Genomic DNA, 72,089 nt, shown 5'->3' on the forward strand with positions numbered 1-72,089 from the left:
ATGAACATGACTACAACTCTACAGGACAAAATTAAAGTCCCTTACTGCAGGTGTATGATCAGTACAGTCATGGAGGTAAATCAGAACTGGACTTCATGAGAATGTAATCCATGAATCATGACACATTCATCTCAGGTAAGTGTACACCTCTTGGAATTATTTATCATAACGGTATAGCTTTACCTGAAATTCAGAGGTTATTTTTGATCACCACAGATTCATTCAAACATTATTGAGCTGAGTTGAATAAATCATACATTGATAGATGCACCTGCTGGGCAGAACTTTGCACTTTGACCACAAGGAATCTATTTTCTTCTCATCATCATCATCTTCATCATCATCGTCATCATCACCATCATCATCAACACCATCAACACAATCATCTTCATCATCATCATCGCCATCGACATGACCACCATCATCATCATCATCATCACCATCGTCATGACCATCATCATCATCATGTGTACTTTCCCCACTGTGATTAGCATTATGCAAGCTTAGTTGACTCACTGGACATTTAGATTTGAGGTATTCTGAAGTGTGATGAGCTTTTTAATGAAAGTCCATTGTTCTGTGTAGTGTGTGTGTGTTCATGTAGAATACGAGAGAGAGGTGTAAAAGATGGATCCACCCCAGTGCACCATTCTCCCAACATAGGAGGAGCTGTCCATGGTGCTGAAATAACTTGACGCATATCCAGTTCAAAGGGTTCTCATATTCGCTGTTCTGCTGCGCTCACGCCAGTATACATCCATGTAGTTACAATTACAGTACGTTTTTAAGTCATAAATTCATTGTCCATATTGGTTTCCTACTTTATCTCGGTCAGTTCTCATAGGCATAACTCTCGGAGGGAGACCATCATTCACATTCACACCATTCTATTGTGTATCTCTCAGGATGGCCAGAAGATGGCATGCTCACCTGCTCTCCTCTCCCACTGGAAGACATTGTCATGGCATGGACTTGGAGATGGTTCCTGCACTCTCTTTCTGAGAGCATTCCCAAAGTTTGTCATCAATCAACAACACCACCTCTCAATGTCAGCTAATGAACATGACTACAACTCTACAGGACAAAACTAAAGTCCCTTACTGCAGGTTTATGATCAGTACAGTCATGGAAGTAAATCAGAACTGGAATTCATGAGAATGTAATCCATGAATCATGACACATTCATCTCAGGTAAGTGTACACCTCTTGGAATTATTTATCATAGCGGTATAGCTTTACCTGAAATTCAGAGGTTATTTTTCATCACCTCAGATTCATTCAAACATTATTGAGCTGAGTTGAATAAATCATACATTGATAGATGCACCTGCTGGGCAGAACTTTGCACATTGACCACAAGGAATCTATTTTCTTCTCATCATCATCACCATCATCACCACTATCATCATCACCAACACCATCATCATCACCAACACCATCATCTTCATCATCACCATCATGATCCTCATTACCATCATCCTCATCATCATCATCACCATTATCATGATGACATTGTGAGTAGACTATGAACGATGGCAAATAGCCTACGCTATTAGGCCAATAATCCAACAATATGTAACTTTCGTTATGCTTGTGCTGCATCCACTACACATCAACTATGCAAACCGTCCTTTTAGGCACATTAAAAAACAAAATAGTAGCCTATTTTTTGATAAAAATATATCTCCAATTGACTTCCTAATCTTTGCACCATGGAAATATGACTCATGCCAATGCTTTGTCTGACCCAAAAATACTGTAAATTCTACGCCAAAAATATTTATGTAACAACTCAAAATAAGAAGTGGAAGAAGTGGGCAGAGATACCCATTGGTGATTGATTTCTTCTGCATGTTTGGATACTGTAATGATGTGTACAGAAACACAGGGAGTTATGATAAAGCTTTGCCGCAGGGACCACTGTATCCACTATCTGCTACCACCACCTGGTATATTCAATACCTGGGGGCTGCCGCATTCAACCTCATTCATAAGGGGAGCTTTTGTCCGTGAGCGCCATGCTCTACACAGCCTATTCAAGCTTCGTTTTTTTTAAAGGTTGGCTAACAACACAAGCTGTTTTAATAATCAATGCCTTGCCCATCTAAAATGCTAGCAAACCTGACTTATCCATGTTGAACTTGGATGGCATATGCCTCCCGGGGTTGGAGTGCTGCCGTAAGAACACCTCTTGGCGCACTAGCATTAAAAAGAGCGGGAGAGAGACGCACGCGCCATCACCCAATTAGCTTAGTCCTTTTCTGAACAGTCTACATTTGTTATAGCGGTAGAGACAGCAATTCTTGAACATGTAATCGTGAAGTTCGTCAACGCTGTAGGAGCCCGGTCTCTTCCTACGTGTTATAGTTGTTTACAATACAAAAGGACTGGCGTGGAATGTGGTGCAACGAGCAATATGGAGTGAGAGCCGCGCTGGTGTACCTAGAGTAGAGGCTGCTGCGGGGAGAGTGGAGCTTGTAATGAGCTTTTTACCCGGGTGTACACCTCGTTCCCACTGACGAGCAAAATAATACACGGATGATGTGTTTTTACTCTCTACCGTTCTCCATTCTCTCTCGGTTAAAAACAAAGGATTCAATAGAAAGGGCGTTGAAAGATTTCACATAAAGACAAGGTTTTTTAGTTGTTGTTTCCAGTCAGTTGTTTTCGCCAAGGGGTCGGTCCATTGTGGCAAACCGAAAATCAAGATGAAATTTCCCACAGAGAACCCAAGAAAACCCGGGCACTCCAACCCTTCGCCAGGTTTGTATTGGAACGTTTGTTGGTAATCAATACAAGCAGAACGATTGAGTTTAAAGCATCCAAGATTACCCTAAGTCTACTATAGGCTATTTGTTTAATTAAACATACTTGAAATAGCCTAACCTTTATATAATTGGACTATAGGTTAAACTTTAACTGTATTGATAACCATAAAACTGCTGTTATTGACATACTTCAATTTTTGACAGCAGTGAATGTGTACAGGAGGAGCATGTGTTGCATGACCACTATCCAACGAGGAATGGCGCATAGCCTACCACAATTGTGTTACTCATTATGATTACATTTCATCTAGGCCTGGCACCAGGATGACATGCCTGAGGGGGCATTTTAATCAGCAAGTATTGCTTTAGTCCTAATAAAACAAGGTAGTGTTCCTACTGCTGTTCGAATGTACAAAAATGTATTTGAAATGTAGCCATACACATCAACAACCGTTTTATATAATAACGCACGAAATATATGCGCCCCATTAAGACACACATTTATCCGAAATGCAGCCTTAGCTGCCATAGGCCAACACACAATTTGCGCCTACCAACAAGCACAGAACAGCTCGACACGATGAGCACCACTAACTTATGAAAGATTCTTACAGGCTTCATAGCTTAATTTCTGTCGAATTTGTTTCACTACGCAATGAACGTAACCTAAGGTAAGCCAAGCTGCACTCCAGGTGCGCATTATTTTCTGTGGGAGAGTTTCAGATAAACTAACCAATTCAAACCTACTCATTATTCTATATCCATATCTAATGTTAAATGCCCAACATGACAGTAGCCACTTTAAATCTGCCACAAATGAAAGTAAATTCCCATTCAGAGAGCAACACACACGTTTGTTGTACTATCCTTGTGAGGACCACTAAATGTATTACCATTCAAAACCCTCCCCCTTAAATTCTGACCATCAACCTAACCCTACCCCTAATTGTAACCCGAACCCTCTAAACCTAACCCCTAAGCCTAAAATGGCCCTTTTCCAAGTGGGGACCGTCAAAATGTCCCCGCTTGTCCAAATCGTCCTTTTCTGACTTCTGGTACCCACAAGGATAGTAAAGCCAAACCGCACATAGCAAGAGAGCAGGGAGGGGGGCAAAAAAAATGGTCTGTGTTGTTTTCATGGTATTGACATCAGTTTTACAGTAGCCTATCACATAACGACTCTGTAATGCAAATGAATGATAACCGATTGAACATTTTCACAATTTATTTTAGTAGGCTACACATTGTATTGGTCATATAGTACTGCGACATAAAAATGTGGGCCTATCTGAAATGCTGCCACATACACAACTGTAATTTTGTACATAAGAATGCATGCCATTTTGAAGAGAAGCCCCATGAAGACTGGTAGCCCAAGATGTGCTCATTATAACAGCATCATCAATTGGACATGAAGAATCATGGATAAATCTAGTGTGCATTGAAGTAAAAAGCATAGGACTAACGTAACTAAACATTACATAAAAAAATTGGAATGAATAATTCTGGCATGGGCCATAAATGTTGTCACTTACCATGTAGAAGATTTGCAGCCTACTCGATAATGTTTTGAAGTTTCTGATTCTATTCTCCTTCCTGGTGAAATGTACTTGTCAGATTACTCTCAAATGCTAGCTGGACAAGCTGAGCTTTTCATTGATGTAACATGCTGTGTCTGTGTTCACTGAATACATTCTTCATAGTGTAGAATAGGACTGGGTGATATGGCCCAAATATTATATCATGATATTTAAAAAAAAAATGGCAGATTTGGCAGATTTGACGGTACTTTATGTTTTTAAATATTTTATGTTTTTGAGTAGTGCATTACCCTAGGGTTGCAACACATACATTCTAAGTGATTTCAATGGGTCTTTCTGCATTCTGATTGTTTTATACTGTTCAATTGTACTTCAACCCTCCAAAAGTCATAATTTTAATACATTTCTGCATTTGAGATCATTTCCACACTGCCACGTAGTGCTGCACAATATGGGCAAGCAATCTGGGCCTTATTTTTAACCAAATGTTGCAATTTGACTTGCGATTTAGAGCAAAACACTTGGGTTAACTGTTGGAATCATGGAAATAGAATGTCTATTCTAATTATACACTGCTCAAAAAATAAAGGGAACACTTAAACAACACAATGTAACTCCAAGTCAATCACACTTCTGTGAAATCAAACTGTCCACTTAGGAAGCAACACTGATTGACAATAAATTTCACATGCTGTTGTGCAAATGGAATAGACAACAGGTGGAAATTATAGGCATTTAGCAAGACACCTCCAATAAAGGAGTGGTTCTGCAGGTGGGGACCACAGACCACTTCTCAGTTCCTATGCTCACTGGCTGATGTTTTGGTCACTTTTGAATGCTGGCGGTGCTTTCACTCTAGTGGTGGCATGAGACTGAGTTTACAACCCACACAAGTGGCTCAGGTAGTGCAGCTCATCCAGGATGAGACATCAATGCGAGCAGTGGCAAGAAGGTTTGTTGTGTCTGTCAGCGTAGTGTCCAGAGCATGGAGGCGCTACCAGGAGACAGGCCAGTACATGAGACGTGGAGGAGGCCGTAGGAGGGCAACAACCCAGCAGCAGGACTGCTACCTCCGCCTTTGTGCAAGGAGGAGCACTGCCAGAGCCCTGCAAAATGACCTCCAGCAGGCCACAAATGTGCATGTGTCTACTCAAACGGTCAGAAACAGAATCCATGAGGGTGGTATGAGGGCCCGACGTCCACAGGTGGGGGTTGTGCTTAAAGCCTAACACCGTGCAGGACGTTTGGCATTTGCCAGAGAACACCAAGATTGGCAAATTTGCCACTGGCGCCCTGTGCTCTTCACAGATGAAAGCAGGTTCACACTGAGTACATGTGACAGACGTGACAGTCTGGAGACGCCGCGGAGAAAGTTCTGCTGCCTGCAACATCCTCCATGACCGGTTTGGCGGTGGGTCAGTTATGGTGTGGGGTGGCATTTCTTTGGGGGGCCGCACAGCCCTCCATGTGCTCGCCAGAGGTAGCCTGACTTCCATTAGGTACCGAGATTAGATCCTCTGACCCCTTGTGAGACCATATGCTGGTGTGGTTGGCCCTGGGTTCCTCCTAATGCAAGACGATGCTAGACCTCATGTGGCTGGAGTGTGTCAGCAGTTCCTGCAAGAGGAAGGCATTGATGCTATGGACTGGCCCGCCCGTCCCCCAGACCTGAATCCAATTGAGCACATCTGGGACATCATGTCTCGCTCCATCCACCAACGCCACAGACTGTCCAGGAGTTGGTGGATGCTTTAGTCCAAGTCTGGGAGGAGATCCCTCAGGAGACCATCCGCCACCTCATCAGGAGCATGCCCAGGCGTTGTAGGGAGGTCATACAGGCACGTGGAGGCCACACACACTACTGAGCCTCATTTTGACATGTTTTAAGGACATTGCATCAAAGTTGGATCAGCCTGTTGTGTGGTTTTCCACTTTAATTTTGAGTGTGATTCCAAATCCAGACCTCCATGGGTTGATACATTTGATTTCCATTGATAATTATTGTGTGATTTTGTTGTCAGCACATTCAACTACGTAAAGAAAAAAGTATTTCATAAGAATATTTCATTCATTCAGATCTAGGATGTGTTATTTTAGTGTTCCCTTTATTTTTTTGAGCAGTGTATAATAGTGGGCACTTTTAATACAGTGTTTGACATGACAACGAATGAAGATGCCAGGGAGGAGTTATTGTGACAGGGTAGGAACTAAAGTGTTGATAGGTGTTTCCTACGGGATCCTATAATCTTTGGCCACATTGAATGTTTTCTCTTAGTTACTTCATGTAGCTAACATATTCTTGCTTTGCGTTTACCTCTAATTTAGAAGGTACTGTTGCACAAACATGCTGATTTAGGTCTACACCATCACTGGTATTATCAGGCTGTATAGCTAATTACGCTTGCTCTTACTCAGTACATTTATTAGCTAGCTAGCGATTAGCGTAAGCGGCTAACAAGATTTAGGAACGTCTTGCTAAGAACAGACACACTAGCGGTTTGCAGATGTAAGAAACACAAGCTAATAGTGTAATTATAGAATGCTAGTAGATTTATATTAAGAAGCAAAGTGTCAACTGCATCGTTGTCATCAACATTGTTGCATATGCTGCATTGACCGTGCAGATTGGACGCAAGTGTTGGGGTCGAGGAAAAACAAAAGCGCTCCTTGAGTGACAGGAGCTGGGGCTAGGTCTGTGTGGAAAGTGGCATGGAGAGAGAGAGAAACTATACAAGTGGACGTTACACACTGCGTATCACATTTAACAAACCAAATGTTCAAATACTGTAATAGAAGGTAAAGAAAAAACCCAAACCAGCCCATGCATCAATACCGGTATACCTCTCAGCCCTAGTGGAGTTGGAATTTTCACACATTACTGTAGATGCCCCAAATGTTAATCCATATTTCAGTGCCAACAGCACAGTCGACATTGACTATTTCCTTCGCTAAATCGTAATGACATATCCCCCAGCACAGCACATTTACACTTCCTCTCGCTTCCATCATCATGCTTACCCACTTTGCTTTCAACTCCGTATTCCTACAGAGTTTTAGTCATGATTCTCCGTCATTTTCTTGGATCTGGTGTGCTCGTGCCTTACTGGCATGCCTCGCTGAGCTTTTCGAATCCAGCACCACATTGCAGTTTTTCAACACACCCATATGAACTGCGGAAAAGTTTGACACCGGTGTGCAGATCCGTAGCTTCTGACTGCAGTAACTTGTTAGAAGGGTCGAGGAGCAATAAACTTAAAGCTTGGTTTACATCTGTGCCATATGCACGAGTAGATTTGATTTCACTGATCATCTCTGTGATGTTCACTTAATATCAGAATGACTGACACCGTGGAAAGATGGCCAGTCCATCTCTGATCAATAATTATTTTCAGTTTTTCCCCAGTGTACTGTGCAGCCACTGTGGGTTTCCTGAAGAAAGTGTCCAGGGAGCAACACACGTTGAAAATGTTCTAGGTTCCTCCACCTCTGCTAGCAGGTTGCTCAGTGAGCTTGGCATTGGTCTCGACATGATGGTCCTCAGTTATTTTCTAATTATATGCCTGGCCCCTCCACCCCATAGAGTAGGCCCTGTTTCATCCCACCCGGAGCCACATATTGGCTATGGCTCTGATCCCAACCCCAAAATGACAGAGGTCGTCTGATCTTTTTTTAAAGGACCTTACTACTGAATAGTGTCTGTTCCAGGTGTGTAGGTGTCAAAATAAGAATAGTGGAAGAGATGGAGACCTGCACACTGTCAAAAAAAATATAAATCCAAAACTGAGTCTTGAGTGCAAAATAAATATCTTTACTAAGACATCAGGGTGCCCCAAAAAAATCATTGTTTTGTTTTCAACTTACGCACTAACATTTCGGCCTCAGTATAAATCTTGGCACCACAGGAGGCTACTGAGGGGAAGATGGCTCATAATAATGGCCGTAATGAAGGCGAATGGAATGGCATCAAACACATGGAAACCATCTGTTTGATGTATTTGATACCATTCCACTTATTTCCGCTCCAGCCATTACCACGAGCCCGTCCTCTCCAAATAAGGTACCACCAACCTTCTGTGGTCGGCACACACACCTGGCTTCTATTTCAAGGATAATTGCACATGTCACATGATCAAGCAAGAAAACACATCAGAAAATCGATGAATCAGTACCCAGTACAATAGAATGCATGATCTAGATTATATACAAAAGCGAACAGAGAAATATAATCAATTATTGCTTTTAAACATACCATGTGAACGTTTCCTCAGAATGATCCCAACCCTAATTAGGAGACCTCTCAATCATCATTCTCACGCTTGGACATTGGTAATTGTCAATGAACAATATCCAAGCTAAGGATGGCTGGGCTTGGTTAAAATCCTGGATGGGAGTCCAAATGGATTGTTGTAGGTAAATCAACTCTCCAGTAGGAGGTGCTGTCGTGTTCTCTTTTTTTCTGATGGTGGATATAACGTTGCAGATCTGACATCGTTTCAAAGGTAAAAATTCAACATAGCCAAACCTTGTGTAAAATATGTTGGACATTGGTTACCATGATGACATAATTCTATGTTGAAATTTCACCCTTCAAAAACAGTTTACGTTGATGACTTTTTTCAAATCCAATGTATTTTCCATGTAGATTCCACGTCACAATATGTTGACAAATTACATTGAAACAACGTTGATTCAACCAGTTTGTGCCCAGTCGGAAGAGCAAACCATGTTTCCTATTGGCCTTTTATGTATAAATATATGTGAACATAATTTAGTCACTCACCAAGGTCTATGCCCTTGTTTGTTCTATTTGAGGGGAACTGACAATGGCCACACTCTAGTCAGTTGAGGTGAAGGCTAAATGGCTAATATAATGCCATTAAAGACACCTTGGTGTGTTACAGTTGCTGCAGTATAGGGCTCCATTGAGAGATGGGATAAAAACACATGACCTCATCGGAGCTCGAGCTCTGCATGGATAGTTCCCGCCAATCTTGCATGTATGGCACGTCCATGCGGCTGCCCTCTTCTCGTGCACGGTCACGTGTTTACCCAGCCGCCTCTCCAACCACCAGTGTAGCAAGTGATTTACCTGTCTAGCTGTTATCATCAGTATGACCTTCTGGGAGAAATGTCAGCCGTGATTTATGGGCTACATGCAGCCAAGTGTTGCACATACAATTATTCTCCTTTTTGTGGCAGGCAGAGTTTAGCGTTGCTCATCAAAATTCATTGAACCTGCAAGACCACTGTAGTGAATGTTTTTCCTTACAGTGACATTATTAAATGGTTACATAAATCACCAGCACTAATTCCATTGGTTTTCATCACCAAAATCAAGGCTTCTTTGTATAGTGTGTACCCATGAGATGTGCCAGAACTGTGACGACTTTCAAGCATAATCTTACATAATGTGATGATGACAACGAGCATCTTGAAGGTATGACGATGAGGCTCATGAAATGAAGCAATGCAGCTGGAAAAAACATTTCAATGATTTGGCTATGAATTGTGAATGTTTATAACTACAAATCCATATCACAAGGGGACCAACAGAAAATTAACCCCCGGTTTTCTTTTCAAATATTATTCAGACAGTACAGCATTAGGACATCTACCAACCCATAATTTTTTCATATAGAAGGCTCACTTTTTAATCCATAATAACATAGCATTCTCAGCCTGCTTGAGGCTACGAGCCATGCCAGTCCAGATCCTGTGAATCCACTGGCTGAAATAGCGCTCTGAGATGCCTGCTTTTAACCGTAATGGGTTTTCTGAAAGCCCACAGAACACTTTGAGATTCGCTCTCTGTCTCTCTGTCTCTCTCGCTCTCTCTACCATCTCAAAACCTCAAGCATCAAGACACACTCCACTACTGTTTCATTGTCATACTCCTGGGACTGATAGACTGAAGCCCAAACTGCCCAGGATATCAAGCCCAGTTCCATATGGTATTCTTACAAGGTTATTCACCTATTCCTGACATGCATACGGTAGTGTATTCCACCCCTTCCTTTCATAGATTTTTGGATTGTCCAGGGTGTGATTACAAATTGAACTTTACCCATAGTGCAGCTCCTAACAATAGTGTTTCATCATTTTATTCTCTGCAGTGGCAGCCCAGACCAATCTGTTCCCCCAAAAGAAGGTCCAGCCAGGCATGATGAGTTCCAGCCTGGTGCAGGCCAGTGTGGCCACCATGCAGAACCCCATGGGCTGCACTGTTCCCCGACTCTCTCCGTCAAGGCCCGCCAGCATGGTGGCCAGCATGGAGGCGGTGGGTGAGGACGGATCGCCCCTGTTCACCGTCATGAAGTGGAAGACGGTGGTGGCGGTGTTTGTGGTTGTGGTGGCCTATCTGGTCGGGGGAGGTCTGGTGTTCCGGGCCCTGGAGCAGCCCTTCGAGAGCAACCAGAAGGTGACCATCACTGCGGAGAAGGCAGCGTTCCTACAGAAACACCCCTGTGTGTCACCGACGGAGCTGGAGGCGCTCATCAAGGTAAGGAAAGACCGCAGCAGCCACTAGGCCAGTCTGCAGTCGATACTGGAGCTCTCCTGTCTCCAGTTGTCTGGGGTCCCTAGTGGGGACTCAGGTCTCCTGAAACCTGAACTCTGTATTGATCCAATGCTAGCCAAGCCCCACACAAACACTATACACTAAACACCGCCAGCCATCCTGGAATAAGATGGGAACCACACTAAACAGGCTAGTGTAATAACATAACTATAGAGTCTAGCTGTGTCACACTGAATTCAAAGCGACCACTGACCACCATACTGTGGGCGTGACTGCATTATGATTGATAAATGCCGTATGTGTGCTATTTTGGCCAATATGCCCAGAAGCCTGCGTGCCAGCATGTGGAGTAATTCAGACCTTGGCTGCCACCACCAAACTCTCCTCACTGTGATGCCTAATGACACTCGTTATTTTAGTGCCTCAATGGGAACGTGGTTGGCATAATAACTGCTCAGAGACACGACTGAGGAGAAGTGGTAGAATAGTGATCAGAATGACAATCTGACAATTCCTACATCTAGGTGGATGTGTAATGGCGGTGGTTCACTGAACCATGCATGATTGATAAGAATTGTAAGTCTGAATCCTAAAGATCTGTGTTAGTTCCCCAAGCTAATGCCTAAGCTTTAGTTTAGCAGGCTAACACAGTCTTGTGGCGCACTGTAGACTCAGGTTCGAATCTCGGTCCGTCACAGATGTGTGGCATTATTTAATCTGTATCATAGGATAGCTATGATAGATGTCCATACAACCAGGAATACATTATGTAACTCATTAGCAATACTGACTTCCCTTTCTTTCATCAGGTCTATCTACAGCTAATAAGAAAGTTGGCAGATACCCCTATCATGCAATTGTATGCTATTTACATTAAGTCATTCTATAGATTTCCTCTTTTAGATTCATCTTGATCCATTTGACTTGGAAGGCTATGCCTGCCTGTTCTTAGAGTCCTACTCCCTTTTAGTTGATAGAATCATATAATAATATAAGCCATTTAGCAAACACTTTTATCCAAATCAACTTACTGTCACGCGTGCATACGTATGGGTGGTCCCGGGAATCAAACCCGCTATTCTGGCATTACAAGCACCATGCCCTACTAACTGAGCTACAAAGGTCCACAGGACATTGAGACAAACCTCTCGGACCCAGCTCACGACAGCTTCCAGAAAACAACAGCTTCTTCAATCCAACGTTTCTCCTCCTGGAAAATGAAAACCGTGAAGAAGTGAATCTGGTGAGGAGAAGCCTAATAAACAGAGCTTTATTTGACTTATACTGCAGCGCTCTCACTTCTGCAAGCGCCAGCAGGGTTTTCAGGGCTGAACGCTTCCAGATCCTCGTAAAACAGTGTTTGAATCAGCCAGATATTGACCCCTCAGCTGTGAAACACTGGATAATGCAGGACAGGATAATGCAGGACAGGATAATGCAGGACAGGATAATGCAGGACAATGCAGGCCATAGTGCCACTGGTGTAGGGAAACAAATTGCCAGGTAGAGAGTCCAAGAGGAGTTTATCCTGGCCGGTTCACTGATACACAGTGAATCACAAAGATGCCAGTGTGAACTGTAATCATTAATGACTTGGATACTCTTCGCTCGCTATTACTCAAGGATCTGGGGTTTGTTCAATGAATGGAAGTGAGAGCGTTTGTAATTGTTTTTGTTTGAACTGTTTAACTGTGAAATGAGGTGGATGTTTATCTTAGTTACAGTAGAACTCAGTAGGGAAACGGGCTAAAGCAGAGGGCTGTCACATTTCGGATGAGTTCCTCTCTGGAAAATGGTGCTAGGGGATGGAGGGATGCCAACGCAGTTGCCATGCCTCACTGCATGCTCTGGCCCTGTATTGCTTAGAATGCAGAATGGATATTTTACTGCAGAGTTTAAACCGGCAACTCAGCACTAATTGACATGTTTCAGTGTATATAGAGCATCTGCAACCCAAAATACGTTGTCCCTTAAAAATATACACTACCGGTCAAAATAGTTTTTCTTTATTTTGACTATTTCCTACATTGTAGAATAATAGTGAAGACATCAAAACTATGACATAACACATGGAATCATGTAGTAAAACAAGTGTTAAATCAATAAAAAAACAGTTTTTATATTCTTCAAATAGCTATCCTTTGCCTTGATGACAGCTTTGCACACTCTTGGCATTCTCTCAACCAGCTTCATGAGGTAGTCACCTGGAATGCATTTCAATTAACAGGTGTGCCGCCTTAAGTTAATTTGTTGAATGTATTTCCCCCTTAATGCGTTTGAGCCAATCAGTTGTGTTGTGTCAAGGTATGGGTGTTATACAGAAGATAGCCCTATTTGGTAAAATATTATGGCTACATAACAGCTCAAATAATCAAAGAGAAACGACAGTCCATCACATTAAGACATGAAGGTCAGTCAATACGGAACATTTCAAGAACTTTAAAAGATTCTTCAAGTGCAGTCGCAAAAACCATCAAGTGCTATGATGAAACTGGCTCTCATGAGTTCGCCACAGGAATGGAAGATCCAGATTTACCTCTGCTGCAGAGGACAAGTTCATTAGAGTTACCAGCCTCAGAAATTGCAGCCCAAATAAATGCTTCACAGAGTTTAAGTAAGAGACACATCTCAACATCAACTGTTCAGAGGAGACTGTGTGAATCAGGCCTTCATGATTTGATTACTGCAAAGAAACCACTACTAAAGGACACCAATAAGAAGATGAGACTTTCTTGGACCAAGGAACACGAGCAATGGACATTAGACCTGTGGAAATCTTTCCTTTTGGTCTGGAGTCCGAATTGGAGATTCTTGGTTCCAACCGCCATGTCTTTATGAGACTCAGTGTGGGTTAACAGATGATCTCCACATGTGCATTTCCCACTGTAAGGCATGGAGGAGATGGTGTGGGGTGCTTTACTGGTGACACTGTCTGTGATTTATTTAGAATTCAAGGCACACTTAACCAGCATGGCTACCACAGCATTCTGCAGCGATATGCCATCTCATCTTGTTTTGGCTTAGTGGGACTATCATTTGTTTTTCCACAGGACAATGACCCAACACACCTCCAGTCTTTGTAAGGGCTATTTGACCAAGAATGAGAATGATTGAGTGCTGCATCAGATGACCTGGTCTCCAATTGAGATGGTTTGGGTTGAGTCGGACCACACAGAGAAGGAAAAGCAGCCAACAAGACTGTTGGAAAAGCATTTCATGTGAAGCTGGTTGAGAGAATGTCAAGAGTGCAAAGGGATAGCTATTTGAAGAATCTCAAATATAAAATATATTTAGATTTGTTTAACACTTTTTTTGGTTACTACATTATGTTTTACGATGTTATTTCATAGTTTTGATGTCTTCACTATTATTCTACAATGTAGAAAATAGTTTTAAAAAAATGGAAAAAACCTCGAATGACTAGGTGTTCTAAAACTTTTGACCAGTAGTGTATATTTTTACATTTCTACACTGATATTAGTTGACATAGGAGTGTTAGGTATAGATGTACTTTGTTTCCTGAGTGGATTTTTGTGACTCGTATGCGGCAGCATGCAAGGTATTTTGTCATCTAAAAGCTCAAATGGGATTTCAAATTGAACCATCATCTTTGGAATGCTTAACGTTTAAAAAGTGTCTTCAGGCATGTTCTTCGTTGGTAAAAGCAACAGTGTCCCCTCTAATATATGCATAGATAGTTGCCTAACTTTTCAGCCCAGGGAGGTTAAATTATGCCCCAAGTCTTACAAGCATCTGCTGTGGAATGAATGATTTATTTTTTTATTTCACCTTTATTGAACCAGGTAGGCAAGTTGAGAACAAGTTCTCATTTACAATTGCGACCTGGCCAAGATAAAGCAAAGCAGTTCGACAGATACAACGACACAGAGTTACACATGGAGTAAAACAAACATACAGTCAATAATACAGTATAAACAAGTCTATATACAATGTGAGCAAATGAGGTGAGAAGGGAGGTAAAGGCAAAAAAGGCCATGGTGGCAAAGTAAATACAATATAGCAAGTAAAACACTGGAATGGTAGTTTTGCAATGGAAGAATGTGCAAAGTAGAAATAAAAATAATGGGGTGCAAAGGAGCAAAATAAATAAATAAATTAAATACAGTTGGGAAAGAGGTAGTTGTTTGGGATAAATTATAGGTGGGCTATGTACAGGTGCAGTAATCTGTAAGATGCTCTGACAGTTCAAATCAAATCAAATTTTATTTGTCACATACACATGGTTAGCAGATGTTAATGCGAGTGTAGCGAAATGCTTGTGCTTCTAGTTCCGACAATGCAGTGATAACCAACAAGTAATCTAACTAACAATTCCAAAACTACTGTCTTATACACAGTGTAAGGGGATAAGGAATATGTACATAAGGATATATGAATGAGTGATGGTACAGAGCAGCATACAGTAGATGGTATCGAGTACAGTATATACATATGAGATGAGTATGTAGACAAAGTAAACAAAGTGGCATAGTTAAAGTGGCTAGTGACATAAGAATGCAGTCGATGATCTAGAGTACAGTATATACATATGCATATGAGATGAATAATGTAGGGTAAGTAACATTATATAAGGTAGCATTGTTTAAAGTGGCTAGTGATATATTTACATCATTTCCCATCAATTCCCATTATTAAAGTGGCTGGAGTTGGGTCAGTGTCAATGACAGTGTGTTGGCAGCAGCCACTCAATGTTAGTGATTGCTGTTTAACAGTCTGATGGCCTTGAGATAGAAGCTGTTTTCAGTCTCTCGGTCCCAGCTTTGATGCACCTGTACTGACCTCGCCTTCTGGATGATAGCGGGGTGAACAGGCAGTGGTTCGGGTGGTTGATGTCCTTGATGATCTTTATGGCCTTCCTGTAACATCGGGTGGTGTAGGTGTCCTGGAGGGCAGGTAGTTTGCCCCCGGTGATGCGTTGTGCAGACCTCACTACCCTCTGGAGAGCCTTACGGTTGAGGCGGAGCAGTTGCCGTACCAGGCGGTGATACAGCCCGCCAGGATGCTCTCGATTGTGCATCTGTAGAAGTTTGTGAGTGCTTTTGGTGACAAGCCGAATTTCTTCAGCCTCCTGAGGTTGAAGAGGCGCTGCTGCGCCTTCTTCACGACGCTGTCAGTGTGAGTGGACCAATTCAGTTTGTCTGTGATGTGTATGCCGAGGAACTTAAAACTTGCTACCCTCTCCACTACTGATCCATCGATGTGGATAGGGGGTGTTCCCTCTGCTGTTTCCTGAAGTCCACAATCATCTCCTTAGTTTTGTTGACGTTGAGTGTGAGGTTATTTTCCTGACACCACACTCCGAGGGCCCTCACCTCCTCCCTGTAGGCCGTCTCGTCGTTGTTGGTAATCAAGCCTACCACTGTTGTGTCGTCCGCAAACTTGATGATTGAGTTGGAGGCGTGCATGGCCACGCAGTCGTGGGTGAACAGGGAGTACAGGAGAGGGCTCAGAACGCACCCTTGTGGGGCCCCCGTGTTGAGGATCAGCGGGGAGGAGATGTTGTTGCCTACCCTCACCACCTGTGGGCGGCCCGTCAGGAAGTCCAGTACCCAGTTGCACAGGGCGGGGTCGAGACCCAGGGTCTCGAGCTTGATGACGAGCTTGGAGGGTACTATGGTATTGAATGCCGAGCTGTAGTCGATGAACAGCATTCTCACATAGGTATTCCTCTTGTCCAGGTGGGTTAGGGCAGTGTGCAGTGTGGTTGAGATTGCATCGTCTGTGGACCTATTTGGGCGGTAAGCAAATTGGAGTGGGTCTAGGGTGTCAGGTAGGGTGGAGGTGATATGGTCCTTGACTAGTCTCTCAAAGCACTTCATGATGACGGAAGTGAGTGCTACGGGGCGGTAGTCGTTTAGCTCAGTTACCTCAGTTACCAGTTGGTGCTTAAAGCTAGTGAGGGAGATAAGTGTTTCCAGTTTCAGAGATTTTTGTAGTTCGTTCCAGTCATTGGCAGCAGAGAACTGGAAGGAGAGGTGGCCAAAGAAAGAATTGGTTTTGGGGGTGACTAGAGAGATACACCTGCTGGAGCGTGTGCTACAGGTGGGAGATGCTATGGTGACCAGCGAGCTGAGATAAGGGGGGACTTTACCTAGCAGGGTCTTGTAGATGGCATGGAGCCAGTGGGTTTGGCGACGAGTATGAAGCGAGGGCCAGCCAACGAGAGCGTACAGGTCGCAATGGTGGGTAGTATATGGGGCTTTGGTGACAAAACGGATTGCACTGTGATAGACTGCATCCAATTTGTTGAGTAGGGTATTGGAGGCTATTTTGTAAATGACATCGCCAAAGTCGGGGATTGGTAGGATGGTCAGTTTTACAAGGGTATGTTTGGCAGCATGAGTGAAGGATGCTTTGTTGCGAAATAGGAAGCCAATTCTAGATTTAACTTTGGATTGGAGATGTTTGATATGGGTCTGGAAGGAGAGTTTACAGTCTAACCAGACACCTAAATATTTGTAGTTGTCCACGTATTCTAAGTCAGAGCCATCCAGAGTAGTGATGTTGGACAGGCGGGTAGGTGTAGGTAGCGATCGGTTGAAGAGCATGCATTTAGTTTTACTTGTATTTATTCATTAGGGGCTATTGTTCTGGAGGACCCATGATGTATGGAAGTGGGCTGGGAGAATGTCAAATGTTTCTCCGGGTCTCTGCTCTGGGGGGTTTACTGCTGCTTGGGATTGAACAGATTACTCATTACAGAATCTTATCCCTCAAAGTCCAGTAATGTGCCACATCATGTTACAAGTGTAGCTTGATTTACTACAGTACCCACAATACTCTGGTGACTAGGTCTTTCCATCACACTGAATCTAGAGGATCATTAGACCTTCATATTTTCTGAAGCCATTGGGTTACGTTGCCTTTTATTCGGACTCATTGTTTGGGTACTGTATATTGCCAGATCATATTGTTGTCAACAACTAAGCCAGCATTGTCAAACATGAGGCAGGGTGCAGGCTGGTGTGTATGGCGTGTCATTTGATCCCTTCCATCCCACGGAGGTCCTACCCTGGCGTGTCACTCCATCCCACGGAGGTCCTACCCTGGCGTGTCATTCCATCCCACGGAGGTCCTACCCTGGCGTGTCACTCCATCCCACGGAGGTCCTACCCTGGCGTGCCACTCCATCCCACGGAGGTCCTACCCTGGCGTGCCACTCCATCCCACGGAGGTCCTACCCTGGCGTGCCACTCCATCCCACGGAGGTCCTACCCTGGCGTGTCACTCCATCCCACGGAGGTCCTACCCTGGCGTGTCACTCCATCCCACGGAGGTCCTACCCTGGCGTGTCGCTCCATCCCACGGAGGTCCTACCCTGGTGCCTTTTATTAATTACAATCACAGCCATAGTGTTGGGTATCACCCCACCGCTCTTCATCTATGCACACAGCATCGTAAACATCCTCCTCCAATCCAACATGAAAGGTGATTACTCTGGCAGAGAAAAGGGCAGATGATAAGCAGTGTTGGGACGCGTGCCAAGCTGCTTCTCTAGTTTCTTAGCCCAGAGGTAGAGCCTACAGAACAGGCAGCGCATGGCAGGGCCAGGAAGAGCAGGGTTTGGGCCAGACTACTGGGGGGAGAGATATATCTCCCCTGTACTCTGTGTCAGTTCTGTGGCGAACACAGTGACAACCTTCTCCTGTGGAATCTCTACAGCACTTTTTCTCTCACTGTTTATGTGGGTAGGGAGTGACTTTGAGCTTACATCCACTACAGAATCTAGTCCCCCTATATCAACTCATGACTAGTACTAGTCTCTTGCTGCAATGCACAAGTGGCAATAACAAAATGTTACAATATAACCAAGTTATCTTGGCAAGTTTCACACATTACTGCATGTGGTGTCTGTGCATCTCGACAAAAAGATAAATGCATGTGGCATACATTTGTTAACTGAGAAGGCAGCTCAACAAACATACAAGGTTCAGCAGAAGAATGTCTACGCAAGCACATTAGGAGAGAATGAGTGTTATTTGCCCTAATTAAAAATGTTTAAACCCCTACCAAAAATATTAATGAATTATAATCCACATAGTAATTCACATTTCCTGTTTCTGCATGATTATATTGCTGCTATAGCAAACTGGCTCAAATGAAGATCCTACATCTGTATGAATAGGAAGTTACAGAAGCCATGCAGACCATGTGGTTGAACAGAGGGCAAAGAAGGGCCTCACAACCCACTCTGCCTTAACACAGATCTTTCAGGCATGTTTTACTCTTATCAGATCCTACATCTGTATGAATAGGAAGTTACAGAAGCCATGCAGACCATGTGGTTGAACAGAGGCTAAAGAAGGACCTCACAACCCACTCTGCCTTAACACAGATCTTTCAGGCATGTTTTACTCCTATCAGATCCTACATCTGTATGAATAGGAAGTTACAGAAGCCATGCAGACCATGTGGTTGAACAGAGGCTAAAGAAGGACCTCACAACCCACTCTGCCTTAACACAGATCTTTCAGGCATGTTTTACTCCTATCAGATCCTACATACGCTATGTTTTAAATGCATACAGATATAGGATCTTAAATCGACCAGTTTCTCACTGCAGGAAAATAAGCCTGCAGCAACAGGAAATGTGAATTATTGTGTGGATTATAATTAATGGAGTTTTTTGTGGAGGATGATACATTTTTAGTTAGGGCAAATCAAGTCTGACATTTTTTAAAGTGGAAATTACAAACTTTAGAAACCTTTTTCAAACCTTGCATACACTAAGTTTGCATTTCCTGGTGTGCAGGATTAAGATCCTGTATCTGTATTTCAGAGTGCAGATCCCTGATGGCGATGGCTGCTTCTAATGGAGATGACATTGATCTCTTTGGAACTCATTCAAGGTGTCCTGAAGCAAAACCCATTCTGATAGAAACGCTGAGTCACCTTTCATTATCCAGGCATGCTGCTGCTCTGCCCAGTGCCAGGTCTTCACCAGTCCTCTGATACAGGCAGGGGTTTCATTTAGATGCCATTCATAATCTGTGGAAAGGATGGGGCTCAGGGAAAGGATCACAGCTGCTATTCTTGCTTTCCAACCAATGTGCATGAATTGAGGAGCAAACTGAAGTGAACAGGAAATTCAGCAACTCTTGGAGGACAGTGGAAGTTGATTTAAAAGCAACCTGAAATGCTTTAACAATAAATAATCATTTTTATCCTCCAAGACTTGCTGAATTTCCTCTTCACTTCAAATAGGCTGGGGCTTTTTTGTATTCATTATTTTACTAGATAAGTTGATTGAGAAACCATTCTCGTGCAAAGCAACAACCTGTTACATGGGAGAGGAGAGGCATTGAATGAATAGTAAAGTCTTACCACAGTAAATAAAAGGTATTTTGTGCTTCAAAGTTTAGCGTGTCCAAAGATCTTAGTCAGATTTGTTTCATTATATAGTGATGATCCAAACAAAGCCTGGGGCAGATGTACAGTAACTGCTCATCAGACATAAGCTATGATTAGACTGTCAGTTTGGAAAAACGAGCTGATTGCATGTGTAACCAACCAGAGTTCAAAACCAGGTCTCCTGCGCATCACAATACTGTGTTAGCCCGATGTAGCTACGGTAACAACATTCTTCAGGTCTCAGGCAAGGTTAGTCATCACTCAAGCATGGTTTGAAAATCCACCTCCATTACACAAGCCGCTATCAGCATGGTCAGTGATGATCAGATACAATCAGGTCCCTCTGTCCTCTCCCGTTGTCCTCTTTCTGTCCCCTACCTCTGGACTGTCATGGTGTCTCCTGCTCTGTTCTTGTTTACTTGGCCTTCAACCATTTCCACCTATCCCACCATCCCTCACACCCTGAGCTACTTCCTGTTGCGCAACACGCCGATGTTCCATCTGGCATGCCGGCTTCCTGACGTGTAGACTGGAAGACTGGCACAGAGTGTGAGGGTTGCTCAGGACATGGTGGGCATCATGTGCCCCGCCCGCCCCACGTGCCCTCTCTCTCTCTCTGTGTGTGGCACTGTCCTGATGATTCACCGTGCAGAGGCGTCGTCAGCGCTAAGCTACACAGCAGTCATATGTTACGCAACTGGCTCCTTTAGGAAATCACATGGGAAGGTTTGACAGATCCTTATGCGAAAGCCCCCCTGAGAATTCAGCTATTCAACATGCAAATTATGTTATGGTTTAGCAATCAACACATGCTTTTACAGCTGTAGGATAACTGAAAGAGAAACTCTCAAGAGACTCTGTACCACCAAACAATGCTGCCATTTTGAACATAATACCATCATCTTTATCCACATAAAGTTGTCTAATTCCTTTTAAACTGGTGAATGTATTTTGCGTTTGTGTGTCCAGCACTCTGTAGATGCTGTGAATGCTGGGGTCAGCCCGATAGGAGACACATCCTATAACTCCAGTCACTGGGACCTGGGCAGTGCCTTCTTCTTCGCCGGAACAGTCATCACAACCATAGGTAATAGCATCAAATCAAATGTTATTGGGCGCATACACATATTTAGCGAAATGCTCATCTTGTTGGACACATACCTGCTCTGTTTATTTCCATTGAGGCCTATGTGATCAATCACATCTGTAGTTACATTACCTGTTATTCTTGACCATTATTCAACCTGTTTGTTCTGGATCCCCTTATTCACACTGAGGCTGTTGTTCATTGACCAATGTTCCTTTTTTTGAAGTTCAACTTTTCTTGTGGGTTAGGAAGTGAAGTGCTCTGTTGAAAACAATGCAGAAAACTTCCTAAAGTGTTATCTGTAGATAAAAGCCTTGGTAACACTTTATTTGGATAGTTCATATTAAATCAAAGTTTATTTGTCACGTGCGCCGAATACAACAGGTGTAGAGGCTCCGGACTCTGACAGTAGCATGACTGATTACCGATTGTTATGAAAACTTAAAATTGTCCCTAATTAATCGGCCATTCCGATTAATCAGTCGACCTCTAGTATGTACGTACAGTCACTGTGGGGACGACGTCCTTGATGCACTTATTGATAAAGCCAGTGACTGATGTGGTGTACTCCTCAATGCCATCGGAAGAATCCCAGAACATGTTCCAGTCTGTGAAAGCAAAACAGTCCTGTAGTTTAGCATCTGCTTCATCTGACCACTTTTTTATAGACCGAATCACTGGTGCTTCCTGCTGTAATTTTTGCTTGTAAGCAGGAATCAGGAGGATAGAGTTGTGGTCGGATTTACAAAATGGAGGGTGAGGGAGAGCTTTGTACGCGTCTCTGTATGTGGAGTACAGGTGATCTAGATTTTTTTCCCCCTCTGGTTGCACGTTTAACATGTTGATAGAAATTTGGTAGAACTGATTTGTTTCCCTGCATTATAGTCTCTGGCCACTAGGAGCACCACCTCTGGGTTAGTGGTTCCCTGTTTGCTTATTTCCTTATAGCTGACTGCGTGCAGTCTTAGTGCCAGCATCTGTCTGTTGTGGTAAATAAACAGCCACGAAAAGTATAGCTGAAAACTCTCTAGGCAAGTAGTTTGGCCTGCAATTTATCACAATATACTCTACTTCAGGCGAGAAAAATCTAGAGACTTCCTCAGATTTCGTGCACCAGCTGTTGTTTACAAATATGCACAGACTCCACTCGTCTTGCCGGACGATTTGTGCTGTTCTATCTTGCCGGTGCAGCGTTTCACATTCGTGGTTCGCTACTGCTTTTTTGGTTTGTTTTTCATTTTCAACAGGATTAGGAATGATTTATGAGGATGTTTGGAGTAGTTATCAGGCAGTGTTGGTGTAATTCAAGTCAAGTGCATTGGTTGATGAAACATTCTAACATTTTACCTGAGGTAGTGCCATTTACATTGGACTGTATGGGCCAGTTTCCCGGAACCAGATTGTATACTTCCCGGAATAAAAAACTACACTTAATGGAGAATATGCATTGAAAGTTAATTTCTGTCCAGAAAATGGAATGGGCGTAGTCAGGGTCCAGGAAACTGTCTCTGTGTTGCTCTGCCGCTGTGTTATAGGTGTGGAATCATAACATTGTCTTCAACAGAACCTTCCAAACCATTGAAGGCCTTTAGTTTGATGGAGGGGCGGAAGGAGGCCTTCAGTTTGATGGAAGGGCGGAAGGAGGCCTTTAGTTTGATGGAGGGGCGGAAGGAGGCCTTTAGTTTGATGGAGGGGCGGAAGGAGGCCTTTAGTTTGATGGAGGGGCAGAAGGAGGCCTTTAGTTTGATGGAGGGGCAGAAGGAGGCCTTTAGTTTGATGGAGGGGCAGAAGGAGGCCTTCAGTTTGATGGAAGGGCGGAAGGAGGCCTTTAGTTTGATGGAGGGGCGGAAGGAGGCCTTCAGTTTGATGGAAGGGCGGAAGGAGGCCTTTAGTTTGATGGAGGGGCAGAAGGAGGCCTTTAGTTTGATGGAGGGGCAGAAGGAGGCCTTTAGTTTGATGGAGGGGCAGAAGGAGGCCTTTAGTTTGATGGAGGGGCAGAAGGAGGCCTTTAGTTTGATGGAGGGGCGGAAGGAGGCCTTTAGTTTGATGGAAGGGCGGAAGGAGGCCTTTAGTTTGATGGAGGGGCGGAAGGAGGCCTTTAGTTTGATGGAGGGGCAGAAGGAGGCCTTTAGTTTGATGGAGGGGCAGAAGGAGGCCTTTAGTTTGATGGAAGGAGGCCTTTAGTTTGATGGAGGGGCAGAAGGAGGCCTTTAGTTTGATGGAGGGCAGAAGGAGGCCTTTAGTTTGATGGAGGGGCAGAAGGAGGCCTTTAGTTTGATGGAGGGGCCTTTAGTTTGATGGAGGGGCAGAAGGAGGCCTTTAGTTTGATGGAGGGGCAGAAGGAGGCCTTTAGTTTGATAGTTTGATGGAGGGGCAGAAGGAGGCCTTTAGTTTGATGGAGGGCGGAAGGAGGCCTTTAGTTTGATGGAGGGGCAGAAGGAGGCCTTTAGTTTGATGGAGGGGCAGAAGGAGGCCTTTAGTTTGATGGAGGGGCAGAAGGAGGCCTTTAGTTTGATGGAGGGGCAGAAGGAGGCCTTTAGTTTGATGGAGGGGCAGAAGGAGGCCTTTAGTTTGATGGAGGGGCAGAAGGAGGCCTTTAGTTTGATGGAGGGGCAGAAGGGCCTTAGTTTGATGGAGGGGCAGAAGGAGGCCTTTAGTTTGATGGAGGGGCAGAAGGAGGCCTTTAGTTTGATGGAGGGGCAGAAGGAGGCCTTTAGTTTGATGGAGGGGCAGAAGGAGGCCTTTAGTTTGATGGAGGGGCAGAAGGAGGCCTTTAGTTTGATGGAGGGGAGGGGAAGGAGGCCTTTAGTTTGATGGAGGGGCGGAAGGGCTTTAGTTTGATGGAGGCCTTTAGTTTGATGGAGGGGCAGAAGGAGGCCTTTAGTTTGATGGAGGGGCAGAAGGAGGCCTTTAGTTTGATGGAGGGGGAAGGAGGCCTTTAGTTTGATGGAGGGGCGGAATGAGGCCTTTAGTTTGATGGAGGGCGGAAGGAGGCCTTTGATGGTTTGATGGAGTTTGGGCGGAAGGAGGCCTTTAGTTTGATGGAGGGGCGGAAGGAGGCCTTTAGCCTTTAGTTTGATGGAGGGGCGGAAGGAGGCCTTTAGTTTGATGGAAGGAGGCCTTTAGTTTGATGGAGGGCGGGAGGCCTTTAGTTTGATGGAGGGGCGGAAGGAGGCCTTTAGTTTGATGGAGGGGCGGAAGGAGGCCTTTAGTTTGATGGAGGGGCGGAAGGAGGCCTTTAGTTTGATGGAAGGAGGCCTTTAGTTTGATGGAGGGGAAGGAGGCCTTTAGTTTGATGGAGGGGCGGAAGGAGGCCTTTAGTTTGATGGAGGGGCGGAAGGAGGCCTTTAGTTTGATGGAGGGGCGGAAGGAGGCCTTTAGTTTGATGGAGGGGCGGAAGGAGGCCTTTAGTTTGATGGAGGGGCAGAAGGAGGCCTTCAGTTTGATGGAAGGGCAGAAGGAGGCCTTCAGTTTGATGGAGGGGCAGAAGGAGGCCTTTAGTTTGATGGAGGGGCGGAAGGAGGCCTTTAGTTTGATGGAGGGGCAGAAGGAGGCCTTTAGTTTGATGGAGGGGCAGAAGGAGGCCTTTAGTTTGATGGAGGGCGGAAGGAGGCCTTTAGTTTGATGGAGGGGCAGAAGGAGGCCTTTAGTTTGATGGAGGGGCAGAAGGAGGCCTTTAGTTTGATGGAGGGGCGGAAGGAGGCCTTTAGTTTGATGGAGGGGCGGAAAGAGGCCTTTAGTTTGATTGAGGGGCGGAAGGAGGCCTTTAGTTTGATGGAGGGGCGGAAGGAGGCCTTTAGTTTGATGGAGGGGCGGAAGGAGGCCTTTAGTTTGATGGAGGGGCGGAAGGAGGCCTTTAGTTTGATGGAGGGGCGGAAGGAGGCCTTTAGTTTGATGGAGGGGCGGAAGGAGGCCTTTAGTTTGATGGAGGGGCAGAAGGAGGCCTTCAGTTTGATGGAAGGGCAGAAGGAGGCCTTTAGTTTGATGGAGGGGCAGAAGGAGGCCTTTAGTTTGATGGAGGGGCGGAAGGAGGCCTTCAGTTTGATGGAGGGCGGAAGGAGGCCTTCAGTTTGATGGAGGGGCGGAAGGAGGCCTTTAGTTTGATGGAGGGGCGGAAGGAGGCCTTTAGTTTGATGGAGGGGCGGAAGGAGGCCTTTAGTTTGATGGAGGGGCGGAAGGAGGCCTTTAGTTTGATGGAGGGGCGGAAGGAGGCCTTTAGTTTGATGGAGGGGCGGAAGGAGGCCTTTAGTTTGATGGAGGGGCGGAAGGAGGCCTTCAGTTTGATGGAGGGGCAGAAGGAGGCCTTCAGTTTGATGGAGGGGCAGAAGGAGGCCTTTAGTTTGATGGAGGGGCGGAAGGAGGCCTTTAGTTTGATGGAGGGGCTGAAGGAGGCCTTTAGTTTGATGGAGGGGCAGAAGGAGGCCTTTAGTTTGATGGAGGGCGGAAGGAGGCCTTTAGTTTGATGGAGGGGCAGAAGGAGGCCTTTAGTTTGATGGAGGGGCAGAAGGAGGCCTTTAGTTTGATGGAGGGGCGGAAGGAGGCCTTTAGTTTGATGGAGGGGCGGAAAGAGGCCTTTAGTTTGATTGAGGGGCGGAAGGAGGCCTTTAGTTTGATGGAGGGGCGGAAGGAGGCCTTTCACTTTAATTTCAGTGGCATGTCTCTAATTAAATCAGAAGAGTTGGTCTAGCCTATACCCCCTTCTGTGATTCCAAGTGGAAACTGACTCTGCAAGCGGTGGACAAAGGGACAGAAGCTTAGCTAGCAGACAGCCCATGTTGGCCTTTTGTAGATAGCAGTGTGTGTATAAGTCTATGGGGAAGAGGAGATGGATTTGGTATTGCACAAACCCACTTTGTCTGCCGTTGATAAGATATAAAGGTTTAGGGCTTTTCACATCTGAAAAACATCCTCTTCTCCTTCTCTGTTCCTTACACAGGGTACGGTAACATTGCCCCAAGCACGGAGGGCGGGAAGATTTTCTGTATCCTGTATGCAATATTCGGCATCCCTCTGTTTGGGTTTCTGCTAGCCGGTGTGGGGGACCAGCTAGGGACCATTTTTGTGAAAAGCATTGCGAAGGTGGAGAAAATGTTCAGAGTAAGTTCACAGCATACAGTAAGTTCACAGCATGAACAGTATGAATAATGATGATGCTATTTTCATGTACTATAAGAATAATTATTGAATATCAAAATAACTTTTAAATGTGAGATGGTGATAGGCTAGAGACCTCAAACTCAACTCTGGACCTCCAAGCCAGTTCCACTGCATTGTCTAATTGCTCCGCTGGGACACCAGGTGGGTGCAATTCATTATCAGGTAGAACCGAAACAGCAGGCTCTGGACCACGTAGGGTAAAGGTTGAATACCCCTGGACTAGAGATTAGAGAGATCTGGGGAATTTCCAAATTGAAAGTGAAATTTTGCACATACTGAGTGAGGTATTATCCTCTGTTAATGATGTATGGGGTCTACATTATTGCTTGTTAATGAGCAGGGGGCGATGGCTGTCATGCTTTACTCTGATTGGCCCAACAGCTCCAATCTGTCCTGTGGGGTTTTATAGTGTTGCAGTCAAACAGGAATACCTGGGGGGTATTCATTACGCCTCGCAACGGAAACCCTTCACTGTTTAAGAATCAAACGGAAAGAAATGGGTAGGGACCTACCTAAATTTGTGCAATAGAAACTCGTATTCATTGCAAAACATTTTGAACAGACTAAACGTTTTGCAACAATCTGCATAATGAATATACCCCTGGGGTGAAAGCTGTACTGAGTGAGCTATGCCTCTGTGACAGCCCACAGCCACAACCATCGTTATGTCTCATTTGATCTAATCAGGCATCTTATGCATCTTTAGTTCATCACTAGGCGGTGTCAGAGTGGATAAATAGATGCCACCTTGTTAGAGTCACAAATGTCATCACTAGAACTCAGTAGGGATGCCACCACAGAACGACAACACACTGTGTGCCTTCTGTTAAAATGACCTCCATCGCCTCCACTGTGTGTGTGCGCCTGTTTGTGTGTGTGTGTGCGCCTGTTTGTGTGTGTATCCTCTTCTCCTCCCCCAGCGCAAACAGAACCAAATCAGCCAGACAAAGATCCGAGTGGCCTCCACGTTACTCTTCATCCTGGCGGGCTGCATCCTCTTCGTCACCATCCCTGCAGTCATCTTCAAACACATAGAAGGCTGGACAGGACTGGAGGCCATTTACTTTGTTGTCATCACTCTGACAACTATTGGAATAGGAGACTATGTGGCAGGTGAGAGCTAGCATATTTCTGTACTGTAGGCAGTGAAAGTGCCATAAACAGATGTTTATCTGATAATGATCTCTAAATTGCTGCCATTTTGAGTCAGACATCACGGTATAAGCTTTATACTAAGACATCATAAAGGCTCATAGAGTACATGCTTAAAACAACTAATAAAGCATTTAAATTAAAGTGTTACCCGCACACTGCTCTTGCTCTGACGAAGGCCTTGTGGTCGATACGTAGAGCTTATTAAAGAGCAGTGATGCTATCAAGAGCAGTGTGCGGGTTTCTTCTTTTTTCTCATCTTATTCAACTATTACCATGCACTTGTGAAAAAGATCAGATCAGATGTGCTCGTGCCTTTTTTGAATATATTACCACATTTATCATTCTAACAACTGTTTGTACCCATTCATTTAGCTTTAATAAACTCTATTATGGTTGGAGGAGGTGTCTGTCATTTCTTCCTGCTGTGCCATTTCTACTGTGGCTATATATTTATCATTCATGGAGGGGTCTTAGTGAACGTGGAGAGGGTTCATAATGTGAAAAGCGATTGTCTATTGCCTTGGTGAAATTGATGTCCATTACCAGGCTGTCATAGCTCGGTCTCTCTGACAGAGCTGCTGCCGCACCCTACTTATCATTTATTTTCCAATCGCTCTTTGACACACAAATGCTTATCTTCAGAAAATTAGCTTTGGTCGTTTCTGTTCTCTGGATTTTTGACTGTAACTACCAACTGGATACCACGAAAAAGGGGTCAAAAATAAATAATAAAATAAATATGTTCCAAAATAATCTGACTATCAGGGCTGTTTTCATTAGGCACCAAACGGAAGAAAATGAACTGAAACATGGAGGGACTGCATATCCAATAAGAAACACACATTTTTAGTTTCAGTTAAAAAATATTTTGATATGGTTGGCACTCCTGAACATGACCCAGGTCTCATCATGCTGACCGTTTCATTGTTTGTTTACATCCTACAGGAGGGGACCGGAGGGTGGAGTATCGTAATTGGTATAGACCACTGGTGTGGTTCTGGATCCTGGTGGGTTTGGCTTATTTCGCTGCTGTGCTGAGTATGATCGGTGACTGGCTGAGGGTTCTGTCCAAGAAGACAAAAGAGGAGGTAAGATGATATGACTACGGTATACTACTATGGTATAGAACTGCAATGTTGTAGTTGAATACTACATGGGCTTATGTATTAAAACATTTTCACCCAACTTTTAACCTAAATCCAATGACGATGTGAAATGTTTTGTGGATTTCACGTTGAATGCACGTTGGTTTGCCAACTCAACCAAATGTTGAGACGTTGAACTAACGTATGTGCCCAGTGGGTAATTACTTTCACCAATTCTGTAAACTATTCCTTTAAAGGTAATAGTCGGTTAATTTGGATTGTCATGCGTTATAGTATTTCATGGTGTGAAATGACCTTGGTTTTATCTTGACATGCACAAGGTCGGTGAGATCAAGGCCCACGCGGCTGAGTGGAAGGCCAACGTGCGCGCCGAGTTCCGGGAGACGCGGCGCCGCCTGAGCGTGGAAGTCAGTGACAAGCTCCAGCGGGCCGCCACCATCCGTAGCATGGAGCGCCGTCAGCTGGGCCTGGACCAGCGGGCCGTCTCCATGGACATGCTCTCCCCGGAACGCCGTGCCGTCTTCAACAGCCTGGACACCAACCCCTACAAGACCTCGTCCCAGGAGAGCATTGATACCAAGATCAACAACCTGCGTCTGAGAGGGGCCGAGTGTGATCCACACCGGTCTGACAATGTGGCCGCCTCGGAGGACAACATCTTTAATCGCTTGGGCTCTGTCACCAAGCTGGCCAGGAGGAGCAAGAACCGCGAGCTGAAGAAAAACATCCCAGATGAACTACGATGCAGGCCCTATAGTACTCCGCCCATGGAGATAGGGGAGAGGAAGGAGGAAGAGGAGCAAGATGAGGGATTAGACAAAGAGTTCAACACCAGCCTGTCCAATCTGCCGCTGTTCGTGGAAGTGTGCAAGCCCCAGAACGGTTTTACAGTACCATTCATACCACTACAGACCAAAGATAAAGAAACTGAGGAGGAGACATTTCAACTTGAAGAAAAGGAGCTGCATATCCAGATGGATCCTTAAGACTGTTGGCTGTTTCTCCTGAGAATATTACGTTTTAAACATCACTACCGTATGTGCCTTACATCTCTCTCACTCCTCTGTGCTTGATATTGGGGGAACAGTTGTCCCTGTGTGCTATGTAATGTTATTCAATATTCACTGTGCCGTAATAACCTGAAGTTAAGACATGGGCATCATCAGTTTCTACAATCACGTGGTAAAATATTGAGATTTGGTGTTCTTGTGGTACAGAACAACCAAAATGATGGTCATGTTTATTTTGAGGGAAGAGAAGATGGCTGCTAATCAGAAGAGTCAATGATAAAGTAAATAAAATGCAGTAGCAGACTGCTATGATGTCTCTTTGGGGAGGGTCGGACCTATATGCACATACTATTTAGGACTATCAAAGTCCACTATCTGAGGTCATTTTAGGACCAAAGAACTGAGCTGCTGAGAGAAGAACAAACATTGTGAAAGACTGGAGAGTAACTCAGATTTGGTCATTTGGTCTCATTCCATCACAATACATAAACTATGAAAAATGGATAAAAAAAGGAATAAACACAGCCACATTGTGTGTGCATGTTACATGAGCTAAGCTGTTTAATGTCTAAGTGTATGACTACGCTACCAACTTCATGAACTGTCTTTAAAACTTGAATCTCAGGGCTTGTGGTCCTAATGTTGTCGTTGAAATGTGACTAAAGGATGCTGCATTCACACTTTGTGAAAGAGGAGCTTTGGCTGCACTTAGAATGGCTTTCAGAAGATGACAGTTTATGACAATGGAGCAGAAGATTAGCCACAATGCAAGGAAGGAGAAAATGCCCCTAATTGCACAGACAGGATACTGTCAAATTTGAGAATTTGGGACACAGAGGTTCTTTGGCGGTAACATGTATGATTAAAAAAATCCAAGGATTTGCTTGAATACAGTGTGTTACTCTGAGATGACATCTTTGTTATACATAGTGTACCATGTTACATTGATGTGTTCTATAAAGAACATTGTGTTCTGACAGATGAGGGATAATGACACTGAAAACATGCACGAATCAACTTTGCATTTCAATTGTGGTTTACTAATAGTATTATAATAATCTAATTACAAACCCTTTAAGATGCATGGGTTAAATAACATTACCTCTATGTATATCTCGCTCAATTTCTCACCTGCGCGCACGTGCACACTTCATACACGCATATACACACCTAAATTTGAATTCCTTGTGTTTGCATTGATATGGGTGCAGAATTAGCATGGTGTGAATGCAGCAAAGGACTCTCAATGCTATAACGCTACAAAGAAATGCATATTAAAAAAGACATGGAACACAAAAGCATGCTATTTTGCAAAAATATTAATGCTATATGGAAGTGATTGTATACCACCACTTGCTTCAGAAGAGGACGGTTAGCATAGCATTTTTAACTGCCCATGTTGATCTAGCATGGGCTACACCTGCTCACTATTTGGACGTTGTTCACAGTATTACTTGTGCCACCATTACATTAAATGTAGTGAGTGCCTTTTGGAAATAAATATCACTGAATGAAGTGCTATTGGGAGTTGCTTGTTTTTTCCTTCGAGCGTAGAGTTATTGTGTTGTCAACATCACTATTTCTCAGTCTACCTTATCAGAGGTTTTCATCAAGCTGGAAAAAGGAAGTATCCAGCCGTGTATCGCTTTCACTCTCATTGGCAATGACCTTGTTGGAACACAAACAAACAATCCCCTCTTGAGGCCATCTGTGCCCGCCCCTCATAACACCCCCTGTTTAATCTTCAGGGCTGTTTCCTGCTATGAAACCATGTATAGATCATTTTGATATAAAACCCTCTTTTATACTGATCAATATCTCCCATCCCAGTTAGGTGTTGCTGTTCATCTTAGAGGATGTACAGTCTTTGTAGAATAGTGAATTTGAGGGTAATAACAGCACTAGCAAAGAGTTAAACATCAGACAACAGCAGAGGAAAGCTAAATTATGTAGCAACTACAAAGAGTGTACTCTTGGTCTCGCATGAAAGTTGTTGCGAAGCTGTGGAGAAAGATGGCAGATTGCAGCAGGAGCTTTGGTGTTTTATTTCGAATGGAACATGGAAACTACAGAGTGCATGCAAATCAATTGCAGGTTAATTGAAGAGGATGGGTGCCAATGTAGTGCAAGATTGTGCTGCGTGGCTGTCTCTATCTATCAGGCTGGTATACAGGGACACCTCCATAACAAACAGAGATCTAGTGCCAGTGTTGGCAGCTATGTGCGTTATTGAGCCATGAAAAGCTCAAAGAAGCCGGAACCTGTCAGTGTTATTGACATTAATGACCTCCATTGTTGCCTGAGTTTGAACGAACTGCACTGTAGATGGAGATGGGTTATTGTCTTGCCTGATAATGGTCAGGTAAATCAACTCATAAAGCTTGACTGAGCAAAATATGAGGCATTTATAAGTGATATTCTTCAAAAATCAATTGGTATATATCATGAATTTGAATTACAATAAAGGGCTGTAACTATCTCAGGAGGTCTTCAGGGCATAAGGTTGAAATGAACAGGCCTTTGGGGCATAAGGTCAAAATTAGCAGGCCTTTGGGGCATAAGGTTAAAATTAGCAGGCCTTTGGAGCATAAGGTTAAAATTAGCAGGCCTTTGGGGCATAAGGTTGAAATTAGCATATTTCCAAGATGTGATGGGAGTTTTAGTACCCACTTCAGACAGATCGCACACTGGCAGTTCTTATAGACACACATCCTCCTACATTCTGTCTATCCTCATCAACAGCTACAGAGCAGTGGTAACAACACCACTGATCCAAGAACATCACATCTATTGAGCTTTCTTCCTGTGAGGTTGCTAGAAATAGGCTTACAGATTATAGCAGGGGACTTGGGTGAGACATTCAATTAACAGTGATTGCTCCTGTGTATTTTGATGTAAACCTGGCTAGGGTAAAATCATGTAATGGAAAGAAACAATAAAAGCAGGTGTGATATTTTATCCACTTTTTTTAACGCTGTTAAACATCAAACCAATCAGATTTTCTATTATATTAAATTCACATAGAAATATGGGTTATAGATCTATCATTCTACTTGAAAGCAAGTCTAAGACGCTGTAGGTCTGTTCTATGTGCACTATTTCTATGCTTCCCATTCATAAGTTCTTGTTTTTGCGTCTTTACTTTCAGTTTTGTACTATATATTTCTGCATAGTGCAATTTTAAAGGTCATAGATCCTAGCCAATCCCCGACATGGAATATAAATCACATGGCTGTACAAATATTACCTCGCTTCTTTATGTGTCTGTCATTGCCAAGTCTGCAGCCACAGTGAGGAACATAGCTGGGTTCAGGTTATAGGTCACAGCACCAATTCACTTCTAACCCACCCGGGAGATGTGTTGTTGAATAAACCACCAACTATATCCACAGCCAACTAAACACAAATCTCTACAGGCAAGCACATCAGATATAATATTTAGGATCATTGAAAGTGTTGGTGAACTTTACCGCTCCTGCTACCTAAAACTATCATTCCACAGGCTCACTGGCCTCACTGTCAGTCTATCTGTGACTAATATTAATATCCCACAGGTCAGCGACTTCCAGGGTGTTCACCGGAGTTCCACACAGAGGTATTGCCTTGGCAGTGTGGCTATGAGGACAGAGGGAATATCACTGAACAGTGAACACACACACACACACACACACACACACACACACACACACACAGATGCTTACAAACTTGTGCATGCATAAGCTCCCGTGTACACACTCACACACACACACACACACACACACACACACACACACACACACACACACACACACACACACACACACACACAAACAGCATATGTTTTACTATCCTTGTTGGGACCTCAAATTCCATTCAAATTTCAATTTTCCCTAAACCCTAACCCCGAAGGAACTTTGAAGTGAAACACGGTCCATTCTGATTTCTGCTCCCTCACCCTTCACATCCTCAACCCTCAGTCACTCAGCCAGTGCCAGCCAGTACCAGTCATGTAGACTGAAGACCAGCTGTTATGCCTCAGTGCCATATGGTCACCTCAGGCCTCCTCCTTCAGCGATGTATCAAAGTGATGAATGAATCCTGATGTTTAGCAGCTTGGACTGAGGTGATTTCCTTCTATCAACTCCCAGGATATCTGTCAGTAGGGGAACGGCCATAGAATCACAATTGCTTTTCGCCAGTCACGACTTACGAGTGTAGCCAACTCTGACAGTGTTATGTTAGCACTGCAGCAGAAAAAAGGAGTGGTCCTGTGAGGGACAGAACTGGGAAGAATGTACAAGGATCAGAGACTCGAGAGTCACATTGACTTGGCTGATTTGGCCCTGAGCTTGATCTGTGCTTTATCTCAGCACTCTGAGTTCTATTCTACAACACCACCCTCTAACAGGGACACACACACACCTCACACACCTCGCTCACATGAAGACACACATGTACAGGATTTAGAGTCCTTGACAAGGTGCGCCAAAGAAATCACGCAATGTGTGATGCGGCAAGGTGTGTGGTTGCCATGGAAACCGGTATCCATGTAAATCTCAGCCAATTGGGCTGAGTGAGTTTCTGCCTTTCCATGATAAGCCGACAAACTCACCATTCGCCTACGCAAACACTTTCTACACCACAGTTATTTTTTTTACAGGGATTTTCAATAGTTAACATGTTAGATGAATGCACCACATGAGAAAATCAATATAGTGCATTAAGTATAATATCTGTACTGAGGCTGACTCTTGCCTTGCCACACCTCTGTCTCAGAGGACAAGATGTTTTCTTTCCTGTAAAGTGTTTAGCCAGGCCTCTCCACCATGGCAGGGTCGCACCCCCCTTCTTCACAACTATTTTGTCACATACACTGAAATTAGACAAACTATTTGAGTTTTAGCAACCAGGAAATGGTGCAGCGATTTCTGCATAGGTCAATTTAAAGGTTACAGATCCCAGGCAATCTCTGACATGAAATATAAACCATATAGCTGTACAAATATTACCCTGTTTCATTACATGCCTGTCATTGTCTTGTCTGCAGCCACAGTGAGGAACACAGCTGGGCAGCCTGCTGCAACAGACATAACAAGAGGAGGAAAATAATAGGTTAAGAAAAAAGGGTCGCTTCCCCTTCTTCTGGGTCTCCCCCGTTCTTCTGGGTCTCCCCCTTCTTCTGGGTCTCCCCCCTTCTTCTGGGTCTCCCCCCTTCTTCTGGGTCTCCCCCTTCTTCTGGGTCTACCCCCTTCTTCTGGGTCTCTCCCTTCTTCTGGGTCTCCCCCTTCTTCTGGGTCTCCCCCCTTCTTCTGGGTCTCCCCCTTCTTCTGGGTCTCCCCCTTCTTCTGGGTCTACCCCCTTCTTCTGGGTCTCCCCCTTCTTCTGGGTCTCCCCCCTACTTCTGGGTCTCCCCCCTTCTTCTGGGTCTACCCCCTTCTTCTGGGTCTCCCCCTTCTTCTGGGTCTCCCCCCTTCTTCTGGGTCTCCCCCTTCTTCTGGGTCTCCCCCCTTCTTCTGGGTCTCCCCCCTTCTTTGCATGGCTCCTCCCTTCTTCACTCATATAGAGGATCAATACTTCTGTAATGACAGATAAATGTTCCATGTTTATAATACCACCATACAGCAACCCCTATATCAGATTATTCAGAACACTTATTGCTGTCCTTTATAAAATAAATTACAATAACTTTGATTAGAGTGTACAGACGCAGACATACAGATGCAGATACTGATGCTAAACGCAATCCCTAATGCATCCATGTGTAGCACATGGAGATGTCCTCAGCCTTAAGTAGAGTATTCTTTATTATTCACAGGGGGCAATTCATTTTGCAGCACGTAGTAAAAACACATTGAACACATATCAAAACAAGGCATACAGCAACATGTACACAACTAGCAGTAATACTACAGGTCATTGAGGAAGATGATAGCAGAACGATAGTTTAAGCCTATTGTTTTTAAACGTGGGGAGCCTGTATATAAGCTCTGAGGGAAGCAACATAAATTAATCAAAGAAGAGATGTTGAGAGTCCCTCGGAATGGATTGTGCCTTCCTGCACAGTGTGACTAGTGTCTGACACAGGTGAGAAAGGCCAGTTGTGTTCCTTCCTGCTACCTAGTTTTACAATGTTACCCAGCCTGCTCTTACTCTTTACATTGAGATGACCAAAACAGCAGATCATATTAAATGTTAAAATGGATTAAATTAACGACCTGTAAAATATTGTCATCATCTACCAGGAAGGATCTTCTATTAGGAAGAAACACTGATTTCACTTTGCACAGATAGCATCCACATTGGCCTCAAAACTCGGTTTGCTGTCAAGGAAAGTGCCAACATATTTGAATCGATCAACGGTCTCACTGGCTCACCATCTATCACAGTCTGTATCTGTGGCAGTCAATAGCCATATCCTTGGTTTTCTTGACATTAAGATCTAAGTTGGAACGGTCAAGCCATCCAAAAAACTCCTCCACCACTGGGTCATGGCTCGCCTCCTCATCCTGTAAAAAACTCCTCCACCACTGGGTCATGGCTCGCCTCCTCATCCTGTAAAAAACTCCTCCACCACTGGGTCATGGCTCGCCTCCTCATCCTGTAAAAAACTCCTCCACCACTGGGTCATGGCTCGCCTCCTCATCCTGTAAAAAACTCCTCCACCACTGGGTCATGGCTCGCCTCCTCATCCTGTAAAAACTCCTCCACCACTAGGTCATGGCTCGCCTCCTCATCCTGTAAAAAAAAAAACTCCTCCACTGTAAAAACTCCTCCACCACTGGGTCATGGCTCGCCTCCTCATCCTGTAAAAACTCCTCCACCACTGGGTCATGGCTCGCCTCCTCATCCTGTAAAAACTCCTCCACCACTGGGTCATGGCTCGCCTCCTCATCCTGTAAAAAACTCCTCCACCACTGGGTCATGGCTCGCCTCCTCATCCTGTAAAAACTCCTCCACCACTGGGTCATGGCTCGCCTCCTCATCCTGTAAAAACTCCTCCACCACTGGGTCATGGCTCGCCTCCTCATCCTGTAAAAACTCCTCCACCACTGGGTCATGGCTCGCCTCCTCATCCTGTCCTCCTCCACCACTGGGTCATGGCTCGCCTCCTCATCCTGTAAAAACTCCTCCACCACTGGGTCCTCGCCTCCTCATCCTGTAAAAACTCCTCCACCACTGGGTCATGGCTCGCCTCCTCATCCTGTAAAAACTCCTCCACCACTGGGTCATGGCTCGCCTCCTCATCCTGTAAAAAACTCCTCCACCACTGGGTCATGGCTCGCCTCCTCATCCTGTAAAAAACTCCTCCACCACTGGGTCATGGCTCGCCTCCTCATCCTGTAAAAAACTCCTCCACCACTGGGTCATGGCTCGCCTCCTCATCCTGTCCACCAAAACTAAAAACCTCCACCACTGGGTCATGGCTCGCCTCCTCATCCTGTAAAAAACTCCTCCACCACTGGGTCATGGCTCGCCTCCTCATCCTGTAAAAAACTCCTCCACCACTGGGTAATGGCTCGCCTCCTCATCCTGTAAAAAACTCATGATAACCGAGTTGTCTGCAAACTTCATGATATGTCTTGTTGTGATTACTCTGCGGTACAAACAACAGTGGGGAAAGGACGCACCCTTGTGGTGAACCAGTTGAGGAGAATAGTGGGCTGGATAGGGAACCATTGACTCTCAGCCTTAAAGTTCTATTGGTTCAAAAGTCAATCAACCAGCTGATTTTGTTAGATCAAAATTGGACAAAAGCCTTTCTGCTGAGACGTGATTGTATATAATTTAAAGCTGAAGAGAAGTCAACAAATAGTATTCTGGCATGGGTCTTACTTCTCTCAAGATGTTTAAGGACAGTTAAGAAGAGTGATAGTTGCAACTTCCTAGCAACGGTCATCGAAATTGTTAAAAATATTTTTAAATACAATTCTAATAAATTCAACAGCGGGACAAAGGATGAAGATACTCTTAGAATGATTACAAATCATCAGATATTGACTGAATTATAGCACATAAAACATTTTACTGGCACAGACTAACAATGAATGGAAATCATAGATTTTGGTGGGAATTCAGATATTCAATTTGTCAAATGTCACTTTTTCTTAGATTTCTTTTATTTATTTAGTCACATTCACAGGGTACAGTGACATGTAGTTGCAGGGTACAGTGACATGTAGTTGCAGGGTACAGTGACATGTAGTTGCAGGGTACAGTGACATGTAGTTGCAGGGTACAGTGACATGTAGTTGCAGGGTACAGTGACATGTAGTTGCAGGGTACAGTGACATGTAGTTGCAGGGTACAGTGAAATGTAGTTGCAGGGTACAGTGACATGTAGTTGCAGGGTACAGTGACATGTAGTTGCAGGGTACAGTGAAATGTAGTTGCAGGGTACAGTGACATGTAGTTGCAGGGTACAGTGACATGTAGTTGCAGGGTACAGTGACATGTAGTTGCAGGGTACAGTGACATGTAGTTGCAGGGTACAGTGACATGTAGTTGCAGGGTACAGTGACATGTAGTTGCAGGGTACAGTGACATGTAGTTGCAGGGTACAGTGACATGTAGTTGCAGGGTACAGTGAAATGTAGTTGCAGGGTACAGTGACATGTAGTTGCAGGGTACAATGACATGTAGTTGCAGGGTACAGTGAAATGTATTTGCAGGGTACAGTGAAATGTATTTGCAGGGTACAGTGAAATGTAGTTGCAGTGTACAGTGAAATTCTTCATCTCTGAGTTCTAACAATGCAAGTGTGAATGAAACAATAACAAATAAATCCAAATCTAGTAATAATAACAACGTATACTGTAGATGTTTTCAAATGATATATATCAATGTCCACTGGGGGGTGGGCAGGGTCATTGTCCGTTGAGAGGGGATAAAATATCGGTGGCTGAGGTCCCTGATGATCTTCTTGGCCTTCGTGCACCTAATGGTGGGTTCGGCTGAGTGTACCACACTCTGTAGCGCCTTGCAGTCAGCGGCAGTGGAGTTGCTGTACTAGGCTGTGATGCAGTCTGATAGTATGCTCTCGATGGTGTTCCTGTAGAACACTGTGAGGGCCCCCTGGGATAGGCCGAATTTCTTCCTTCACCACGGTGTCCATGTGATTAGACTATTTCAGCTCCTCTGAGATGTGTACACAGAGGAACCTGACGCTTTTGAACGTCTCCACTGAGGCCCAGTTGAGGAGGATGGGGGTGTGCCCAGCCTGATTCCTCCTGAAGTCCACAATCAGCTCCTTTATTTTTCTGAAGTTGAGAGAGAGGTTATTTACCTGGCACCATGATGTCAGAGTGCCCAACTCCACCCTGTAGGCCATCTCGTCGTTGTTGGTAATCAGGTCCACAACTGTCATGTCATCAGCGAATTTAGAACTGTGTGAGGCCACACAGTTGTGGGTATACAGAGAGTACAGTAGGGGACTGAGGATGCACCCTTGTGGGGTCCCCATATTGAGGATTAGTGTGGAGGAGGTAATGTTGTCTACTGTACCTTCACCACCTGGGGGTGGCCCGTCAGGAAGTCCAGGACCCAGTTGCATAGGGAGGAGTTCAGTCCTAGTGCCGTGAACTTTTTGGTGAGCTTAGAGGGCACTATAGTATTGAAGGCAGAGCTGTAGTCGATGAACAGCATCCTTACATATGCATTCCTCTTGTCTAGGTGGGTGAGGGCAGTGCGCCATGAAATGGTGATTGCGTCGTCCGTGGATCTGTTGGGCGATAGGCGAATTGGAGAGGGTTGACTGTGTCGGGGAAGGAGGAGGTGATGTGGTCTTTGACTAGCCTCCCAAAGCACTTTATTATGATGGAATTGAGTGCTACAGGTCGGTGGTCATTCAGTTCAGTTGCTTTCTTTTTCTTGGCCATGGGGATGATAGTGGACATCTTGAAGGGATAACAGCCTGAGTTAGAGAGAGATGTCAGAAAACTAAAAAACTGACTGGTTTGCACATGCTCTGATGGCGCGGCTAGGGATGCCGTCTGGCCAGGCAGCCTTGCGAGGGTTAAAATTTGAATGACCTCCAAACATCCTCCATGGAGACTGTAAGCACATAACCCTCATTGTCCTCAGGGGCTCTCCTCAGCTGCTCAGAGTCGTTTTGCTCTAAGCGTGAGAAAAAGCTGTTTAGCTCATCCGGTAAGGCGGTGTTGGGGTCCACGGCATGACATACAGTACGCCTCATATGCGTCCCGCTGAATTGTACCTCCATTTTGTCTCTATACGTGTGTCTCGCCATATTGATCAATCTGCATAGGTCGTATTTGTACTGTTTTACCATACAATTGTCCCTGGTCTCTCCTTCAGTTTCCCGACAAGGCTGCCATCAATCCACAGTTTTTGATTCGGATAAGTTTTGAAAGACACTATCGGTATCACATCATCTATGCATCCGGTTACTGAGTCAGCGTATTCATTGATGTTATCCCCAGAGTGACCCGGAACATATTCCAATCTACACGATCAAAACATTCAGAATCCTTGGAGCAAGGATTCTGATTGGTCAGACCAGCGTTGTACAGACCTGTCCATTGAAACTTCCCTCTTTGAGTCTTTGTTTGTAGGCGGGGAGGAGCAAAATTGAGTCACAGTCAGAAAAGAAAGAGGTATGGGAGATGGCCTTATACCCGTGTCGAAAAGGCTTGTAGCAGTGGTCCAGCATAGAATCTACGAGAGTTGGACAGTACATTTATTTGATAGTAATTCAGGAGCACAGTTCTCGATTTACTTTTGTTTAAGCAACAATTAATACAGCCTCTGCGTAAGCAGTCTCCAGTTTGTTCAGTCTCCAATGAAGATCTTTGAGAGTATTTTTAGTGTCGGCTTGGGGCGGGATGTACACAGCCGTGGTGATAATCCCTGAGAACTGTCTCTGAAGGGTGACATTTGATGACCAGGTTTTCCAAGTTGGGAGAACAGAAGTTCCTGTACGTTTCCTCCATCGCACCACTTGTTAGCTCTCTGCTTTTGTTCACTTCCTATTCTCTCGATGAACTGTCAAACCCGGTCGTTGTATATCATCTGTTTGGATGTCAGAGGAAAGCAGGTCTCAGAAGAACAGAGTATGTTGCAGAATCTGATGTCCCTCCGGAAGACGATCCTCACTCTGAGTTTGTCAGGTTTATTCACTAATGATGAAACATTGGTGAGCAGTATGCTCGATAATGGAGGTAGGGTCACCTGGAGTCTCAATCTCACGAATACCACCCCACGTCTGCCTCTCCATCAACATCTTTGTACACTGGGTGTATTTGCATATATGACAACATTAACATAAAGGGGAGGAATATGGCTGCAACCACCAAACACTTGCTCTGTTTACCCTACCTGCACTCACATGCGCTGTCTAGACTGCCTCATTAATTATTGTTGTTGTCACGTTCTGTTGCATAATTCAACAAGTGTGTCAATAGCAGGAAACCCTTGGATTAAAAATCAACACGCATGGCTCTAGATTACACCTACCTAAACACACTTTACATTGTTTGCCAGTGTTCATTTTCAGATGTTTCTTCCATTTCACAGCATCTAATTTGTAAACATTTGAACTGCATTAAAGTACAACTTTTTTTCAATTCCGCAAAAAATGAACTCCAATCAAAATGAAGTTATTTTTCTTCTCTTTTTGTGATGTAAGTGTTGAGACTTTGCATTAAATCCTGATGAAGCTTTCCTTTAGAATCAACTATTTCTGCGGTCGTAACGTTAACGGGAAAAAACAACAGAGGTTGACAGAGGAGGGTCACGTGTTTGTAAAGTAGAGGCCACAGGTCGGGCATTTTCACTTAGGGGTGTGCTCACTTTTGTTGCCAGCGGTTTAGACATTAATGGCTGTGTGTTGAGTTATTTTGAGGGGACAGCAAATTTACACTGTTATACAAGCTGTACACTCACTACTTTACATTGTAGCAAAGTGTCATTTCTTCAGTGTTGTCACATGAAAAGATATACTCAAATATTTACAAAAATGTGAGGGGTGTACTGACTTTTGTGATATACTGTATATACATATATGTACATTTTTCTGCATATCTAAGCTCTTGAGCTGTCTGTATCCTCCTAAAGCAAACTAAATACGCTTCTTTGCATCTCTGCTAAAATCTGGGTAAAGATTGAAAGGAATGAGTCTTATTCAGTACATTTAGTTATTGCTTAACGTCTACCAACCTTGCCAGCAGACATGCCAGCTAAGACAGTTAGACAAGCTAGCTACTCTAACTTGATTGATAGCCTGAAATGACTTCTTGGTAGCTAGTTATGAGGTTGGGAGTTTGGGAACCTATCTGGGCCAGCTAAAACCAACTTCATAATATTCCTAGGTAGCTAGTAGTATTACAGAGAAACACTTAAAAAAAGATATATATATATATATATTTTAAACAGGACAAGTCTGAGGGAACACGTGCCCCTGTAACCCCCGTGGGCAAATATATATTTCACTTCTCCTACCTGTCAGTATATGGAGGTTAGTGTGAGTTGGAGGTGATGATGAGGTCTTTCTCTTTGCACAGTAAATCGATAGAAACTATAAGAGGCTCATCCTCATCTATAGCTGAACAAAGGGAGCTGTCCTCTGTGAAGCTGTTTAGCCAGAAGAAAACTAGAGAAAGTGGTTTGGAAATACATTCTAGGGGGATAAAAATATCAAAGACAAAAAGCCACTGTCAGCGGGATGAAAGAGTGAGGGAGAGAGACGTTTAGGGAGGGGGCCACAGAACATCATACAAACAATGATGGAGAGAATGTGAGGGAGGGAGAGAGACGTTTAGGGAGGGGGCCACAGAACATCATACGAACAATGATGGAGAGAATGTGAGGGAGGGAGAGAAACGTTTAGGGAGGGGGCCACAGAACATCATACGAACAATGATGGAGAGAATGTGAGGGAGGGAGAGAGACGTTTAGGGAGGGGGCCACAGAACATCATACGAACAATGATGGAGAGAATGTGAGGGAGGGAGAGATGGAGAGAGATCCACAGCGGAACAAAGAAGGACCTACAATGGAGAATAGAAACATCCATCCATCCAACTCACTTGGTGGCTACTGCTGGGCTGTGACCATAAGAGTTCCTGTGGAAAATGATAACCATTAAATTAAATCCATTTTATGAATGAGGAAGAGAAAAAAGAAAAAAAGATGCATTATTCTCTTAGCCTGGTCCCAGATCCAAAACAGCATTCCTTCCTCTGGGATGCTTCAACAATCAATAATCTAATCAAAAATCTAATCAATAATCAAGACCTTCAATAGAGGCATGCAACCACATGCAAACATATTCAGTTTAATTTCAATATTCTTAAATACATACACACTTCAATCAAGCATCTGATTAGCTTTTTTCCCCCAAACGGGGCTGAAATGTGTTTGTGCTTTCACTTCTCTGGTCCCAGACCTGTTTGTGCTTTCACCTCTCTGGTCCCAGACCTGTTTGTGCTTTCACTTCTCTGGTCCCCAACCTGTTTGTGCTTTCACTTCTCTGGTCCCCAACCTGTTTGTGCTTTCACCTCTCTGGTCCCAGACCTGTTTGTGCTTTCACTTCTCTGGTCCCAGACCTGTTTGTGCTTTCACTTCTCTGGTCCCAGACCTGTTTGTGCTTTCACTTCTCTGGTCCCAGACCTGTTTGTGCTTTCACTTCTCTGGTCCCAGACCTGTTTGTGCTTTCACTTCTCTGGTCCCAGACCTGTTTGTGCTTTCACTTCTCTGGTCCCAGACCTGTTTGTGCTTTCACTTCTCTGGTCCCAAACCTGTTTGTGCTTTCACTTCTCTGGTCCCAAACCTGTTTGTGCATTCACTTCTCTGGTCCCCAACCTGTTTGTGCTTTCACTTCTCTGGTCCCAGACCTGTTTGTGCTTTCACTTCTCTGGTCCCAGACCTGTTTGTGCTTTCACTTCTCTGGTCCCAGACCTGTTTGTGCTTTCACTTCTCTGGTCCCAGACCTGTTTGTGCTTTCACTTCTCTGGTCCCCAACCTGTTTGTGCTTTCACTTCTCTGGTCCCAGACCTGTTTGTGCTTTCACTTCTCTGGTCCCAGACCTGTTTGTGCTTTCACTTCTCTGGTCCCAGACCTGTTTGTGCTTTCACTTCTCTGGTCCCAGACCTGTTTGTGCTTTCACTTCTCTGGTCGCCAACCTGTTTGTGCATTCACTTCTCTGGTCCCCAACCTGTTTGTGCTTTCACTTCTCTGGTCCCAGACCTGTTTGTGCTTTCACTTCTCTGGTCCCAGACCTGTTTGTGCATTCACTTCTCTGGTCGCCAACCTGTTTGTGCATTCACTTCTCTGGTCCCCAACCTGTTTGTGCATTCACTTCCCTGTTCCCAAACCTGTTTGTGCGAATTGAATTGACGTCTGTGCCCAGTGGGTAGTGACAAACCTGGAATGGAATAACAAGTCAAACGTTATGTATTAAATGAAGCGTCTCCAGATATGCTCATAATCTTAACCGAACAGAAAAGACTCCATGTCAATGTAAATTATGTTTATTGGAGGACTATGGCGGAATATTCCCACATCAGACCTCCCTGGTCTTTGCTTTTTGGAAACTTGCCCAGCATGGCCTGGGCTTGATCTTTGATATAAAGAATCTAATTAGTGAGGAGGACAAATCACTTGGATCTATTAGCTTGGGATAATAATAATCCTTGATGCGTTATGTTGCATTAGTCTAGATCTGTGTTTCCTAACCCTGGTCCTGGGAACTCAAATGGGTGTGGGATTTTTAATTATTGGTGACCATTTTAATCCGCTTTGTAGTGCTAGGGCAAAAACCCAAATGTGCACCCTTTTGGCGCCCAAGGACCAGGATTCAGAAACATTGCTCCCCTAGTACCACAACAGTGTTTCCCAACTCCAGTCCTCCAGTACCCCCAACAGTGTTTCCCAACTCCAGTCCTCCAGTACCCCCAACAGTGTTTCCCAACTCCAGTCATCCAGTACCCCCAACCTTGTTTCCCAACTCCAGTCCTCCAGTACCCCCAACCTTGTTTCCCAACTCCAGTCCTCCAGTACCCCCAACCTTGTTTCCCAACTCCAGTCCTCCAGTACCCCCAACCTTGTTTCCCAACTCCAGTCCTCCAGTACCCCCAACCTTGTTTCCCAACTCCAGTCCTCCAGTACCCCCAACCTTGTTTCCCAACTCCAGTCCTCCAGTACCCCCAACCTTGTTTCCCAACTCCAGTCCTCCAGTACCCCCAACCTTGTTTCCCAACTCCAGTCCTCCAGTAACCCCAACAGTGTTTACCCAACTCCAGTCCTCCAGTACCCCCAACCTTGTTTCCCAACTCCAGTCCTCCAGTACCCCCAACAGTGTTTACCCAACTCCAGTCCTCCAGTACCCCCAAACTTGTTTCCCAACTCCAGTCCTCCAGTACCCCCAAAGGTATACATTTTAATTGAAGCCACAGACAAACACACTTGATTAAACTTTTCAACTAATAATCAAGCCCTCAATGAGTTGAATCAGGTGTTAGTCCGGGGCTACAACAATGTGTACTGTTAAGGGTCCTTAAGGACTGGAGGTGGGAAATACTGTTCTAGACGACTGCCAGTAGAGGAATATGCTGTTTCTATTTCCTGAATATCTCTCTTGCTCCTGCATGTTCTCTGCAACCATCTGGCTAAGATATGCAGCAGGCTGCACTGAGCAGGCCAAAGCATCACATCGCTGGGGTTATGCCTAATTCATTTTACGCTTGTATTCCAGTGTAGATTGGGAAACTGGGCTGTCTATTTCATTAGGTTGGTTATTGTCTACCTGAGCCATTGCTCTTGTCTTTCATTACAGTAGGACAAGGAGGCTTTGTTTGCAGTGGGCTTTGTGACATCCTCCTCCTCGTGTGGGTTACTATGTGTGGCAGACTTGGGTCCAAATAGGATTAGTTTTCTTTCAAACACTTTATCTGTGCTCGATTGAGCTCGCTTGGCACAATGGAATCCAATTTAATTGTTCCAATAGTGCAAACCCTGCTTATTCGGTACTCCAAGCAGGCTTAACTTAACGCTGAGAGAGAATGAATGCTATTTTAAGCGCAGGCCAGATTCTGTCTGGGGAAGCCCATCCACAGGCTTCTGTTAAGTATGTCTGCTCCCAACTGAGGCTCCTTTGCCTGGGGTTAGGCTAGATGTATTACGCTGGGGTTAGGCTGGAGGTATTACCCTGGGGTTAGGCGGGATGTATTACCCTGGGGTTAGGCTGAATATATTTCTCTAGGGTTAGACTGGCTGTATCACCATGGGGTTAGGCTGGATGTATTACCCTGGGGTTAGGCTGGATGTATTACCCTGGGGTTAGGCTGGATGTATTACTCTGGAGTTAGGCTGGATGTATTACCCTGGGGTTAGGCTGGATGTATTATCCTGGGGTTAGGCTGGATATATTACACTGGGGTTAGGATGGATGTATTACCATGGGGTTAGGATGGATGTATTACCATGGGGTTAGGCTGGATGTATTACCCTGGAGTTAGGCTGGATGTATTACCCTGGGGTTAGGCTGGAGGTTTTACACATCATGAGTCACTCCCTTGGTTGTTGACAAAAACAGACTAAAAACAGCTCAGGCTGTCCATCTTAATAACAACATACCATTCAGACCTGGCTTTTCTGGGGATTCTATACTGTAATAATGAAGGAGAAATAACTCAGGAGCCCACAGCAACGGGGACTGTAGCAGAGGAGTGGATTTATAGCCTGACTCAGGGTTTGTCTTCAGATACTGTATGTATATATATATATATATATATACTTTGTGTTTGATGCCATTAACTAAGCAGACTCCTGTCCTTGGATGATAATCAATAAGCAAAGTAACCACAAAAGCTATTCCACAGAATAAGACATGCTCAACTGAACCTTGCCTGTACATTACAAAACCACCATTGGATTATAAATGACTTCATAGGCCCAGTAAAGATCTGAAAAGAGAGGGATAGTATATGAAATGGATTAGACTGTATATTACTCTTCCGCTACACTGAGGGAAGATGGACACCCAAGGTGGCAGAGCCAGAGACAACAAGCTGCAACAACTTTCACAGCTCTAAAAATCTGTTTGTGATGATCTGCCAGACATCTACATATTGTTACCAAGGCAACTGGAGCCTGGTCGTCTGCCAATCATAGTGTTTTTGTGGCGATATCTGTGTCCAACAGCTCACTGCCTCCACAGAATGGTGGTGGTCAGATAGACAAAAGCTCCTCAGCAAACCTGTTGAAATCCTGTGCAACTGAAGCTCAAGAGTGCTAGTCCACTAGATGCAGAATTTGCATTGGAAATACTTGAATGGTGTCTTATGAGTCCAACCATAGATTATGTGTATATGTCTAAAAGAAAAGTCTATATGTAAGTATGTAAATACACTGAGTGTACAAAACATTAAGAACACTTTCCTAATATTGAGTTGCACCCCCTTTTGCCATCAGAACAATTTCAATTTGTCCGGTCATGGACTTTACAAGGTGTCAAACGTGTTCCACAGGGATGCTGGCCCATGTCGACTCCAATGCTTCCCACAGTTGTGTCAAGTTGGCTGGATGTCCTTTAGGTGGTGCACCATTCTTGTTACACATCGGAAACGGTTGAATATGAAAAACCCAGCAGAGTTAAAGGTCTTCACACAAGCCAGTGTGCCTGGCACCTACTACCATACCCAGTTCAAAGGCACTTAAATATTTTGTCTTGCCCATTCCTCCTCTCAGCTTAAAAATACTTTTTTAAACCTGTCTCCTCCCTTTCATCGACACTGATTGAAGTGGATTTAACAGGTGACATCAATAAGGGATCATAGCTTTCACCTGGTCAGTCTGTCATGGAAAGAGTTCCTAATGTTTTGTATACTCAATTTACCTGGTAATGTAAGGGTTTAATAAATATAAATCAATACACATATGAGTGCTATCTAGATATATTTCATTACAGCCTGTGCTATGGTACTCTGTAAGCACTAGGGGGCAGCATATACTATCTAAATAATGGAGAAGTTTACTATGGAGAAGAACAGTATATATAACTCCAGATGTGCCAAAGCCTGATTGGCCAGACTGCCCTGATGTGACATCAGAGCTATGAATGCAAGAGAATACAGAGGTCCTGTAGAAGTCTATTTCAAGTTATTTAAATACCTGTTCATGATCAAACCATTGACCCCAATACATATATACCATTTTGCTGTCCTTAGTGAAAAGCAGTTTTGAAAATTAATTACATTAGTTATGATTTTTTTGTGATATGAGTCGGAATTTAAACAGTCCCTATGTGTATTGGCCTTTCAAATGCCAATATGGAATATATCCTTGTTTTCCTCTGTGCAACTTCAGTAATGTGTAAATGGTAAGTAGTCTGAATACAAGCCTTTATTACATGATTGATATTTTATTGACCGATTTTTATTTTGCTTCTTTCATGAGATTCAATCTCTGGTAACAACGGACCTCTGGTGGCTGCCTTCTGAACTGCTGCCTACTGAACTACTCCCAGATCCAATGTGCCTGTTCAATGTGTCAATGGATGTTTTTGAACTGTCATGCTTTGTGTTTTTATGTTTTTATATTTTTGTGGCCAGGTCACTCTCGCAAAATAGTTTTTTTAATCTCAATAAAACTAACCTGGTAAAATAATGGTAAAATAAAATAAAAAGTCAATCCCCACATCAAGGTCATGCTCAGTGGGGCACACCGTAGAGTTCAGGCAGTACCGCCTCATTTCACTCCATTTTAAAACACTTTTTACCTGAACACAACCCAGTTTATAACCCAATATACCTACACACCCTGAGGTGGCTCATATTAGTCATGTCTTATATCCATAACAGTCTGAATTAAAGCTGCAAGCAGTGTTGCCGGGGTTCAGCTGTGTTCCCATGGTGCCACCATCAGGACACACTGGACACATTACCATGGTGCCACCATCAGGACACACTGGACACACTACCAGGGCTGCCACCATCAGGACACACTGGACACATTACCAGGGCTGCCAACTTTTGAAGAAAGCTTGGACTGAGATTTTATGTGAATTTCATTGCCCCCTGGTACAACCCCTATACAGAATTTTAGTTTTAAAGCTAAAATAAGTGTGGAGAATAACAGTAGTGTTCCTGCTGACAAGCACAGTAATTACCCTATATATATTAGCCCATTGTTAAGAATGAGAACTGTTCCACTGATCAGACTAAATAAAGTAACTAAATAATAAAATCTCCTGAAGACAAGATTACATAAATCTTCCCCTACACCCTAACAAAATTATGTTTCTATTTATTGTCCCCCCTCCAGGAATCAAACTTACACTTTTGGGTTCACAATCTGTTTGACAAAATTAAGTCAGGTCACCAAACTTCCCTGCTAAAACATACTCTAGGCCTGTTTGCTGCCTTGTCATTGTCACAGCATAAACACAAATCACCAAACGAGGGGACTAATAAGTGTAGAATAAATCAACTCTAGTACATGCTGTCAAAAGGCTGCATTCTGCAATAGGGACAGCAATGTCATTTTGTTGACAACATTGTACATAAAACAACGCTACCGTGCTGCTCTTTTTCAAGTTTTTCTAAACTCAACAGAGAACGTTCTCTCTTGCCATTAAGTTCCTCTCTAATATTGAGGGGTGTTTCTTTAAAACATGTATCCAATCTCCTTGATCCCTTACATAACTAGACCAATCAAATGCTTCAGAGTGCCATGGTTCTCGGTGCTGTGGCAAGACAGGACAATGATAGAGGTTCCGCTTCAGGTCCGCTAACACACTGACTATGGAATGGACTAATTAGAAACATAACAGCAGTACTTTTCAATACGTGAGATATAAGAGGTGCTCCGTGAGAAGAGAGTCAAATGCATGTCTCACTGCGAATGCGTGAGTTGTCAGCTCTGCATCGCTCTAGGATGAGCTACTTCTGCACTGTTTATCACGCTTGCCAAATCAGAACTCAAAATCAAACTGATCATTCAATATAATATGCTTGGATGTATTTTGGACCATTTTCAATGATGTTGACTACTTTAAATGTGGTCTTCTCCTGAACCGCTGGACTGGCTCATCGTCTTCTCCTGAACCACTAGACCGGCTCGTCGTCTTCTCCTGAACCGCTGGACTGGCTCGTCGTCTTCTCCGGAACCGCTGGATCGACTCGTCGTCTTCTCCTGAACCGCTGGACCTGCTCGTCGTCTTCTCCTGAACCGCTGGACCGGCTTGTCGTCTTCTCCTGAACCGCTGGACCGGCTCGTCGTCTTCTCCTGAACCGCTGGACCGGCTCGTCGTCTTCTCCGGAACCGCTGGACCGACTCGTCGTCTTCTCCTGAACCGCTGGCCCGGCTTGTCGTCTTCTCCTGAACCGCTGGACCGGCTCGTCGTCTTCTCCTGAACTGCTGGACCGGCTCGTCGTCTTCTCCTGAACCGCTAGACCGGCTCGTCGTCTTCTCCTGAACCGCTGGCCCGGCTTGTCGTCTTCTCCTGAACCGCTGGACCGGCTCGTCGTCTTCTCCTGAACTGCTGGACCGGCTCGTCGTCTTCTCCTGAACCGCTAGACCGGGTTGGCACCACATGTTGGTATATAGCATACATGTATGCACATCTTCATTCGCATTTTCCAAGACTCCAAGACTAGCTGAAACAATATGGCTACTATGAGCCATTGAGCTCGCACTAATGTTTTTTCCTGTCCAACAGCGCCACAATGTGGCCAAACTTAACCATACTTTAGAGTTGAACTAGACTTAAATCCTTGAATGTGTGTCCCAAATTTCACAGATCAAGAGATATAAAAATGTGCCTGATATAGCGCCACCGTGTGGTCGATTTGAAGGTTCTTGCATATGTTGAGTATTGCCATTGTTTGCAACATGTGTACTAAGTTTTATTACAATACAAAATATCTGTGACTGATGTATAGGCATTTCTGTGCGAGATCACGCCCATATGAATGTTTATTGGTGACTAGTGGCCATGTTGTTTAACATACTAGCCTGAACAACAGTGTGTTGAGAGACCTTGGACCATAGATGCCAGATATCAAGTTTTGTGCAGATCGGTAATTCATTGCCAGAGGAGTAGCGTTTTAAGTGTTTTTCACAAAATTCTAAATGGCGGAAAATGCATCATAGTGGACTTAATGTGTCCTTGAGGCAAATGTTGTCCTTGTGAGGAGAGGGACCTACATACTAAAACAGGACTCTAGCTCAAAAGGGAAGAGTGTCATGACCTTTCAAAGTTTGCATTTTCAGTCACTTGTTATAGCTCCACCATGTAGCCAATTGGCATGGTATTGCATGAGAGGGTGTGGCCCATGGACCTTGACCATCATGCCATGTTGGGGTGATCTAGGGCTTATCATCTCACGATAATTTGCATGTTATTTTATTTTCCTGTATAATAATAATGAACACCAGCAAATACAATAGGGTTTCACCAGCTTCCCTGCTTCCCCCCAATAATGTGGTTATTATTATTTCCAGGCCTGCATCTCTAATGACAGCATCATGGCAGACTCTTCCAACATCATTATTTGTACATTATAATACAGCCCCAAGGGAGCATAGGAGGATAGTATGTTCCTGGTTAGCATGTGAAGAACATAAGAACCTAATCATAGGCATATTGATGGACTGTGGAAGTTTGCTTATCCGAGTAGCTCAGTACATTCTCATACAATGAGCACCCGAGCAGTGGATTCCAATACATGTCTATGGGGTGTCGTGCTTCTTTAATGTAAATACATTTGTTTGAGATAAACAGTATTCTGCCCTAATTAGAAGTGGTTTGAATGGCTTGGTTATCCCTCAATATTATACGTAGGCCCAAGCATGCATGGCAATCTGTGCCAATTTCTATTAGACTTCTTTAAGGCCATGTTTAATGACTGCCATTGGCAGGGCCAGAGTGCCCATTTTACAGGAGCCCGACTGACCCTTTGCAGAACTTGTCCATCTGTCTGGGAGCCAACGAGGGCATGCAGTAGCAAACCTGCCCGCAGGACGATAAAGGAGAAAGAACTTTCTGGTAATTACTCCGTGAAGTCCTTTAAACAACTTCCAGACAACTCAGAGGACAGAGATGTTTCTGAAGGTTCATTGAATTCGGAGCATGTTTCATGGATTGTATCAGAGAGTGAGTCCCACAGGTTTGCTGTTTATGCTCATACAAGTTCTCATTTTTAGAATAACATTCACTTTGAAGGGGAAACATTTGAGAGGATTTAGGCTGATAAATGTGTGGTTATGACTTTGAGTTGTGTGTGCATTTGATCAAATAAGGACAATGTTTTGGTTGGGTTCATAGAGGGGAATACTGTAGCCAGAAATATTGTGAGCACAGTGTGGTCTGAAACAAGCTCATTGTTGGTGCAAGCAAAGTGCTCCATATATCACCGTTAGGAGCTGCCATAATAAATACTAGTCTGTGTCAACAGTACACATAGACTACTGAGAAAAATAGCTCTGTTTATTCTAACACGGCATGGATTTATTTATGTCCTCACAGTATATTGGACAGCATTTTGATACATGCAAAAGCTATGAAAGTAGTTATGAAAATGTGCGATATGAGTTGATATGCTATATGATATATATAAACAGACATATTTTGTAAATTTATGTAGTGAGTCCCTATGTGTGTTTTGACCTTTAAAATTCCAATAAGGAACACCACCTTGTTTTCCTTTGTGCAATTAACATGTAAACGCTTAGTCTGAATATGATCCTTTATAGCATAGTTGATATTTTTACAGATTTTATTTTGTTCATTTCATGAATGCATTTCAATGTAGTTATTAGTGTAGTCTGTGGTAACATACTCATCTCTGGTGGCGACCTTCAGAACTGCTGTCAGATCCAAGTCCATCTCCACTCATCAAATCAAATTGTATTGGTCACATACACGTGTTTAGCAAACTTATTGCAGTTGCAGCGAAATGCTTGTGTTTCTAGCTCCAACAGTGCAGTAATATCTAACAAGTATTATCTAACCATTTCATAACAATACACACAAATCTAAAGTAAAGGAATGGAATTAAGAATATATGCACTCTGGGTTGACATCAGGGTCATGCTTAATGGCGCATACCGTAGAAACACATGACAAATATCTGCATTCTTATTGGACACTTTCAAGTAGTACCGCTCCGTTTCACTCTACTTCAACAAGATTTTTTGAAAGTACTTGTCAGGATTTGGCCAGGGTTGTTCCGGTTTTGGTCACTAGATGCCCCCATTGTGCTTTTTGACCCTTTTGTTTTCCCTTGTTCCCAGTTATTATTTGCACCTGTGCCTCGTTTCCCTTGATTGTGTTTAAACCCTTAGTTTTCCTCAGTTCTTTGCTCTGAGTTTGAATGTTGGCACCCAGCCCCAGTGATGCTGTGAACATTTGTTACTCCAGTTGGACTCTCTTGTGGTCCTCTGTTTTTGTTCTTGTTTATTTATTTTTTGATTATCTTTTGAGGCTTTTTTTCTGCTGTACCTACCACCTTGTGGATTTACCTTCGTTCTCTTGGAATTACTTTTGATGTTGTGGATTTATATTTTTGCCTGAAGAACTTTCCTTTTACTTTATTAAAACACCGTCCCAAGTACTGCTGTGTTTGCCTCATCTTCTGGGTTCTGCCGACTATTCGTGGCTCAGTTTGCTAAGTGACTGTTTCTCACACCGGAGACCCGGGTTCGTAACCGGGTCCTGACACTACTGAACAGAACCCAGTTTATAATCCAATACAATACTAGATGCCCTGAGGGAGCTCATTTTGTTCATGAGTTCCTTCCATAACAGTCTAATTGATAAACCCATAGCTGTGAGGCACAGCGAGCCCCAATAATGTGGTTATTATTATTTCCAGGCCTGCATCTCTAATGACAGCATCATGGCAGATTCTTCCAACATCATTATTTGTACATTATAATAAAGTATGTTAATGGCCAGTGTGTCGCCCCAAGGGAGCATAGGAGGATAGTATCTTCCTGTTTAGCATGTGAAGAACATAAGAACCTAATCATAGGCATATTGATGGACAGATCCGCCTCCTCACCATTATTGTAAGTTTCCTTATCTGAGTAGCTCAGTACATTCTCATACAATGAACACCAGAGCAGTGGACGCCATTATATGTCTATGGGGTGTTGTGCTTCTTTAATGTAAATACATTTGTTTGAGTTCAACATTGTTCCGCCCTGATTACAGGTGGTTTAAATGGCATGGTTATCCCTCAAAATGTTATGCATGCCCAAACATGCATGGTAATCTGTGCCAGTTTCTGTTAGACTTCTATAAGGCCATGTTTAATGGCTGCTATTGGCAGAGCCAGTGTGCCCATTTTACAGGGGCCTGACAGGGCCAGTGTGCCCATTTTACAGGGGCCTGACAGAGCCAGTGTGCCCATTTTACAGGGGCCTGACAGGGCCAGTGTGCCCATTTTACAGGGGCCTGACAGGGCCAGTGTGCCCATTTTACAGGGGCCTGACAGAGCCAGTGTGCCCATTTTACAGGGGCCTGACAGAGCCAGTGTGCCCATTTTACAGGGGCCTGACAGGGCCAGTGTGCCCATTTTACAGGGGCCTGACAGGGCCAGTGTGCCCATTTTACAGGGGCCTGACAGGGCCAGTGTGCCCATTTTACAGGGGCCTGACAGGGCCAGTGTGCCCATTTTACAGGGGCCTGACAGGGCCAGTGTGCCCATTTTACAGGGGCCTGACAAATCCGGTGCAGAAGCTCTCCATCTATCTGGGAGCTAACGAGGGTATGCAGTAGCAAGCCTGTCTACAGGACGACAAAGGACTAAATACTAGTCTGTGTCAACAGTGCACATAGACGACTGAGAAAAAGAGCTCTCTTTACTCAAACACGCCATGGGTTAATTTATATCAACACATTATAGTGTACAGATTTTTGATACATACAAAAGTCATTTTTATGCAATACATACATATTTTCAGCAGAATTGTTAAGAAATATGGAAGGTTAAACCATAACCTCTTTTAATTTAGTGTCCAAGAAGAAAAATGAACATGAGCTTTTCAAAAGACAATATTACCTTTTACATTTCAATTAGTCAGCATGTCCCATTCATAGTCTTTCTCTAGGATAATAATTTAACATAATAGCACGCTCTATAAAAGTTAAAAGGGGCTCTATGACAATCAAATACTTCCTAGATCACATTTAGATTAATCTTCTACACCAGACTGTCATTATTTAGCGCCTTCATTACCACATAAATAATCTTTAGGATCGTGAACCCGAATGGAGTCTGTAGCTATTCATAATAACTCTACATAAATCAACAAATTAATTACAACAGGAGTTCGATAAAGCTAAGGAATATTGTAGACAGCCAAACTGCCTATTTGCAGAAATAAACCTCCTGATGATTGGGAACAGATGTCTGCCGGTAATTACAAGTTAAACGAAGACAGAAGTCAGCTGTATATCCCTGGTCACTTTTTCACCTCATTTGATTTCTCAGCAATAACTGGCAGAGATCCACTCAGTTTCAAGACAGAACATATTTACAATAAGCAAAACCAGCTGAAGATGAAATGTTTCAGTCTGGATCAGTTCTTTCAGAGGACAGACGGATATCCAGACAGACTCTTGTCACGTCACAGTTTGCTTCACAAGTTGTGAACATTGTATCCTTTGAGTGGCCAGTCTTCCACTGGAGGTGAAATTTACCGTCAGGAAATATTTATCCGACAACATTCACTTTAACATTGTCCCGAACACTTCTTTTGCCCTCTTCCTGAATTGTCTCCCCACAATGACGTACAGGAAGGGGTTGATGGTGCTGTGGGCGTACGCCAGGTAGGTGGACAGCTGTATGGTAATGTCCAGAATGTGACCCCAGAGGCATCCTGGCGTGACTTGGAAGTAATCCAGCGTGTCCAGGAAGCGCACTACCTGGTAGGGCGTCCAGCAGATGAGGAAGACCGTGAGGACAGTCAGGACCAGTTGTGTGGCCTTCCTCTCTGACCTCACCCCGGGAGTTTTTCTGATCTGACCGTCTTTCAGACTGGTCACGATGTGGCGGCTGCAGTACGACACCACTATCACCGGAAGTAGGAACCCAACCACGTTATTGGTAACGTTGCGCTGGATCTCCCAGTCCGGATGGGGGTAGGCCAGGACGCAGGCCATCACCCCAGCCTTGGCCACGTATTTCACCCTGCGGAAGACCAGGATGGGCAGACTCAGCAGGAACCCCACGATCCATATCCCCAGGCAGATGCGTTTGGCCCAGGCCGCCCTCCGCAGTCGGCTTTGGAACATGGGCCGGACCAGAGCCAGGTAGCGATCGACACTAACCAGCACCAGGAAGAAAACACTACAGTAATAGTTCATGGAGATGGCCACATTGACCAGCTTGCATATGGGCTCGCCGAACTCCCAGTGGTAGTTGTTAGCGATGGTGGCGGCCCAGAAGGGTAAACAGGACACCATGACCAGGTCTGCAGCCGCCAAGTTGCCCAGGTAGACATCAGCCACGGTGCATGGCTTCCTCTGCAAACAGAAGACACAGAGGACCAGACCGTTGGCCACTACGCCCACCACGCTGAGCAGAACCATGAAGACCGGCTGGTAGGAGGAAAGCCAGTCCCAGGCTGCTGTGTAGTTGGTGCAGTTATAGGGGTCCAACTCGGTCCAGTCCAGCTTTGAGTCTGGGCCCTCAGTGGGGAAGAGACCCTCGGTTGTGTTCAGGAACATTGGGAAACTGGATGAAAATGTTTTATCTACGTATTTTCTCAATGTTTTTTCACGTTGGAACAATCATTGAACTGCAACATCCTTAGAAAAAAGAGACGACACATGAGAATTCACCAGTGGAGATTGGTGGGAGGAGCTATAGGAAGAGGGGCTCATTGTAATGACTGGAATGGAGTTAATGGATCAGAGTCAAACGTGCGGTTTCCATATGTTTGACGTGTTTGATACCTTTCCATTAATTACATTCCGGCGATTACAATGAGCCTGTCCTCCTATAGCTCCTCCCACCAGCCTCTGGAACCCACATAAGGAGTGTTTCCTGCTCTCTCTGGTCATACCTATTACTTTTAACAGCGGAAAAGTGAAATACTGGACATGAATAATGAGAAACAGATACCGGCATAATTTTTCACTGATGCTCAGGAACCCTGCAAGTCTGCTAACATTAAGTAAACCTGGATTCATTCTGACAAGACAAACACAGTACTGCCATGACTTGTAAGTTAGTCCATTACATAACTGAAACAATAGCACATTAAAAAACTGTTCAAATTAGCTCAGACCTCTGTTTAGCTTCTGTGTGCTCCATGTTCATACAATACTCATTTTCCTGACCATAAAAATGGCCATGACATTATATGTTGAGGTGTGTATCCACATTTTTGCTATTTCTAACTTGGATCTGTTACAATTCAACCACTTCAAATCATCTCTCCTTCTCACATTCTTAGAATAACTTGTTTTCATTTGGCCAACATTTTGTAGGCGCCTCATCTAATACACTTTCCGAACATAAAACATTGTCGTTAATCATTATGAATGATCTTTCCCCTTTCATCCTTTTCATTCCATGAAGATGCCAATTGGCTTTAATGTTAACTCACCTTATCTCCAGAACTCTGTGGTCTCCTTCCTGATGTACACGTCCTCTGTGTTCATTCCCCATGTATCATCACCATGAGCAGCTCTCCTCAACTGAAGAGTGTTCTGAGAGGATGAACACTCTTATTTGAGCCGAACACAGATCATTACAATGTCGTCACTCTGCCCTCAAACAGAGACCATTTTTTTCTCTATGTAAACCTAGTTCTTTCTGGCTCACTGAACAAAAATATAAACACAACATGAAACTATTTCAAAGATTTTACTGAGTTACAGTTCATATTAGGAAATCAGCAAATTGAAATAAATTCATTAGGCCCTAATTGATGGATTTCACATGACTGGGAATACAGATATGCATCTGTTGGTCACAGATACCTTAATAAAAAGGTAGGGCCGTGGATCATAAAACCAGTCAGTATCTAATGTGACCACCATTTGCATCATGCAGCATGGAACATCTCCTTCACATAGAGTTGATCAGTCTGTTGATTGTGGCGTGTGAAATGTTGTCCCACTCCTCTTCAATGGCTGTGTGCAGTTGCTTGTTATTGTCGGGAACTGGAACATGCTGTCGTACACATCAATCCAGAGCAACCCAAACATGCTCAATGGGTGACATGTCTGGTGAGTAGACAGGCCATGGAAGAACTGGGACATTTTCAGCTTCTAGGAATTGTGTACAGATCCTTGCGACATGGGACTGTGCATCATCATGCTGAAACATGAGGTGATGGCGGCGGATGAGTAGCACGACAATGGGCCTGTGCATTCAAATGGCCATGGATAAAATGTTATTTTATTGTTCGCAGCACAAGGTGCACCTGTGTAATGATCATGCTGTTTAATCAGCTTCTTGATATGCCACAACTGTCAGGTGGATCAATTATCTTGGCAAAGATTTAATAGAATTTGTGCGTGTGGAACATTTCTGGGATCTTTTATTTCAGCTAATGAAACATGGGACCAACACTTTACAATGTTGCGTTTTGTATTTTTGTTCACTATATTTGTAATTTAAACCACGACCCACTTACTTTCCCTTGGAGATATTTAATAAGAGAAACATTTACAGTAGTAATGTTTTGCAAGTAAACTGCAGTGCGCTAGAGCCACACAAGTGCGGGCAAGTCCATTAGAGAGGATAACATGTTTAGAATACATTTATTCAGAGTTGAACATTCTCCCGTATTAGTTGATTAAATCCCAGGATACAGTATTTCAATTGGCTATGGAGCTTGTCTCAGGTCTCTTTTCACCACTCATGCCAGATACATTTTACAGGGTAAACTGAACATGAAATATACAGTTGAAACACACTGTGTAAAGTATGACACTTTCTGTCATGTTTATTGGAAATTCAGTTGAAAATTCAGACTCTCTTCCCAACATCAGAAATTAAACCGTTTCCACAGAAAACAGCCATGGCTAGGCTATAGGACTGTATTGCACTAAAGCAACTAGTCATCCAAATCTTTATGGACCAGTGGGAACACTGACCTTTGAATCCCCTGAGACTCTGGGCTTTTTCACCGTAATCTTGTAAAGTACAGCCAGCAAACCCCTGATGTAATTTGTTTATCATGTTCGTACAGAAATGCTATTAGATTTGGGGAACATAATTATAAAGCCCGTCATCGTCCTTAAGGTGTTTATGTTATGACCTTGGCCTGCATGTTTACTTAGATCTTGGTGAAGGGTCACTCCAGGGAGATTACTTTCCATCATTTCTGTGACAGCTTAGCTTTTTAGCTTCTAGATCATTGTTCTGCAATACAGAAAGTAGAGTAAAATACATATGAGAATTACCCTCTTTTCTCTATATTACATTTCCAGTACACAGCAAATTGGCCAGTGTTAAAACTTCTTAGGGCTGCAATCCCGTTAACAGGATGATATGACAACAGCCAGTGAAAGTGCAGGGAGCCAAATTCAAAACAACAGAAATCTCATAATTCAAATTCCTCAAACATACATGTATCTTATACCGTTTTAAAGGTAATCTTGTTGTTAATTCCACCACATTGTCTGATTTCAAATAGGCTTTACAGCGAAAGCACCACAAACGATTATGTTAGGTCACCACCAAGCCAAAGAAAAACTCAGCCATTTTTCCAGCCAACGAGAAGAGTCATAAAAAGCACAAATAGAGATAAAATGAATCACTAACCTTTGATGATCTTCATCAGATGACATTCATAGGACTTCATGTTACACAATGCATGTATGTTTTGTTTGATAAACTTCATATTTTCATCAAAATCTGAGTTTACATTGGCGTGTTACATTCACTAGTTCCAAAAACATCCAGTGATTTTGCATAGCCACATCGATTCAACAGAAATACTCATCATAAATGTAGTTAATAATACAAGTTATACACATGGAATTATATATATAGCTCTCCTTAATTTGTTATGGCTGCAATCCTGATATCGGGATAAATGTCATCAACAACCGCTGAATAGCATAGCGCTACATACAATAAATATTACTATAAATATTTATATTCATGAAATCACAAGTGCAATATAGGAAAACACAGTTTAGCCTTTTGTTAATCCACCTGTCATGTCAGATTTTGAAATTATGCTTTACAGCGAAAGCAATCCAAGCGTTTGTTTAAGTTTATCGATCGCATGATAAAACATTAAGTACACTTAGCATCAGGTAGCTCGGTCACGAAAATCAGAAAAGCAATCAAATGAATCGTTTACATTTGATGATCTTCGGATGTTTTCTGCAAAACTGCAAATGTCTTTCACAGTAGGAGAGGGGAAAACAATGGCTGTCCAAATTCTGTTGCCTGAGCAAAACTCATGTGACCACTTGACGCGATGTTATCGTTCTTTATTTTTCAAAATAAAAGCCTGAAAATATGTCTGAAGACTGTTTACAACTTGAGGAAGCGATCGGAAAGGAATCTGGTTCATATCCCTTTAAATCCAGCAAAGGGAGGCTATGGAACATGGAGTTTCCTGTTTTGATTTTCCTCAGGGTTTCGCCTGCAATATCAGTTCTGTTATACTCACAGACAATATTTTGACAGTTTTGGAAACTTTAGAGTGTTTTCTATCCAATACTAATAATAATATGCATATATTAGCAACTGACACTGAGGAGCTGGCCATTTACAATGGGCATCTTTTCATCCAAGCTACTCAATACTGCCCCTGCAGCCATAAAAAGTTAATGCAACTGTTGTGTCAGATTTCAAAAACACTTTAAAGCAAACCATGCAATAATCTGAGACGGCGCTCAGAAAAATAATCAAATTATCCGCCATGTTGGAGTCAACAGAAACCAAAAATCAAATTATATATATTCCCTTACCTTTGATGATCTTCATCAGAATGCACTCCCAGGAATCGCAGTTCCACAATAAATGCTTGTTCGATAATGTCCGTTATTTATGTCAAAGTAGCTACTTTTGTTAGCGCGTTAGGTACACATATCCAAATGCGCGTGCATTACTTCGGACAAAAACTTCAAAAAGTTATATTACAGGTCGATGAAACATTTCAAACTAAGTATAGAATCAATCATTAGGATGTTTTTATCATAAATCTTCAATAAAGTTCCAACCGGAGAAATCCTTTCTGTCTAGAGGAGCAATGATACACAGGGCGATATCATGTGGAACGCGCATTACCAGGAAATGGCTCTCTGCCAGTAACCTGACTCATTCAGCTCGTATTCAGTCCCACAACACAGTAGAAGCCTCATTCAAATTTCTAAAGACGGTTGACATCTAGAGGAAGATGTTAATTTTGTTAACTTAACAAGTTAGCTGGTGGACAAACTTGTTATATCGGCTAAGTGAATTGTCGAGATCTTTGTTTGTAGATATAGCTACATCTGATAAAATTAGATTTTGAAGATTGCTAGCTAGCTAACATGGTTAGTTAACATTAGCGCTAGATGACTTCGCTGTCTAGCTAAATGTTAGTGGGAACTTTGTTTCACCTTCATTAGTTTTCTAAAATTAGTAAACTATTACATTTGAGAAAATTAATCGAAATCCAAAAGGATCAGTTAGCCTGTACCTTTAGGTGATTTCAACCATGTGCATGTTGAGTTCACGAGGCCAACTAACATTGGTGGTGCAGCAGGTGCATGGTATTAATTTGGGGTGTGACCTAGTCTGATCAATTTGAGCCTCGTTTGGGGCAGCATAATGTTAGTCAGGAAGTGAAGGTAACAACATGGCTAATATCTAAAAATGTGTTCTTCAAAAAGCATATAACTAAGAATGTTTTGTCTGGTCAAAAATGGTTTGATAGCTAGCTTGCTACAGTGGGGAGAACAAGTATTTGATACACTGCCGATTTTGCATGTTTTCCTACTTACAAAGCATGTAGAGGTCTGTAATTTTTATCATAGGTACACTTCAACTGTGAGAGACGGAATGTAAAACAAAAATCCAGAAAATCACATTGTATGATTTTTAAGTCATTCATTTGCATTTTATTGCATGACATAAGTATTTGATACATCAGAAAAGCAGAACTTAATATTTGGTACAGAAACCTTTGTTTGCAATTACAGAGATCATACGTTTCCTGTAGTTCTTGACCAGGTTTGCACGCACTGCAGCAGGGATTTAGATAGGGTAAGTAGGGTTGATAGGGTTGTCCTCTGTCATTTAGAGCATGAGTCCAAATCAAATAATTCAAAACGGAGCACGGAGGGCACTTCTCTGTTGCGTACTCCGCTTGTACACATTTCGAAGCATGCATCGATACAAGCTTAAATGAAAAGTATGGACAGAAATATGAAGCAACCACATAAAAACCAATGCAACATTTCTTGAAATCAATGGCAGGTATTATTTGACCTGAAGAGAGATAAAATAAGCTCCGACTTTGGAATGAAATGTTCACTTGTCATGTTGCTGGACTACAATATTTTATCTTAAAAACGTTAAATACTTTCTGTGTTAATTCTGGCATGTTTAAAAGCCTACAATACCCACTGTAGTATGTGTAGATTGCAAGCCCATAGTAAGTCAATAGGGCGAACTGGCTAGTAACTGCTGTTAGTTAGCTAGCTAGCCACGAATAATAGACATCTACCTTGCATTTTTATTTATTTATTATTTCACCTTTATTTAACCAGGTAGGCTAGTTGAGAACAAGTTCTCATTTACAATTGCGACCTGGCCAAGATAAAGCAAAGCAGTGTGACACATACAACAACACAGAGTTACACATGGAATAAACAAACATACAGTAAGGTAAGTTAAGGAAATAAATAGGCCATGGTGGCGAAGTAATTACAATATAGCAATTAAACACTGGAATGGTAGATCGGCAGAATATGAATGTGCAGGTAGAGATACTGGGGTGCAAAGGAGCAAAATTAAATGATGAGTCTACCATACGTAAAACACTAAAAAAGAATGGTGTTCATGGGAGGATACCATGGAAGAAGCCACTGCTGTCAAAAAAAACAATGCTGCACATCTGAAGTTTGCAAAAGTGCACCTGGATGTTCCAAAATATTCTGTGGACAGATTAAACTAAAGTTGGGTTGTTTGAAAGGAGGAAAAATTTGAAAAAAAGGCACAGCACACAAACATAAAAACCTCATCCCAACTGTAAACTATGGTGGAGGGAGCATCATGTTTGGGGCTGCTTTGCTGCCTCAGGGCATGGACAGCTTACTATCGACGGAAAAATTAATTCCCAAATCTATAGGAAAGAAAGTGGCCAATACATATCAAGCCGTATTGGCTTGAATACAATGTTTGATCTGTGATTAACATCAAGCACACATCATAGACATGTTAATCTAAATGACAGAGGACAACCCTATCACGTTAATCTATATCGTATATATATCATATATCTCTCTGGTCACCCCCAAAAACAATTATTTCTTTGGCCGCCTCTCCTTCCAGTTCTCTGCTGCCGATGACTGGAACAAACTACAAAAATCTCCCTCACTAGCTTTAAGCACCAGCTGTCAGAGCAGCTCACAGATTACTGCACCTGTACATAGCCCACCTATAATTTAGCCCAAACAACTACCTCCTTCCCTACTGTATTTACTTTATTTATTTATTTTGCTCCTTTCTCACCCCATTATTTGTATTTCTACTTTGCACATTCTTCCACTGCAAATCAACCATTCCAGTGTTTTACTTGCTATATTGTATTTACTTTGCCACCATGGCCTTTTTGTTGCCTTTACCTCCCTTCTCACCTCATTTGCTCACATCGTATATAGACTTGTTTCTACTGTATTATTGACTATATGTTTGTTTTACTCCATGTGTAACTCTGTGTCGTTGTATGTGTCGAACTGCTTTGCTTTATCTTGGCCAGTTCCCAATTGTAAATGAGAACTTGTTCTCAACTTGCCTACCTGGTTAAATAAATAAATTAATAAAAATAAAATCAGGGATGTTAGCATCTTCCAGAGATTTCTGTAAGTCTTTAGCTGACACTCTAGGATTCATCTTAACCTCGTTGAGCATTCAGTCATCTTTGCAGGACAGCCACTCACAGGGAGAGTAGCAACAGTGCTGAAATGTCTCTATTTCTAGACCATTTGTCTTATCGTGGACCGACTTTTAGAGATACTTGTGTAACCCTTTCCAGCTTTATGCAAGGAAACAATTCTTAATCTTAGGTCTTTGAGATCTCTTTTTTTCGAGAAATGGTTTACATGTAACCTTTATTTAACTAGTCAAGTCAGTTAAGAACAAATTCTTATTTACAATGACGGGCTACCGGGAAACAGTGGGTTAAATGCCTTGTTCATGGGTCAGAATGACAGATTTTTTCCTTGTCAGCTCAGGGATTCGATCCAGCAAACGTTCAGTTACTGGCTCAACACTAACCACTAGGCTACCTGCCGCCCCACATAAGGCAATACTTCTTGTGAATAGCAAACTCACATTTTGTGAGTGTTTTTTGAGGGGCAGGGCAGCTCTAACCAACATCTCCAATCTCGTCTAATTGATTCGACTCCAGGTTAATTGACTCCTGACTCCAATTAGCTTTTGGAAAAGTAATTAGCCTAGGGATTCACATACTTTTTCCAAACTACACTGTGAATTTTTAAATGATATATTCAATATAGACAAGAAAAATAAAATTATTTGTGTGTTATTAGTTTAAGCACACTGTGTTTGTCTAGTGTTGTGACTTAGATGAAGATCAGATCAAATTTGATGTAAAATGTGTGCAGAAATCCAGGTAATTCCAAAGGGTTCACATACTTTTTCTTGCCACTGTATATTGTTTTATGTGATGTTTGCCTTTTCCTGCCCTCAGACTGGGACAATGATATGTCCTCCCTGCTGTTACTGCTTATCCTCAGACTGGGACAATGATATGTCCTCCCTGCTGTTACTGCTTATCCTCAGACTGGGACAATGATATGTCCTCCCTGCTGTTACTGCTTATCCTCAGACTGGGACAATGATATCTCCTCCCTGCTGTTACTGCTTATCCTCAGACTGGGACAATGATATGTCCTCCCTGCTGTTACTGCTTATCCTCAGACTGGGACAATGATATGTCCTCCCTGCTGTTACTGCTTATCCTCAGACTGGGACAATGATATGTCCTCCCTGCTGTTACTGCTTATCCTCAGACTGGGACAATGATATGTCCTCCTGCTGTTACTGCTTATCCTCAGACTGGGACAATGATATGTCCTCCCTGCTGTTACTGCTTATCCTCAGACTGGGACAATGATATGTCCTCCATGCTGTTACTGCTTATCCTCAGACTGGGACAATGATATGTCCTCCCTGCTGTTACTGCTTATCCTCAGACTGGGACAATGATATGTCCTCCATGCTGTTACTGCTTATCCTCAGACTGGGACAATGATATGTCCTACATGCTGTTACTGCTTATCCTCAGACTGGGACAATGATATGTCCTCCATGCTGTTACTGCTTATCCTCAGACTGGGACAATGATATGTCCTCCCTGCTGTGACTGCTTATCCTCAGACTGGGACAATGATATGTCCTCCCTGCTGTTACTGCTTATCCTCAGACTGGAACAATGATATGTCCTCCCTGCTGTTACTGCTTATCCTCAGACTGGGACAATGATATGTCCTCCCTGCTGTTACTGCTTATCCTCAGACTGGGACAATGATATGTCCTCCCTGCTGTTACTGCTTATCCTCAGACTGGGACAATGATATGTCCTCCCTGCTGTTACTGCTTATCCTCAGACTGGGACAATGATATGTCCTCCCTGCTGTTACTGCTTATCCTCAGACTGGGACAATGATATGTCCTCCCTGCTGTTACTGCTTATCCTCAGACTGGGACAATGATATCTCCTCCCTGCTGTTACTGCTTATCCTCAGACTGGGACAATGATATGTCCTCCCTGCTGTTACTGCTTATCCTGTCCTCCATGCTGTTACTGCTTATCCTCAGACTGGGACAATGATATGTCCTCCCTGCTGTTACTGCTTATCCTCAGACTGGGACAATGATATGTCCTCCCTGCTGTTACTGCTTATCCTCAGACTGGGACAATGATATGTCCTCCTGCTGTTACTGCTTATCCTCAGACTGGGACAATGATATGTCCTCCATGCTGTTACTGCTTATCCTCAGACTGGGACAATGATATGTCCTCCCTGCTGTTACTGCTTATCCTCAGACTGGAACAATGATATGTCCTCCCTGCTGTTACTGCTTATCCTCAGACTGGGACAATGATATGTTCTCCCTTCTGTTACTGCTTATCCTCAGACTGGGACAATGATATGTCCTCCCTGCTGTTACTGCTTATCCTCAAACTGGGACAATGATATGTCCTCCCTGCTGTTACTGCTTATCCTCAGACTGGGACAATGATATGTCCTCCCTGCTGTTACTGCTTATCCTCAGACTGGGACAATGATATGTCCTCCCTGCTGTTACTGCTTATCCTCAGACTGGGACAATGATATGTCCTCCCTGCTGTTACTGCTTATCCTCAGACTGGGACAATGATATGTCCTCCCTGCTGTTACTGCTTATCCTCAGACTGGGACACTGATATGTCCTCCCTGCTGTTACTGCTTGCCCTCAGACTGGGACAATGATATGTCCTCCCTGCTGTTACTGCTTATCCTCAGACTGGGACAATGATATGTCCTCCCTGCTGTTACTGCTTATCCTCAGACTGGGACAATGATATGTCCTCCCTGCTGTTACTGCTTATCCTCAGACTGGGACAATGATATGTCCTCCCTGCTGTTACTGCTTATCCTCAGACTGGGACAATGATATGTCCTCCTGCTGTTACTGCTTATCCTCAGACTGGGACAATGATATGTCCTCCATGCTGTTACTGCTTATCCTCAGACTGGGACAATGATATGTCCTCCCTGCTGTTACTGCTTATCCTCAGACTGGGACAATGATATGTCCTCCCTGCTGTTACTGCTTATCCTCAGACTGGGACAATGATATGTCCTCCCTGCTGTTACTGCTTATCCTCAGACTGGGACAATGATATGTCCTCCCTGCTGTTACTGCTTATCCTCAGACTGGGACAATGATATGTTCTCTCTGCTGTTACTGCTTATCCTCAGACTGGGACAATGATATGTCCTCCCTGCTGTTACTGCTTATCCTCAGACTGGGACAATGATATGTCCTCCCTGCTGTTACTGCTTATCCTCAGACTGGGACAATGATATGTCCTCCCTGATGTTACTGCTTATCCTCAGACTGGGACAATGATATGTCCTCCCTGCTGTTACTGCTTATCCTCAGACTGGGACAATGATATGTCCTCCATGCTGTTACTGCTTATCCTCAGACTGGGACAATGATATGTCCTCCCTGCTGTTACTGCTTATCCTCAGACTGGGACAATGATATGTCCTCCATGCTGTTACTGCTTATCCTCAGACTGGGACAATGATATGTCCTCCCTGCTGTTACTGCTTATCCTCAGACTGGGACAATGATATGTCCTCCCTGCTGTTACTGCTTATCCTCAGACTGGGACAATGATATCTCCTCCCTGCTGTTACTGCTTATCCTCAGACTGGGACAATGATATGTCCTCCCTGCTGTTACTGCTTATCCTCAGACTGGGAAAATGATATGTCCTCCCTGCTGTTACTGCTTATCCTCAGACTTGGACAATGATATGTCCTCCCTGCTGTTACTGCTTATCCTCAGACTGGGACAATGATATGTCCTCCCTGCTGTTACTGCTTATCCTCAGACTGGGACAATGATATGTCCTCCCTGCTGTTACTGCTTATCCTCAGACTGGGACAATGATATGTCCTCCCTGCTGTTACTGCTTATCCTCAGACTGGGACAATGATATGTCCTCCCTGCTGTTACTGCTTATCCTCAGACTGGGACAATGATATGTCCTCCCTGCTGTTACTGCTTATCCTCAGACTGGGACAATGATATGTCCTCCCTGCTGTTACTGCTTATCCTCAGACTGGGACAATGATATGTCCTACATGCTGTTACTGCTTGCCCTCAGACTGGGACAATGATATGTCCTCCCTGCTGTTACTGCTTATCCTCAGACTGGGACAATGATATGTCCTCCATGCTGTTACTGCTTGCCCTCAGACTGGGACAATGATATGTCCTCCCTGCTGTTACTGCTTGCCCTCAGACTGGGACAATGATATGTCCTCCATGCTGTTACTGCTTGCCCTCAGACTGGGACAATGATATGTCCTCCATGCTGTTACTGCTTCAAATCAAATCAAATCAAATGTATTTATATAGCCCTTCGTACATCAGCTGATATCTCAAAGTGCTGTACAGAAACCCAGCCTAAAACCCCAAACAGCAAACAATGCAGGTGTAAAAGCACGGTGGCTAGGAAAAACTCCCTAGAAAGGCCAAAACCTAGGAAGAAACCTAGAGAGGAACCAGGCTATGTGGGGTGGCCAGTCCTCTTCTGGCTGTGCCGGGTAGAGATTATAACAGAACATGAGCAAGATGTTCAAATGTTCATAAATGACCAGCATGGTCGAATAATAATAAGGCAGAACAGTTGAAACTGGAGCAGCAGCACAGTCAGGTGGACTGGGGACAGCAAGGAGTCATCATGTCAGGTAGTCCTGGGGCACGGTCCTAGGGCTCAGGTCCTCGAGAGAGAGAAAGAAAGAGAGAATTAGAGAGAGCATATGTGGGGTGGCCAGTCCTCTTCTGGCTGTGCCGGGTGGAGATTATAACAGAACGTGGCCAAGATGTTTAAATGTTCATAAATGACCAGCATGGTTGAATAATAGTAAGGCAGAACAGTTGAAACTGGAGCAGCAGCATGGCCAGGTGGACTGGGGACAGCAAGGAGTCATCATGTCAGGTAGTCCTGGGACATGGTCCTAGGGCCCAGGCCAGTTGAAACTGGAGCAGCAGCATGGCCAGGTGGACTGGGGACAGCAAGGAGTCATCATGTCAGGTAGTCCTGGGGCATGGTCCTAGGGCTCAGGTCCTCCGAGAGAGAGAAAGAAAGAGAGAAGGAGAGAATTAGAGAACGCACACTTAGATTCACACAGGACACCGAATAGGACAGGAGAAGTACTCCAGATATAACAAACTGACCCTAGCCCCCCGACACATAAACTACTGCAGCATAAATACTGGAGGCTGAGACAGGAGGGGTCAGGAGACACTGTGGCCACATCCGAGGACACCCCGGACAGGGCCAAACAGGAAGGATATAACCCCACCCACTTTGCCAAAGCACAGCCCCCACACCACTAGAGGGATATCTTCAACCACCAACTTACCATCCTGAGACAAGGCCGAGTATAGCCCACAAAGATCTCCGCCACGGCACAACCCAAGGGGGCGCCAACCCAGACAGGCTGACCACAACAGTGAATCAACCCACCCAGGTGACGCACCCCCCAGGGACGGCATGAGAGAGCCCCAGTAAGCCAGTGACTCAGCCCCGTAACAGGGTAGAGGCAGAGAATCCCAGTGGAAAGAGGGAACCGGCCAGGCAGAGACAAGCAAGGGCGGTTCGTTGCTCCAGAGCCTTTCCGTTCACCTTCCCACTCCTGGGCCAGACTACACTCAATCATATGACCCACTGAAGAGATGAGTCTTCAGTAAAGACTTAAAGGTTGAGACCGAGTTTGCGTCTCTGACATGGGTAGGCAGACCGTTCCATAAAAATTGAGCTCTATAGGAGAAAGCCCTGCCTCCAGCTGTTTGCTTAGAAATTCTAGGGACAATTAGGAGGCCTCGTCTTGTGACCGTAGCGTACGTGTAGGTATGTACGGCAGGACCAAATCAGAGAGATAGGTAGAAGCAAGCCCATGTAATGCTTTGTAGGTTAGCAGTAAAACCTTGAAATCAGCCCTTGCTTTGACAGGAAGCCAGTGTAGAGAGGCTAGCACTGGAGTAATATGATCATTTTTTTGGTTCTAGTCAGGATTCTAGCAGCCGTATTTAGCACTAACTGAAGTTTATTTAGTGCTTTATCCGGTAGCCGGAAAATAGAGCATTGCAGTAGTCTAACCTAGAAGTGACAAAAGCATGGATTAATTTTTCTGCATCATTTTTGGACAGAAAGTTTCTGATTTTTGCAATGTTACGTAGATGGAAAAAGCTGTCCTCAAAATGGTCTTGATATGTTCTTCAAAAAGAGAGATCAGGGTCCAGAGTAACGCCGAGGTCCTTCACAGTTTTATTTGAGACGACTGTACAACCATTAACATAAATTGTCAGATTCAACAGAAGATCTCTTTGTTTCTTGGGACCTAGAACAAGCATCTCTGTTTTGTCCGAGTTTAATAGTAGAAAGTTTGCAGCCATCCACTTCCTTATGTCTGAAACACATGCTTCTAGCGAGGGCAATTTTGGGGCTTCACCATGTTTCATTGAAATGTACAGCTGTGTGTCATCCGCATAGCAGTGAAAGTTTACATTATGTTTTCGAATAACATCCCCAAGAGGTAAAATATATAGTGAAAACAATAGTGGTCCTAAAACGGAACCTTGAGGAACACCGAAATTTACAGTTGATTTGTCAGAGGACAAACCATTCACAGAGACAAACTGATATCTTTCCGACAGATAAGATCTAAACCAGGCCAGAACATGTCCGTGTAGACCAATTTGGGTTTCCAATCTCTCCAAAAGAATGTGGTGATCGATGGTATCAAAAGCAGCACTAAGGTCGAGGAGCACGAGGACAGATGCAGAGCCTCGGTCCGATGCCATTAAAATGTCATTTACCACTGTCACAAGTGCCGTCTCAGTGCTATGATGGGGTCTAAAACCAGACTGAAGCATTTCGTATACATTGTTTTTCTTCAGGAAGGCAGTGAGTTGCTGCGCAACAGCCTTCTCTAAAATTTTTGAGAGGAATGGAAGATTCGATATAGGCCGATAGTTTTTTATATTTTCTGGGTCAAGGTTTGGCTTTTTCAAGAGAGGCTTTATTACTGCCACTTTTAGTGAGTTTGGTACACATCCAGTGGATAGAGAGCCGTTTATTATGTTCAACATAGGAGGGCCAAGCACAGGAAGCAGCTCTTTCAGTAGTTTAGTTGGAATAGGGTCCAGTATGCAGCTTGAAGGTGTAGAGGCCATGATTATTTTCATCATTGTGTCAAGAGATATAGTACTAAAACACTTGAGCGTCTCTCTTGATCCTAGGTCCTGGCAGAGTTGTGCAGACTCAGGACAACTGAGGTTTGGAGGAATACGCAGGTTTAAAGAGGAGTCTGTAATTTGCTTTCTAATAATCATAATCTTTTCCTTAAAGAAGTTCATGAATTTATCACTGCTAAAGTGAAAGTCATCCTCTCTTGGGGAATGCTGCTTTTTAGTTAGCTTTGCGACAGTATCAAAAAGGAATTTCGGATTGTTCTTATTTTCCTCAATTAAGTTAGAAAAATAGGATGATCGAGCAGCAGTAAGGGCTCTTCGGTACTGCACGGTACCGTCCTTCCAAGCTAGTCGGAAGACTTCCAGTTTGGTGTGGCGCCATTTCCGTTCCAATTTTCTGGAAGCTTGCTTCAGAGCTCGGGTATTTTCTGTGTACCAGGGAGCTAGTTTCTTATGAGACATTTTTTTAGTTTTTAGGGGTGCAACTGCATCTAGGGTATTGCGCAAGGTTAAATTGAGATCCTCAGTTAGGTGGTTAACGGATTTTTGTCCTCTGGCGTCCTTGGGTAGGCAGAGGGAGTCTGGAAGGGCATCAAGGAATCTTTGTGTTGTCTGTGAATTTATAGCACGACTTTTGATGTTCCTTGGTTGGGGTCTGAGCAGATTATTTGTTGCAATTGCAAACGTAATAAAATGGTGGTCCGATAGTCCAGGATTATGAGGAAAAACATTAAGATCCACAACATTTATTCCATGGGACAAAACTAGGTCCAGCGTATGACTGTGACAGTGAGTGGGTCCAGAGACATGTTGGACAAAACCCACTGAGTCGATGATGGCTCCGAAAGCCTTTTGGAGTGGGTCTGTGGACTTTTCATGGGGGAATTAATGTCACAAAGATTAGAATATTATCTGCAATGACTACAAGGTCCGATAGGAATTCAGGGAACTCAGTGAGAAACGCTGTATATGGCCCAGGAGGCCTGTAAACAGTAGCTATAAAAAGTGATGAGTAGGCTGCATAGATTTCATGACCAGAAGCTCAAAAGACGAAAACGTCATTTTTTTTTTTGTAAATTGAAATTTGCTATCGTAAATGTTAGCAACACCTCCGCCTTTGCGGGATGCACGGGGGATATGGTCACTAGTGTACCCAGGAGGTGAGGCCTCATTTAACACAGTAAATTCATCAGGCTTAAGCCATGTTTCAGTCAGGCCAATCACATCAAGATTATGATCAGTGATTA

General features: G+C 43.7%; 2 protein-coding genes across 2 annotated transcripts; one reads left to right on the forward strand and one right to left on the reverse strand.

The window, feature by feature from the left end:
• Positions 1-2,097: 2,097 nt before the first annotated feature.
• Positions 2,098-31,214, forward strand: LOC115139168 (potassium channel subfamily K member 10-like). The gene is made up of 7 exons (XM_029676301.2): positions 2,098-2,763; positions 10,423-10,808; positions 21,168-21,285; positions 26,222-26,382; positions 27,363-27,555; positions 28,543-28,685; positions 29,024-31,214. The coding sequence occupies exons 1-7, from the start codon at positions 2,709-2,711 to the stop codon at positions 29,687-29,689; spliced, it is 1,722 nt and encodes a 573-aa protein (XP_029532161.1). The 5' UTR covers positions 2,098-2,708; the 3' UTR covers positions 29,690-31,214.
• Positions 31,215-54,543: 23,329 nt separating this feature from the next.
• Positions 54,544-56,460, reverse strand: LOC115140445 (B2 bradykinin receptor-like). The gene has a single exon (XM_029678775.2). It carries the CDS (start codon positions 56,382-56,384, stop codon positions 55,383-55,385), a length of 1,002 nt encoding a protein of 333 aa, XP_029534635.1. The 5' UTR covers positions 56,385-56,460; the 3' UTR covers positions 54,544-55,382.
• Between the last annotated feature and the right edge of the window lie 15,629 nt (positions 56,461-72,089).

Source organism: Oncorhynchus nerka, linkage group LG13 (assembly GCF_034236695.1).
Source record: "Oncorhynchus nerka isolate Pitt River linkage group LG13, Oner_Uvic_2.0, whole genome shotgun sequence".
In the NCBI taxonomy this organism is placed as follows: Eukaryota; Metazoa; Chordata; class Actinopteri; order Salmoniformes; family Salmonidae; genus Oncorhynchus; species Oncorhynchus nerka.

Excerpts from the sequence above, each read along its gene's own strand:
- LOC115139168 (XM_029676301.2), top strand. The coding sequence starts at position 2,709 with ATGAAATTTCCCACAGAGAACCCAAGAAAACCCGGGCACTCCAACCCT. Across the intron at positions 2,764-10,422 it reads GCACTCCAACCCTTCGCCAG|TGGCAGCCCAGACCAATCTG; the intron begins GTTTGTATTGGA and ends TATTCTCTGCAG. Across the intron at positions 27,556-28,542 it reads AATAGGAGACTATGTGGCAG|GAGGGGACCGGAGGGTGGAG; the intron begins GTGAGAGCTAGC and ends TACATCCTACAG.
- LOC115140445 (XM_029678775.2), bottom strand. The coding sequence starts at position 56,384 with ATGTTCCTGAACACAACCGAGGGTCTCTTCCCCACTGAGGGCCCAGAC.